Below are 72,089 nucleotides of genomic sequence, written 5' to 3'. Positions count from 1 at the left end.
AGGGTTACAACCACTTTAAGACCATCATGATGACATAACTGTATTTGAATGTAAATTATTATACATACCGTAAATAAGACATCCTCAGAGTAAGCCCTAGTGTGTTTTTTGTAGCCAAAATAATTATAAGACCCGGTCCTTTTGTCAGGGAAACACAGTAGCAGATAACTTGTGGTGTCTGCTATTAGGCAAGACCATTAACTTAAAAGTTTATAATAGTGTATATCTTATGTAAAGTGAATTATAACAAGGTACAGATTAGGTATTGTGGAGTACACCTTCACCAAAACAGTTTTAAAATATTTTCCCACTGCTATTTCCCCTGTGGATTGATCAGCCATGGATCTCATGGATGCATGAGATAATTTCTCTGTTGGCCCGGAACTGCAATTATGTGAGATCTACAGTGAGCTTCAATAGCAAAAACCTCACATGAACAGACAAGATATGTGCAGTCTGCACCGCACTAAATCCTCTCCATTTTCTTTCCACAGATAAGTGTGCATCCGAGGTCTAAAAGGTGAGTACATGGAACACACTGAAAGATAAAAAGTGCACCCGTGTATTTGGGAAATGCTACTGACATAGCTTTACAACTTCCTTTGCCCCCTCTCAACCTTAAGCCTGCTTATTGGACCACAAAGCAACATAATCAACTCAGTCCAATGAGTAAGCAGATGGCACAGGAAGCTTCAAAAGGTGCCAAGAAATAAATAGAAGGATCTCTGTGCCTATATAGTGCAGGAGAATAAGCAAAACTAGCTGAAAAGCTACAAATTGTATGCCAGCTAAAACGGTACCAATGTGTAAAATTATATATCATTTAAACAAAGCAGCGCCAAATGGAAATAGCCTTATGCAATATGAAATCATAAGGGCCCTTTCACACGGGCGTTCCGCATGTCCGTATATCATCCTATTTTTTTGCGAATGATATACGGACATAATGTATGTGAATGGCATTGCGGATGTCAGCGGCAGTGACACCCAGGGCATTCCTGTGGTCATAGTTTTCACAGTCTGAAGGGCCTTCTCAATATATTTATTTGGCAGTCCACTTGGGGCTGATAAGAAATAATAAATAATAAAATGGTACAAACACTGCCATTGAGTACACCTCCATCCCAATCTATACATTCACTCCTGACGATTGGGCAATACGACCCATGAAATACGATGAGTTCCAGTACAAGATGTATATGTTTGCATACTGATATTGTCATATCATATGTTATCTTGCAATACCACGCAATGTAATTATGTCCATGTTCGGATATAAGCTATATTACCTTGCATGTTGGTTTTATTAAATAAATCTTATACATTTACAATCAGTGACTATTGTGTCCACCTCAATTAAATTCCCACTGGGCAATTGTTTTTCCTTGGGGCTGATAAGCGTCCCTTCTGCATTTCAAAGAGCATTGGCAGAATTACAATGATCCAGCTTGAGCCAATGAAGTTTACACATTCCATACCTGGCTGATCCCTGTGAAAGTGGAGAACAACTGTAGTAGCTGCCACCACTACAGTGACCTTTGCTGTCTTCCAGATCCTTTGGCAAGCATCTGCCCCACTGCATAGTGACCATGATGAAGGGGGGGGGACTCACTCAGCACAGGTGCCGTTTAGAGAACACCTTGAATTTTTCTCAATGAATACACAGCATTTTCTGTTTTGATGAGGTTTAAAGAGCCAGGGCAGTTATGTCACAATCTGCTCCTCCTACAATCAGAGCATGCTTTGCATTTATAAAGAAGCAAGGTGCTCTCAGACTGGTTCCCATACTGAGTGGGCAACTACAGTGAGTACTACGCAACAGGACAGTCTCTCACATGCAATCCGGGAGACAGCAAGGATCACTGTAGTAGTGGCGGCTCATGCAGTGATTCTCCAATTCTACAGGGAATGGGCCGGGTATGGAAAATTAATACATAAAAAAAAAAATGAATCGTATCTGGAATTTTTCTTTAATAGTTGTGCTCCACTGGAACAGTCATGTATGCAGAAATGTTTATAATCGGTTTCCTTTATCTCATCATGTCTGTTTTTCTCATCAGGGTGAAGAGGCAGTACCCCAATCGTTCCACTAGATGGCATCCATGTTATAGTTGGGTTTAGCTTGCTGTGAAAGTTTGCGCACAATAAACTCCTGCATGAATCCCTGATCTGCCTGATCTTTATTTATAGACAACTCATGATGAGCACATTACTATTACTTCTTTTTATTTACAAAGAAAATGGTTTCAGTGAAAAAGTGGAAAACCTCTACGATTGCTCCACTGCTGCTGACTGGCATTATTTTGGCGATTGGTAATTGATGGTACCAGATTTTGCAAACACTGCATCCTAACCCATATTCAGAAACCCATGGGCTAGCGAGGCCAGCAGTGTGGCCCAGATGCAGTTTGTCCCCAGGTAACTGGCTGAGGCAGTGGGCTCCAGTGGTACATCCCAGCCAGTAAGTAGAGATGGGGACAAAAACTGAAGTTTTTCCCTTTCTTTTTTTAAAGTTTAACACTTCTGAAAAAGCCCAGATGATCCTAAAAATAATAATCCCTGTGATCAATCAACATCCTTTACAAATATATCCATAAGTATTCCCACTGCAGCATGGCTGGGACAAGGGGTGGGCAGGAGAGGCGGATGCCCTGGGCACTGTGGTATCATGTGAAGGGGGGGACACCACAAAGATCGAGGGGGCAGGGGATTTGAGGGGCAGCAGAGGGTAAGTATTGTTTTAGGAGGGGAATTTGGGGGGGGGGGTAGTAATAGTGGTGATTTAGGGGGATTTGTGTTGGGAGGGGGGGGGGGGAAGAAGATTTGTGCTAGGAAGGAGGATTTGGGGGAATTTGTGCTGGCAGGGGGATTTGAAGTGAGGGAGGGGGGAGATGTGTATTACGAGGTGAAATTTTAGGGGTAGAAGATTTTTTTCTAGGAGGGGGGAATTTGTTTTGGGGGGGCATGTGAGCTGGGGGGGGATTTGGGGCATGGTTTGTACAGGGAGGAGGGAGAATGTATGCTTAGGAGGTAAGCATGCAGATTAGTGCTCAATGTTTTTCTTGGGGAATGTTTGCTGATACATAATGCTCATATATCTTGGGGGGGGGGGGGGGGGTGGCGCAGTATGGCATGTTCGCCCTGGGTTCTAGATGACCCTGTTCTGGCACTGCACTGCAGTGTAAAACCTGAAATATCTGACCCATAGGTAACTTTACAATGCTGCCTACTGGTCCATTTTAGCTGCCATTTTAGGCTATAGGAGCATTGACACTTAAAAAGAGAAGTGCAGGGAAAAAAAAAACAACAAACATACTCACATAGATGCTGCATATGCCCCCCGCCACCTGTACACCGAGATCTGAGCAAAGACCATTGATCGCTCAGTTCTTGGATCTGTTCTGAGCACAGAATGGTGACCAACACCATTCTCTACTCTGCACCTCTAGCGCTCACTGGAGCGCCAGACTGTGGGGAGGTGGGAGCAGCTGGCTTAGACACTCAGCGGCATGCTGGGAGGCTGAGCCAGCTGCCAGTAAGGCATCTGAGCGGATCCCAACAATAATACCTAGATCCTTGCAGAGCCTAGACCTGCTCATTGATGTTAGCCGACAGTGGGCAGTTAAATTGGAACAACACATACTTTATATTTATTACATGATCAATGTTTACATGGCATAAAAAAAAATTATATATATATATATATATATATATATATATATATATATATACATACACATATTGTGGGGTTGATTTGCTCGGTGGCGGGTATGGATGACCCCTTGGGGGGGTTCGTTACACAGGGAGATAGCCGAGAAGTGGTTGAAAACAGTGTAAGGTTTTATTCTTGCAAGATCTCTTCACACAAGTGCAAGCTCCAAAAACAGCATAATTCAAAATATACATAAATAAAATAAATCCTTGCCACTGTGGGCGGCTACCTTCTCACATACAGGAACCTATCTACGGAGTCTGTCTCCAACCTACTGTTGGAGCAAACTTTGCTGATCCTACAGCAGACACTCAATAGTCCATTTATTTTCTTCCACATAGAAATAGTTCAAGACCTCACCTTGAGTAGTCTTCAGTCTTAATTAAATTCCCCTTCACACAGGAAATGTCCATTGGTTTCTTTTCACATAGAAACGCTCCAAGACCTCACCTTGAGTAGTCTTCACACTTCTTACCCTCCTCAGCCACATCGCTTCAGGAGGTCTTCCCCATGCTCACACAGCTTTCAGGGGGCACACATCTGACTGTCCTCCTCTCCCCATGCCCACACAGCGGCAGGAGGCAGCAATCCTTAGACTTCCTTTGGACAAATTATAGAGGCCTTCATTTCCTCATTCTGAACAGCTGAATGGTTTTCAACTTCCTGCTGGCTATCTCTGCAGCCGACACCCTATAGTAATTGGTGAATTTTCTAAACCAGGTGGAAATGTATCTCCTGTCTGTGACTACATCCACAGATTTTCCTGACTTCCTGTCACAATATATATATATATATATATATATATATATATATATATATACACACACAGTGCCTTGCGAAAGTATTCAACCCCTTTGAACTTTTCGACCTTTTGCCACATTTCAGGCTTCAAACATAAAGATATAAAACTGTAATTTTTTGTGAAGAATCAACAACAAGTGGGACACAATCATGAAGTGGAACGAAATTTATTGGATATTTCAAACTTTTTTAACAAATAAACTGAAAAATTGGGCGTGCAAAATTATTCAGCCCCCTTAAGTTAATAGAAAAATGTGAACAACTGCGCTAGACCAACGAAAAATTGTGAAGCTGCAACTTCAAGTGTGACCGTCACCTTAAAAACAATATATATATATATATATATAAGTTGCGCTAAAGAGTGAAAACATATATGATTGTATGTTATAAAGTACAAAATAAAGTCCGTATATAAGTAAACAGCACGTCTGATGAATTAACTGTGCAGGTACCGCTTACCGGAGACAAACAATATATAAACCCAAAGGAAAATCAGGAAGTCCTCAGGAAATAGACGTCACTTGAACCCCGTATTCCTGGATGGATCTCCTCAGTGTTGGGTGATCATGTGAAATATAAAAATACAAACGCCATAGCGTAAAACCACAAATAAAATGGATAAACACCCCAAGTGATAGGAATGTCAGAAAAGTGCTGAGATAGTGATGGTGAAAGACTCAGACACCTCCAGACCTGTGTAAATACTCCTTACCAGAGTAATGAGAAGTGTTCAGAAAAAGCAAAAATCAGGAAAGCCTCCCCCGATAAGACTGCAGCTTACCAAAGGAAAAGATATAGTGAGCATATAGGTTCCAGCCATGCCACCGAAGAGGGCTAACATACATGACCTCACGGCGTGCTGACGTCACCTTTACGCTATTGTCCTACGAAGGAACGGGCGAGTGGAGCCGTCTGGCCGGCGGCTCTTTACCTCTCTCCTTTCGGCAATTTTGATCTTCGATGTTTGTAAGTGTTTGCCCTTTTTATTAATAAATTGTCCGTGGGTTTTACGCTATGGTCTGCCTTCTTATATTTTACGGTTGACATCATCTGTATGCTGAGCCTCTACCAGTGTCCCCAGTGGAAGTGTTTTGGTTGGTCTTGGAACCTCTCTGCCTTATAATACTTGGAGCTGGTAAGGGCATATGTATGTTAGCCCTCTTCGGTGGCACGGCTGGAACCTATATGCTCACTATATCTTTTCCTTTGGTAAGCTGCGGTACCTGCACAGTTAATTCATCAGACGTGCTGTTTACTTATATACGGACTTTATTTTGGACTTTATAACAATCATATATGTTTTCACTCTTTAGCGCAACTTATATATATATATTGCCCTTAAGTTAATACTTTGTAGCGCCACCTTTTGCTGCGATTACAGCTGTAAGTCGCTTGGGGTATGTCTCTATCAGTTTAGCACATCGAGAGACATTTTTACACATTCCTCCTTGCAAAACAGCTCAAGCTCAGAGAGGTTGGATGGAGAGCATTTGTGAACAGCAGTTTTCAGTTCTTTCCACAGATTCTCGATTGGATTCAGGTCTGGAATTTTACTTGGCCATTCTAACACCTGGATATGTTTATTTGTGAACCATTCCATTGTAGATTTTGCTTTATGTTTTGGATCTTTGTCTTGTTGGAAGACAAATCTCCGTCCCAGTCTCAGGTCTTTTGCAGACTCCATCAGGTTTTCTTCCAGAATGGTCCTGTATTTGGCTCCATCCATCTTCCCATCAATTTTAACCATCTTCCCTGTCCCTGCTGAAGAAAAGCAGGCCCAAACCATGATGCTGCCACCACCATGTTTGACAGTGGGGATGGTGTGTTCAGGGTGATGAGCTCTGTTGCTTTTACGCCAAACATAACGTTTTGCATTGTTGCCAAAAAGTTTGATTTTGGTTTCATCTGACCACAGCACCTTCTTCCACATGTTTGGTGTGTCTCCCAGGTGGCTTGTGGCAAACTTTAAACAACACCTTTTATGGATATCTTTAAGAAATGGCTTTCTTCTTGCCACTTTTCCATAAAGGCCAGATTTGTACAGTATACGACTGATTGTTGTCCTATGGACAGAGTCTCCCACCTCAGCTGTAGATCTCTGCAGTTCATCCAGAGTGATCATGGGCCTCTTGGCTGCATCTCTGATTAGTCTTCTCCTTGCATGAGCTGAAAGTTTAGAGGGACGGCCAGGTCTTCGTAGATTTGCAGTGGTCTGATACTCCTTCCATTTCAATATTATCGCCTGCACAGTGCTCCTTGGGATGTTTAAAGCTTGGGAAATCTTTTTGTATCCAAATCCGGCTTTAAACTTCTCCCCAACAGTATCTCGGACCTGCCTGGTGTGTTCCTGGTTCTTCATGATGCTCTCTGCGCTTTAAACGGACCTCTGAGACTATCACAGTGCAGGTGCATTTATACGGAGACTTGATTACACACAGGTGGATTCTATTTATCATCTTTAGTCATTTAGGTCAACATTGGATCATTCAGAGATCCTCACTGAACTTCTGGAGAGAGTTTGCTGCACTGAAAGTAAAGGGGCTGAATAATTTTGCACGCCCAATTTTTCAGTTTTTTATTTGTTAACAAAATTTGAAATATCCAATAAATTTCGTTCCACTTCATGATTGTGTCCAACTTATTGTTGATTCTTCACAAAAAATTACAGTTTTATATCTTTATGTTTGAAGCCTGAAATGTGGCAAAAGGTCGCAAAGTTCAAGGGGGCCGAATACTTTCGCAAGGCACTGTATATATATATATACATATACATATATGATATATACATATACATATATATATATATAGATACATACACACACACACACACAGTATCTCACAAAAGTAAGTACACCCCTCACATTTTTGTGAATATTTTATTATATCTTTTCATGTGATAACACTGAAAAAATGGCACTTTGCTACAATGTAAAGTAGAGTGTACAGCTTGTATAACAGTGTAAATTTGCTGTCCCCCTCAAAATAACTCCACACACAGCCATTAATGTCTAAACCGCTGGCAACAAAAGTGAGTAAACCCCTAAGGGTCCTTTCACACGGTCTGCCTCTGTAGGCGGATCCGTGCTGCTAAGCAGGGGATCGTAAACACAGATCCCCGATGAGCAGGGAGGTGTCAGAGCCCCATGCATCTCTATGGGGGAATCGGATGAGAGCGGACCGCCTGTCTGCTCTCATCCGATCCCATCCGCTGGACGGATGGAAAATAGGGTTTCCATCTGTCCGGATTTCACGGACAGGATCGGATGCGGATGGCAGCGGGTGTCAGCGGACATGTCTCCGCTGACATCCGCTGCGCCATAGGGATGCATGGGGCATCCGATCAGATCCGCCTAAAAAACGGACAGGCGAATCTGATCGGAGCAGTTGTGTGAAAGGACCCTAAGTGACAATGGTCAAATTGGGCTCAATTAGCCATTTTCCCTCCCCAGTGTCATTGACTGGTTAGTGTTACAAGGTCTCAGGTGTGAATGGAGAGCAGGTGTGTACAATTTGGTGTTATCGCTCTCACTCTCTCATACTGGTCACTGGAAGTTCCACATGGCACCTCATGGCAAAGAACTCTCTGAGGATCTGAAAAAAAAAAAGAATTGTTGCTCTACATAATAAAGATGGCCTAGGCTGTAAGAAGATTGCCAAGACCTTGAATCTGAGCTGCAGCACGGTGGCCAATACCATACAGCTGTTTAACAGGATAGGTTCCACTCAGAACAGGCCTTGCCATGGTCTCAAAGAAATTGAGTGCGCATGCTCAGCGTCATATCCAGAGGTTGTCTTTGGGAAATAGATGTATGAGTGCTGCCAGCATTGCTGCAGAGGTTGAAAGGGTGGGGGGTCAGCATGTCAGTGCTCAGACCATATGCTGCACACTGCATCAAATTGGTCTGCATGGCTGTTGTCCCAGAAGGAATCCTCTTCTAAAGATGATGCACAAGAAAGCCAGGAAACAGTTTGCTGAAGACAAGCAGACTAAGGACATGGATGACTGGAACCATGTCCTGTGGTCTGATGAGACCAAGATAAAACTTATTTGGTTCAGATGGTGTCAAGCGTGTGTGTGTGGTGGCAACCAGGTGAGGAGTACAAAGACAAGGGTTTAGTAAATTGTGGGGGAGGTAAGTGGCGCTATCAATAAGTGTCTTATATAGTAGAGGGGAACCACCTAATAGGTATAATATCACTACGGGATCACAGAGTGGTATACGGAATTAGGTAAATAGGTGGTGTAACTAGATTTTAGGGCGAATGAAGATATACAAAATAAGGTGCAAATGACTAAATTGTCTCAAACAGAAGTAAATATAGGAATCGGATACAATATAGTGCAAATAAAGGTCAATATTCCGACAAAGCGTTAATATAAACCTAATAGTGATGGGTGAGAAAGGGTAAAATATACAAAATCAATTCATACATATATTGCAAAATGATATTGATTACATAAATTTATGAGCCAAATGGGTAAAGTGAACTAGGTGCAATAGGTGGCTGAGAAATGTTAATATAGTGACAATCTAAATTTGTTTTTTTACAAAAGGTGACAACGTACAGGTCCCAGGAATATCATTGGGAGGTAACTAAAACATAATATATGCGTTTGTCACTTTTTGATTATATTTGGCACTCTCAATTCATATATCCTGCTTTTTGAGGCGAAGTACAAAATATGATGCGATTTGGAGGTCGCACCGGATAAACCAATAGCCAAGATGCAGGTGAAAAGTGACAAAAATGTGCAATCTATCAAAGATATTAGAATAACCTATAGTACAAAACAAACAACAATGTGCTTTGCTGTAATAAAAAAACAATGTGCTGTATGGGATGTGTTGTGACTTCAGACCCATCACCAAATCCAGTTCAAATATTAAAAAAAATTTTTTTTGGACGTGAAGGTGACTGTGCAGGGGAATCAATATAGTCCAAAGAACGCCTATGAAGGTGACAAGTGGTGTAGATCAATCCTAGAATTCTCCAAGTGTGGCCGGTGTAGGGTCAGAAGATGCTCCCCTCACTCCCAGGACTGCACTTACCAGAGGGTCTAACCCCTGCAGGGGTATCGGGCCTGAAATCTGGGTCCACTAAGGATCACGCCTGAATCAAGGTCAGCTGGGGTCTGTGGGATCACTCTATCCTAATTCGTGGTTCCTTTAAGATGGTGTGCTATGACCCCTGCAAATCCAGGGATACTCCAAAGGTATATGTATATGAGGAAACAAAGGACTCTGATAGTGAAGTACTGCTAGTATAATTAAAATATTTATTTAAGAAAGTACTCACATTTTAAAATTAATGGAAAGGCATCCATCTAGTACAAAGACAAGTGTGTCTTGCCTACAGTCAAGCATGGTGGTGGGAGTGTAATGGTCTGGGGCTGCATGAGTGCTGCCGGCACTGGGGAGCTACAGTTCATTGAGGAAACCATGAAGGCCAACATGTACTGTGACATACTGAAGCAGAGCATGATCCCCCTCCCTTCGGAGACCGGGCCGCAAGGCAGTATTCAAACACAGTAACGACCCCAAACACACCTCCAAGACGACCACTGACTTGCTAAAGAAGCTGAGGGTAAAGGTGATGGACTGGCCTAGCATGTCTTCAGACCTAAACCCTATTGAGCATCTGTGGGGCATCCTCAAATGTAAGGTGGAGGAGCGCAAGGTCTCTAACATCCACCAGCGCCGTGATGTCATCATGGAGGAGTGGAAGAGGACTCCAGTGGCAACCTGTGAAGCTCTGGTGAACTCCATGCCCAAGAGGGTTGAAGCAGTGCTGGTAAATAATGGTGGCTACACAAAATATTGACACTTTGGGCCCAAGTTGGACACATAGGCGTGCGCATGGGGTGTGCCAGGTGTGCCTGGGCACACCTTATCCTGTACTGTGCCTGGCTGCAGAGAAAGGGACCAGGGAATCTCTGTCCTCAGTCCATTTCTCTGTCTCAAAAGTGAGACATCAGAGGTCTGTTTAGATCCCTGATATCTCACCAAAACCCCCAAATGTGGCTCCTAAAAAAATTGTAAAAATAAATAAAAAATTATTGTAAAAAAAATGTAAAAATAATAACAAAATAAACTTGTATAAAAGTAATCATATAAAAATCATAAAAATAAACTACTGACACTGTTCACTTCTATATACAGTATACACTGAACAAAATTATAAACGCAACACTTTTGCACACCTGTGCAATAATCATGCTGTCTAATCAGCATCTTGATATGCCACACCTGTGAGGTGAATGGATTATCTCTGCAAAGGAGAAGTAGGCCTTTTGCGTACATAGAAAAAGTCTTATGCCCCGTACACACGTGCAGATTATCTGAAGACTTTTGTCTGCAGACTTACCAAAACCATATAATAGGAGGTCAAACCTAAACACTTTCAATTTGTATGCAATCCGGCAGGCCCTTGCACTACATAGAAAAGGTAAATCTGCAGATAATCTGCACGTGTGTATGGGGCATTAGATCTTTGAGTTCAGCTCATGAAAAATGGAGGCAAAAACAAGTGTTGCGTTTATAATTTTATTCAGTGTGTATATACATATATACATAACTCCCAACTGTCCCTAATTTTGAGGGACTGTCCCTGATTTGGAACAAAGTCCCTCTGTCCCTCTTTACTTCTCTTTACTATTTGTCCCTCATTTTGGTCTGATCTATATAGTTGTATATAAAATGCACTTTTTATCTTTCAAAAAGTTTTTCCTAGTACTAAACCTTTAATCCAATTTCTAAATTGCTGCATTTGTAAATTCCATAAGCCAGTATTAAGGAATAGTGGTAAAAAAACAAAAACCCTTGTGGGTTTAACCAATAATTTTTGTATAATTATGGGGCGTGGCAGGGTGTGTGTCCAATGCCTACAAACTTTTTCTAGTCGGTGTCCCTCATTCCCATCTCCAAAAGTTGGGAGGTATGTATGTATGTATATATATATATATATATATATATATATACATATATACATATACACACACACACACGTGTGTTTGAGCTTATGCACCATCCACTGCCATACTGACACCGTCCATGTTTTAAAATGTTTGTTTACTAGTGTATGTGTGTGTGTGTGTGTGTGAGTGTGTGAGTGTGTGTATATATATATATATATATATATATATATATATATATATATATATATATGTATATATATATATATATATATATATATATATATATATATAAAATCAAGAGGGGGTGATGGTGCGCTTCAAGGATGAAATTAAAAAATAAAATAAAATAATGGTGTCGTGATTATTAGATTAATTAAATTTTCAAAAATTAAAATGAAACCAACTATTTTCACAAAAATATAATTAGAAGATACTTAAAATCAAAAAATGTCCATCAATATATATAATCCATAAAGTGCTTCCGTGCAGATAAGGTGTTGTGACTGATTTCCTCCACCAGGTGTCACTTCTAGGTGCTCTAAATTCTCACCTCAAATAAAGATATAAACCGCCTGTGTTTATATGTCTTTTTCCTCTAGTCTGGTTCCTTATGGCTCCCGGGACCTTCCTAGGGGACTCTGTGTGTATACCCGATCCTTGATATACCTCTAAGGCTCCTTAATAGGAACTCCTATCGTGGGTTCCTTAATTGTTACCACGACCTCAGGGGCTCATTAAATAAAGAGGGCCATCATGGTGCAGTAGTATGAACAGTTTATTTCGCAAAGAAAGTATTACACTTACATTTATCTTTCTTGCTATCGGCATAAAATCGGTTTGAATAGCGTTGAAGGGGACATCTATCCGTCCGTCACGTCACTTACGGTTGTTTGGGCTCCTCCTACACGTTACGTCACGTCACGTGTTTTGTGAAAATAGTTGGTTTCATTTTAATTTTTGAAAATTTTAGAAGCACCAAGCACAATCAGATATTGTTTTTCATCACATTTTAAATAAGTTAATCACAATTTACATTGAAGCACCTTCACATTTATTGGGAATTATGAAATTGGTTTAGATAAAGGAATATCCCATCTAATAATTACGACACCATTCTTTTATTTTATTTTTTAATTTCATCCTTGAAGCGCACCATCACCCCCCTCTTGATTGTTTGTAGACTGGTTTATAGTGTCAGTATCGTGGTGCAGCATTAAGGAGTGATTGTAATTTCCCAGGATAGCGCAGGAACCATTTATATATACCCATTTATATTTATATATATATATATATATATATATATATATACACACATACACACACACATATATACACACACACACAGGAATGTGGGTTTAGGTTTGGGGTGCACACCCAAATGCAATAGGCTGTGCACGCCTATGGTGGACATTTTCACTTAGGGGTGTACTCACTTTTGTTGCCAGCGGTTTAGACATTGATGGCTGTGTGTTGAGTTATTTTGAGGGGACAGCAAATTTACACTGTTATATAAGCTGTACACTCACTACTTTACATTGTAGCAAAGTGTCATTTCTTCAGTGTTGTCACATGAAAAGATAGAATAAAATATTTACAAAAATGTGAGGGGTGTACTCACTTTTGTGAGATACTGTATATACACACACACAATTCTGCTTAACTGCTCTTTTCTGAAAACTCTTAGGCCTCATGCACACTGCACATTATCAAAACGCCAGTAGAAAGCTGTAAAAGTTCTATTGGCATTTTCAGCGTTTTTTAGCATTTTTCAGCTGTAGCGTTTTTTTAAACTTTTTTTTTTTAGCAAAACTATACTCTCACAAAAGTTTGTGGCTCAAAATCGCTGATAAACGCCTATAAGCCACGTTTTTCAGCGTTTTTAAGCTTTTATCATAGTTAGAGCGTTTTTACAGCTGAAATTTCCTCTCAAAACCCACTAGTTCTGGGGGGTTTTTTTCCAGCCAGAAAACACAATGCCAAAAACTGCTGATAACAGCCTGTGTGTGCATGGACACATAGGATAACATGCTGGGGAGTTTACTGGCTGCAGAAAAAAAAATTCTGATGCCAAAAACAGCCGCTGTAAAAACTTCCAGTGTACATGAGGCCTGAAACTGAAGTTTTCCTTTCACCTAGGTTCACACTGAATACAACAGAATCGGCACTGAACCGGCATTTTAGCCTTACTTCGGAGGCGATTTGAGAGACATCTGTGCGGGTTCATGCACAGATGTCTATTGAAATCACCCCCTAAGTTGCCAAAAGTAGTGCAGGAACTACTTTTGGGAATCGGTCCGCATTGCACCGATTCGGACGGTGCCGTTGCCGGCAATAGCCTCTGATTTGGCATGCGATTTGACATGTCAAATTGGCCCAATGAAAACAGGGGCTTCCTCTGCTATGCAGAGGGGGCTTGTTGGGACTAATGGGCCATACACACTATAAGATTTTCTGAAGACTTTTTCCTTTAGATTTACCAAAACCATATAATATGAGGTCAAACCTAAACACTTTCAATTTGTATGCAATCTGGCAGGCCCTTGCACTACATAGAAAAGGTAAATCTGAAGGAAATCTAACCACAAAAGTTGGATAGTGTGTATCCAGCTTAAGGGTTACTATAATTAACCCTGTTTCTACCGAGTAAACAAGATTTGCACACTGATTGTCAAAACAATGGATTAAAGATCTAGAAGCTGGGCTTTGGCATTGTATATCAATGAGGAGAAACTCAATCTGTCCCCACTTTGAAAATGAGAGAAAACACATTCTTTTTAAATGATATGGTATGGTTATATGGTATGATGTGTGAATGGGAACACATAATAAACATAGTGGGGTTTTCTGACTGCAAAAATAGAAATACACTTTAGTTCATGGCTGAAATAAATGGCTGCCAATGAATATGGGCAAAGATTCATTAGGCAAATCACTAGATTTATTTTGAAATAGGACTAATAAATGTACCTGAGGGCTAGTTCACACCATAGAAACGCAGTCCGAATCACGCTTTTTTGCATGTGCATTTTTGATACGTTTTTGATGCATTTCAGTGCGTTTTGGATGCAGGCCAGTGCATTTTTTGCCCTTTTTTTTACCCTTAAAGTGGAGTTCCACCCTATTTTTATACTTACCTCCATCTTCTCGCTCCGGGTCACCTGAAAAAGAAATGGATATTCGCATATTTTTTTTTTTTTTACTTACCTCGTAGCGAAGAAAATATACTTACCTTACTTCCTTCTTCCTCCTTCCTCGGCCGCGGCCCGTCGTCACTTCCTGGCTCTGCAATGATTCCTGGGAGCTGAACGTCATAGCTCCCAGGAATCATTGCGCCTGCACCGGCCCCGACGTCAGTTCCGGGTCGCGCGCGTCATCCCCTTCTAAACAGCTTCTGGGCATGCCCAGAAGCTGTGGAGGGGTGACGCGCGCGACCCGGAAGTGACGTCGGGGCCGGCGCAGAGCATCGTGGGACCACAGAAGGCGGAAGAAGACGCCGAAGAGGACGCGCTGGCTTCAAGCTGCCCACATCTGAGATGGCAGCGCTGGACAAGACGTTTGCAAGGTAAGTATTTCGTCTTGCAGGTAAGTGCAACCCGGGACAGATCAGAGGCTAGCCATTGTGGAATGCACTAGCCCTGACTGTCCCGGGGGTATTAAAAAAAAAAAAAAAAAATCCAGGGTGGAACTCCGCTTTAAATATAGACATTCTGGTGCATTTTGTTGCTTTTTTACAGCATTCCAGTACAGTCCAGTGCAGGAAAAATGCAGCATGTTCTACTTTTTTTTCTGGAACTGGAATGCACTGGAACTGCAAGCACTGGTGTGAACTCTGCCATTGAAAACCCTATAACCTACTTTACTTTTGATGCAGAAAAAAAACACACGGACTGCATGTGGCGTGAACTGGCCTTGAATGTGTTTTTTTATATCACCCTACTGCCATTCTCTGGCTGGCAGGTGAAGGGGAAGCACTAGGGGGTCAATCAGGTGTGCTTCATGCACATGTGCTGATGAGGAACATGCCAATAGGAGGAGAGAGCAGTGTGGACAGAGAGGGGACAACCTCTGTGTACTGCTGTTTCATTGTTCCATCAGGCAGGTTCTTGACCAGTTGTTACTATTTCTACAATGGGGGGTCAAGTACTTAGCTATGAAGTCTGTATTACAGAACTGGCTGAACAGAATTATAAATCCCTCGGCAGGTATAAAAAGGTCCACATATGTTGTATGTATTTCAACTGTGTTCAGATTTTTCTAATTTTCAAAAGGGAAAGCCTCCAGTATACTGTTCGTGTGAAATGTGCCGAAACTGCGCTAATTCCAGTGTATCTCTAGCTGCTCGCACTACAATGGACATGCCATTGCAATAAACAGATAATCAAAGAAAGAATCAAATCAAAGAAAGTGCAGCGCTAAACCAAATTGCAAAAATAAATATCCCATAATAAACTGAACACAAAATGTGAAGAAATCTATAGAACAAAAAATAATAAAATGACAGTGCAGTCCAAGGGAATAGAGCCCGCAGAATAAAAAACATGCCAGTGCAGTAAATAATGGCAGAACAGGGTCGTGCCACCTTCTGTGCTCCAGTCCTCAATGTAAAAACCTTCCACCACTTGTAAAAATGACTGCTTAGCAGAATATATGGACTCAGTTACCCATACAGGCACTGGGTCAACCAAGTTTTGAATGTGTCCAGGAGTGGTACTAGAAGACTCCAAACGTTTCCACGCGTAATAACGCGATTAATCCACTCCACATCAATTGGTGTCAAAACAGTGCGTTGGACCATAGAGATAAAGAAAGGCTCCACATAGTGTAAAACTGTATCTCCAAAATGTATTTTAAAAAGTATCAAACTTACATCATTCCCAATAAACAAGCACTTGTAACATCATCCAGTATACAAGATCATAGTACAATGGCCTGAATGGTAAGAAACCCAACATGTTTCGTCTTCAAAGCCATCATCTGGGGTCAGATCTTTTTCATCAGTTAGCATTGGTGCACATAGCTGTTTCATTGCTGAGGAAGCCAATTAAAAAATTGTGCTCCTTTCTCCCAAATTACCTGACTGACATAAAAAATCCTGCACCTGTTTAGTGAGGCAACTTTGCTGGAAGCAGCTTCTTTGCCTGGGCGAGGGGAGCCCTTTAAATTGGAGATTTGGCACATTAAAATTATTTTGTATTTTTAATTAGCTCCAGCAAAAACAATTTTTCTGAAATGACAGGGATAAAACATGAGCGGAAATCTCCCCAATGTGGTAAAAAAAAACTTGGCAGATATTCCAGTCTTTTCCTGCGCAATCCAAAATGAGGATAGAGTCAGCGAAGCCTAAAAGTAGATCTATAGGCAAAACTTTTTTTTTTATTTTGGTTAGAACAAGGGAGGGTTATAACCCCTATTAGATTTTTTTTCACCATCTGTATCCCATTGGGGAAATTTCCCTTCACTTCCTGTCCCATAACCAAAACAGGAAGTGAGAAGAAATCCCTGAAAATTAAGAGCATTTCTTGGGGCCCACCCAAGTCACCAGAACTAGTGTCCCCATTGGAAGATTTTCCCTTACTTTTCTAGGAATAACCCACAATTTGGGATTTTCTTTTACTTTCAAAGATAATGGTAAACAAGTAGAGGGGGGTGAATCTCCCTACTGGTAGCACAGACACCAATAAAAACCCGACGGCTGTACTAATCCCTCTCCACTCAGCCAAAAACCTTTAGTTTTACTTTTAATGTAGAACTAATAGCATTTTTTCTTTTTGGTCATATATGTCCCATTGGGGAGATCTCCTTTTATTTCCTGTTCTAGAGTCAAAGCAGAAAGTGAGAGGAAATCCCTGCAAATTAAGGGAATTTCTTGCCCCCCGCCCCCAAGTCACCAGAACTAGTGTCCCCATTGGAAGATTTCCCCTCTATTATTTTACTAGGAATAACCCAACATTTGGGATTTTCTTTTATTTTTCCTTTCAAAGATAACAGTAAACAGGACAAATAGAGGAATAGAGGGATTTAATCTCCCTACTGGGGGCATAGACACAAATAAAAATCCGATAGGTGTTCTAATCCCTCTCCACTCTACCCAAAACCAAAAAAAAAAATGCCTTTAGTTCTACTTTTAATGTAGAACTAAAGGCATTTTTTTTTTATTTTGTTTAGTTTTTGTTTTTCATCGGTGTCCCATTGGGGAGATCTCCTTTTATTTCCTTTCCCAAAGCCAAAACAGGAAGTGAGAGGAAATCCCTTCAAAGTGAGGGAACCCCTGGTTGTCACCAGAAGAGTGTCCCCATTGGAAGATTTCCCCTCTACTCCTGTTCTGCTGACAACCCAAAATTTGGGAATTTCTTTCAGTTTCAATGAGAATGATAAATATGACAAATAGGGAGAATCTTCCTAACTGGGGGAAAGACCGGAATAAAAACCTGGCAGGTGTTCCAGGGTCTCCCTACTATCCAAAACTATAAATAAAATGTAAAATGTCTTACTGGCCAAAAGATTTGTAATTCTGTCCAGCAAGTCTTCTTTTATGGATGCTGCTGGGGTGTGACTTCACTTTTCTCTCCTGCAGTTAAAGGGATGTAGCTTGGTCAAGAACCGCCCCTGGCTTTGATTGGATAGGAAAGGAGCAGTTACACACTGAAGAGGTCAGCTCCAGCTATCAGCAAGCTCCCTGATTGGCATACAGCACTGTCATAACCTAAACAAGAAAAAGAGCAGAATCGGTCTATAATTAATTAATTAATTATAACAGGTAACATCCAAAGGCATAAAATCACAACATTTACTACTCTCCAAAGGAAAAGAAATGCATTAGCCCACAACGACAAGCACATATAAAATTACCAAAAAAAAATGTATTTATATGTCTTCTTGGTCATTTTTTTTCTTTGAGCTTCATAAAAAGAAAAAGAATACCACAATAAAATAATGTCACATGACTTCAAGCATATGGTGTACAAATCCATTGTCAAACTCTTGTCTTGATCGACATGGTTCACTTGAAGTCATGTGACATATTGCGATATTACTTTTATGTTTTTAGGAAACACGTTTTCGTGAAGATATATACAAACTAAATAAACAACTTTTTTTAAATTGTGCGACTTCTGCTGAAAATCGCACAATTTCAAAGCCGCATGTCAGTGCGACTTCAAAGACATCTGTGGGGTTTCACGCACATATGTCTATACAAGTTGCACCCGAAATCGCCAAAAGTAGGAACTACTTTTTTAAATCAATGCAGCACCGATTTGAACAGTGCAATTGCTGGCAATAGGGTGCGATCTGTCAAATCACGTGACACGTCGCTCCAATGTGAACGAGGGCTTAATTCATTTTTAACACTTGTGGGAGGGTGCAGCGGCAGTAACTCACACACACAGTGCAGATGTAATAGAAAGAACTTGTATTGCAGTCATAATATAACAGGTAACAACAAGCCAGGTGGAAGGCAGCACCGACTGGGAACACTCACAGATGAACAGCAGATTGCAGCAGAACAGACCTAAGCAAAACTGGCAGCATCTGTCTTAAAAGGCAAAATGCGGCCTGGCCGGTCTATGCCCAAGCGGGAAGGTTTCCAGGAGAAGTGGCAAATCCCTAGCCTTTAGCTACTAGTCTGGACCATGTCCATGTCATTATTACTGTCCCTGACAGACGGGTGACCTGACCCTACACTACCCACATGCTAAATGCACATGAAACTCAGGAACCAGGGTCTTAAATAGACTCTGCCTGATCCAAGATGGTGACCAGAGTCAACTGGATACCTGCCACTGTGACCCAGGAAACCATAAAAGAACCATTGCTAGATTAGTGTACATACAAACAAAAATCCTACACTAAGTTGTGCATAAAGTAATACAAATAAATAAAATAAGTGCTTGTTTATATTTCCATAAACATTATATCATAAATTCGGTGAAGAAAATAGGCAATTGGGTATGCCGTGTAGCCACGCCCCGACGTTTCATCACCCCCCCAGTAGAAGTCAGAAGTGACAAAACGTTGGGGGGGGGGGGGTGATAAACAAAATATAACAAACAATACAACCATAATAAAATTTGATATCTCAGATAATGTAAATAAGCACTTCTCCAAAACCCAAAGATTTTCCTGTGAAAAATTTAACTATTTCATTCCATCAAGAGACTATAAATCTTTATATTATTTATTCATTTTAGTTATTTTCCATCCAAATGATGTAAGAGTTTCTTCCTTCAATTTCATAAATCTGTTTAACTTTTTTTTGTAAAACTCTTACATCTTTGACCATATCATATAACTATTTTCCTATTTCAGTGTAAGGAAGAAGTAAATAATATCTTTGATATGTAAAATTATATTACTCTGTAATATAAATTATTAATTAATAAAATCTCTTCCATCCCTGGAAATTTCTATAATTAAATAATTCATACAATTTAAGCCTTTATTTCTTTCGCACCAAGTATAAGTATGATAAGTAATCATAACTCTCCATTTTTCAATTGCCATATTAATTTTTATATATTCTATCTATCTATCTATGACCAGCAAGGAACTCTTTTCTATGCTCTTTTTTTCAACATTCCGTAATTATTTGGTTCAACAGTAACTCTGAACACATTAAATCAGATCCTTCTCTTCCATACAAGCCTGTATATACTTTAACTATATCTTTTTTCATCTAGATTGAATTAGCATCTTCTTCAATAGAAGTACATACCCATAAGTTATTAATGTAAAATTCCTAAATCTATTCCTTTTTTTAAAATAACATAAATATATCCTCTAATTGGTAATAATGCTTCAAATGTACAATTTTTGTACATCATGGTTATAGCAACCCATCCATCTAACTTTCCCAAGTTGTGTGTTGTGCTCTAACAAAATTAGTAAAATAAAATAAATTCTATGTTTACAAGTTTATCATAATATGAGTTTCTGTAAGGCTTCTTTCACACGGTCCGCCTCCGTATGGCGGATCCGTGTTGCTCAGCGGGGATCGATCCGCTATCCCCGCTAAGCCGGCGGATGACAGCTCCGTCTCCGCTTGCAGAGCGGAGAGGGAGGTGTCTCAGCACCCGCTGCCCTCTATGGGGGATCGGAGGAGAGCGGACCGCTTGTCAGCTCTCATCAGATCCGCTCCGCTCCTATTACTGAACGGATGGAAAAATAGGGTTTCCATCCGTCCAGATTTCAGCACAGGATCGGATGCGGATGGCAGCGGAGGTGACCTCCGCTGACACCCGCTGCCCCATAGAGCTGCATGGAGGATCCGATCAGATCCGCCTAAAAAACTGACAGGCGGATCTGATCGGACCGCCCGTGTGAAAGAGCCCTAAAGTAATTAAGACACCTAGATGTAACAACTATAATGTAAACTAAACTAGTATCATAATTATTAGCTGTTGCTGTGATATTAATGTTCCAAGGATCTACTAAACTAACAAAGGTTGTGTAGGAGAAAGAATCAAATTTCAATGTCATCACGGAGTCACTTATGTTTCCTTCTATCTTGTCACTACCATCAAGATTAATACAGCAGATTTTGCACATAATATTCTTGTAACTGTATAATCCATTCTATTTAAATAAGCAACACAATGTGTAAAATATTTCCAAGCTCTAAACCAGGGATCCTCAAACTACGGTCCTCCAGCTTTAGCAGAACTACACATCCCATGAGGCATTGTAAAACTCTGACTGCATTGATGGACACAGGTGAGGCTGCATTGATGGGCACAGGTGAGATGACATTGATGGGCACTGATCAGGCTGCATTGATGGGCATAGGTGAGGTTGCATTGATAGACACTAATGAGGTTGCCCAATGGGCACGGGTGAGGCTGCATTGATGGACACAGGCGATGCAGCATTGATGGGCACTGATCAGGCTGCATTAATGGGCACAGGTGAGGTTGCATTCATGGGCACAGGTGAGGTTGCATTCATGGGCACAGGTGAGGCTGCATTGTTAGGCATTGATGAGGCTCCATTGATGGGCACAGGTAAGGTTGCATTGATGGGCACTGGTGAGGCTGCATTCATGGGCAATAGTGAGGCTGCACAGATGGACATCATGCAAAAATACAGACCGGTAACTCCGATTTCTATTTTTTTTTTTCCACTGATAAATAAGCAGAGCAGGTTTGTTTATGGGCCTGTGTGTACTAGCATAATGGAAACAATGACCTGCATTTAAAAAAAAAAAAAAAAAAAAAAGTTTGAAAACTGAGTGTTCTTAGGCAGCAATGTGCAAAAGGCCTGAGAGAGTAGGACAAAAATTCTTCAGATATATAAATAGTAAAAACAGCCCTCAAATTTTCCACTCACCTGCTCTAAATTTGGGAGTGGAAAACGATTGAGGGCGAGAGAGGAGAGGAAGAGGAAAGGCGGCCGGATAATGAGAGCAGGGATCGCTGCACTGTAACATTTTTAATTTGAATTGCCGGTCGCTCAGCTTCTCACACAGTCCCGCCTCCTGGTTCGGCTCCTTTGATAGACAGAACACCACCAGTACGTGTGACGTCTATCATAGGAGCCGAGCCAGGAGGAATGACTGTGTGTGAAGCTGAGCGACCGGCAATTCAAATGAAAGAGGTTAGAGCACAGCGATTCCCGCTCTGATTATCCAGCCGCCTTTCCTCTTCCTCTCTCTTCCCCTGCACTGGTGAGGATGCGATGACAGGCACAGGTGAGACTGCATTGAGGGGCACAGGTGAGACTGCATTGAGGGGCACAGGTGAGACTGCATTGAGGGGCACAGGTGAGACTGCATTTAGGAGCACAGGTGAGACTGCATTTAGGGGCACAGGTGAGACTGCATTGAGGGGCACAGGTGAGGTTACATTGAGGGGTACAGGTGAGACTGCATTGAGGGGCACAGATGAGGTTACATTGAGGGGTACAGGTGAGACTGCATTGAGGGGCACAGGTGAGGTTACATTGAGGGGTACAGGTGAGACTGCATTGAGGGGCACAGGTGAGGTTACATTGAGGGGTACAGGTGAGGTTACATTGAGGGGTACAGGTGAGACTGCATTGAGGGGCACATGTGAGGTTACATTGAGGGGTACAGGTGAGACTGCATTGAGGGGCACAGGTGAGGTTGCATTGAGGGGCACAGGTGAGGTTTCATTGATGGGCACAGGTGAGGTTTCATTGAGGGGCACACGTTAGGCTGCATTGAGGGGCACAGGTGAGACTGCATTGAGGGGCACAGGTGAGACTGCATTTAGGGGCACAGGTGAGACTGCATTGAGGGGCACAGGTGAGGTTACATTGAGGGGTACAGGTGAGACTGCATTGAGGGGCACAGATGAGGTTACATTGAGGGGCACAGGTGAGGTTTCATTGATGGGCACAGGTGAGGTTTCATTGAGGGGCACACGTTAGGCTGCATTGAGGGGCATAGGTGAGGCTGCATTGATGGACACAGGTGAGGCTGCATTGATGGGCACCGGTGAGACGACATTGATGGGCACTGATCAGGCTGCATTGAGGGGCACAGGTGAGGCTGCATTGATGGACACAGGTGAGGCTGCATTGATGGGCAAAGGTGAGGCGACATTGATGGGCACTGATCAAGCTGCATTGATGGGCACAGGTGAGGTTGCATTGATGGACACTAATAAGGCAGCCTAATGGGAACGGGTGAGGCTGCATTGATGGGCACAGGCGATGCAGCATCGATGGGCACTGATCAGGCTGCATTGATGGGCACAGGTGAGGTTGCATTGATGGGCACAGGTGAGGCGGCATTGATGGGCACTGGTGAGCCGGTATTGATGGGCACTGGTGAGGGGGCATTGATGGGGCTCCGTTGATGGGCACAGGTGAGGTTGCATTGATGGGCACTGGTGAGGCTGCATTCATGGGCACTAGTGAGGCTGCACTGATGGACACTGATGGGCACTGATAAAGTTTTTATTAATATTTATTTGTGCAACTTCTGCATTCATGCAAAAACATTTAACAGTGTCATTTTATAAAATAATTTACGAGGGCACATTTAGGGGCAGGGCAGGGTAGGGGTTAGGTGGGGCAACTGGTGGCGAGTAACCCTTAAGGCCTGGCTAGTAGCTCAGGACTTGAAATTTTGAGCCATGGTAAAATGATTAGGTCTGAGAATATAGGCCATTCACAGATGACTGGGGACAAAGAGAAGGCAATGGGAGAATTAAAGTCCAGTGGCTCAAAACTGATATAGTCCCAGTGGTGTACTTAGCTGAATGTAGGGTTGCCACTTTTTCTTCAAGCCACACCTGAACACTTTAGCGGCGCACAGTATATTTTTTTTGTTTTAGTATACACTATAGGATTGTGCCAGACCTGGGACACCTTTGGACACTCCAAAGAGAATAGAATGCAGCGCACATAGTGCGCCCTCACCCTCTCATCAAGCCCTGTTCCGGGCCACATTCCTGTTTGAATGTGTCCAGGTTTCAGGTGGACTGAAACCCGGACGCATGATTCAAAACCTGGACTGTCCCCGGTGAATCCTGCACAGGTGGAAACCCTAGTGATTGTGCAGTCGGCACAAGGTACTGGCCACCCAACTTAAAGCCTCTGGCGCACCCCTTTAGATATGATTTCCCTTTGGGAGTATGTCACCAGAAATTATATTTTTGTTGCAGAGGAAGCCAAAAATCTGACTTGTAAGTTGGTGCAGACTTCTATGAAAATCAATAAGCCAATCACACCAATTGCCAAGCATTAAATTAAATTTTTTTTTTGTACAGAACACTCCCAGGTAGCCATATTGCATTTTACATAAAATTACAGAGCTGTATATTGGAACGGAAAGGTAATTTTTAATAACATTCAATTACAATATGACTTGAATCGCAATTGTATATGCTATATATTGTTTTTAATTGCTATTTTAATGTTATTTCTCACCAAAGTTGAGTTACCTTTTAAAAACACAAAACAAAAATAAAACATATATTTTTCCCCTTGATGTAAGATTTTCCCAACGGTCATACAGATCCATCTTAAAAGAGAACTCTGGGACTCAAGTGTAGTGGGTAACAAATGATCAACTGTACAACACTGCAATAGAAGGGCTGTGGCTCACGTTTTGTCCATTCACAGAATGCTTCGCAAAACACAAAGCATTCTGTGAATGGACAAAGGCAGAGAAGGGGTTGGATAGTGCAGCTTCTATGTATGAGAGCAGCAGCTCTCCTGAAGCAGCACCGGAAGTATAGGAGAGCTTTACTATATGGCAGGGATTCCAGAACTACACATCCCATGAGGCATTGTAAAACACTAACATTCACAGACATGACAAGGCATGATGGGAATTATAGTTCCTGAATAACTGGAGGGCCATAGTTTGGGAATCCCTGCTATATGGCATAAGTGAAATAGTATAAAAGAAGAAGAAGCAGCGATCCTGAAGGTGGCATCCTGGTGTTCTTTCATTTACACCCTGGATGGAGTGTTATTTGTGTGCTAATGCAGTACAAGGAAATCTATAGTTGATCCAGGACATTTAAGCCCTGATAAGAGCGATAATATGATCAGACCAGATTTAGGCAGAGAATAAGGAGAATGATCTGTACTCAAGATGAAAAACAGTCATGACCTGACCTCACCTCACACCTGGGCAGCTTAATTCAACAAGTACAACAAAGGAGCTTACTAAAAACTTTGCCTTATTTTTCATAGCTGGCACCAAGATGTTCCAAAATCAAGTTATTAAAAGGTGCTGACCATCTGAAGAGAATTCCCTACCAATTCTCATTTGTTGAGGACCATGCTGCCTCAGCCTTGAAGGCTTGTTGTTTTAAACTACCCTATCTTCAGTCTGGTCATGTGATGCTGCAGGGTCCTCTTCCTTTTTGCCTCTTCTACAGACTGGGCAGTCCTGATAAAAAAAAGCCACCTCAGTACCACTATGCCAATACACAATCAATGTTGGGTACTCAGGGGACAGGCCCATACAAACCAGATTGCATGTAAGCTGCCAGAGGCACTTTTTTTTTTTCACTGGCTGGAGGACATTTCTAGGAAAATAAATTAGACAGGAGCTGGGCTGTAAACCTAAATTTAGGTGAACTTGATCATTTAACTTTAAAACTAGATAAGTTTCTTAGAGAATAATTACATGATGGTGGCATGTCAGAGCTCCAGAGTGAAGGCTTCTTTGTAGTTGGGATCAAAGTGAAGTTCTAAAGCAAGTTAAAGTGATTGTAAACCCATAAAATGTTTTCTTTAAAATGACAAATATGTCACACTTACCTGCTTTGTGCAATAGTTTTGTACATAGCCTTGATCCTCCTCATCTTTTGGTCCCCTGCAAGCGCTCCTAGCTCCTACCCCCCCCCCCCCCCCCCCCGCCAAATGCCTACCATAGCAAGCCATGTGCAATGGAGGCACTGCTGTTGGCTCGCTCCTGCCCGCAGCTTCCTCCTTAATGGCTGTTGATGACTCCCGCTGCTGTCTCTGAGCCTATAAGGGAGGAGGGAACCCAGAGAGCCACTGCTCTTCATGCACAGTGCTGGATTATGATTGGGCTCAGTTAAGTATAAGAGGGTGCTGGGGGGCTGCACTCGGGTTTTTTACCTTAATGCAGAGAAAGCATTAAAAGGTAAAAAAAAGAATTAAACCTTTAGAACCACTTTAAAGTACAGTAATGTAAACCCAATTACAAAAATCTCATACGCGATTGGACATACTAATATAATTTCAAAAGCAGCTTTTAATATTTGTAAATCTGTAGCTTATAATGCCTGGTGATCCTTCCATGATGGTCTCTGTTCAGGCACATCCTTTTATAGGGTGACAACACTCTGTCCCCGTCTCCCAATTCAGAGCTTGCACTGTTACCTTGTAATACAGGCTTCCAATGAGCTCATTTCAAGGACCAGGCAAAGTAGTCCTCTGTGGTGCGGTTTCCAACAACTGAATTAACATTCCAGCCTGCCCTGGCATATTGATGTAGAAGAAGAGGCCAGATCTTTAATTTAATTTTCGGGAGCCACAGAACAGAGGATTATTCCACGTGGCCCCCCAAAAGAGTAAGATAGATATCTTCTGCCCAGACCCCTCCTGTTGAACTGATGGGGCCCAGGGAACTTATTTAACCTCTGGGAACAATGGACCCTGGAATTCTTGTGCACGTGCCCAAAGGTAGAGTTCCCTTTCTGCCCACAGGCCCCCTCTTGAACTGATGGGGCCCAGACCCAGTGAAGGATGATCTGTCTACTCCACTGTGTCCCATTGTTGATGTCTCCTTTTACTTCTTGTCCCAGAGACACATGAGGGAAGAGGAAAAATCTTTAAAGTCTGGAAAATCCTCTCTTAAACAGTTCTCACCTGTTCTGGTGACAACTCAAAATTTGAATTTCTCTCACTCAGTCCTGATGACAATGGTCGCTAGGACAAAGAACATAATTACTTTCACCAGCAGGGAAAGGCAGCAGTAAAAACCTGACATGGTGCAAGCTGGGACCCTTAAAGTGGAGTTCCGGCCTCAAAATCAACTTTTCACCATCCGCTTGCTTTAATGTACCTTAAAAAGAATTGGATCATTAAATTTTTTTTTTTTTTATATACTTACCTTGTTTTTAAAGAAAATATACTTACCTTCCTTCCTCTTCGGCCCTCGCCGTCACTTCTTGCTTGCATTGACTCCTGGGAGATGACCGTCATCACCCCCAGGAGTCGATGCGCCTGCACCGGCCCTGCTCGTCACTTCCGATGCAGGAATTAATTTCCTTCTAAACAGGACAAGAAGTGAAGGAAAATCCCCCAATAGCTATGGAACCAGCAATAAAAACCAGGAGGTTCTAACCTTACCCTCTCTGTCCAAAACAAAAACCAGGAGGTTCTAACCTTACCCTCTCTGTCCAAAACAAAAACCAGGAGGTTCTAACCTTACCCTCTCTGTCCAAAAAAAAAAAAAAAAAAAAAAAAAAAATGGAGTTTTGCTGGAGTTGTGCTTTAAACAAGAAAGACTACAGTCATTAGAACCATCTATAAATGCACCACAATGACACAGACCATTACCAGCTCAGGGGGAATATCAAACTTTATACACCCTATCAGTGACATTATTGTGAAAATGATATAGGAGTGTGCTCGTAAAAATTCCACCTTGCACTGAATGTTCTGGGAGATTTTCTACAATTTTGGCAGCAAATTTGTTATAAGAAGTCCGGTTTCCGTTATATAATATACTTATGAAACAATAGGCTCTTATTATCACTGTCGCCTTCCTGACAGGGAGGGGTGTATAAATATAGGCACCAGGCATCCATCACGTCACAGCAATCATTCAGCTCAATACCAAACATGATCCGAATCATCGCCATTGTGGTGCTCTTCTTTCTCCAGTGCCAGGCTGATTTGCCACCGGTAATGAAAGATTTAGACGAGACCAAGGTAAGGGAAGAACATCTTTTTTTAAGAGTTACAAAAAAAAAAAAAAATTGGGTTACTGTTTATTCCTGCATCGGAGGCAGGCAGATTAAAAAAAAAAAAAAAAAAGGTCTAAGCAGATATAGAAACACAAAGTTATGCAATTCTGAATTTATTAACATGTTTACATTTATTACATTTAGTTTTAAAATGCAAGCAAAGCAAATATCTATATTTGGCTTGACATAGACCTTTTGCAGTCTCCAGTATAGCAGAGCTCAGACTAGGGGAGGGAGAGTCATTACACGCCGATATATAAAGGGAATGCAGCTCTAAAAGACACATAAAATTAATTAAAAAAAAGTCCAAATATAAAATCAATGTTGATAGAGTAGAATCCCCACACCAGCTTCTGTGGATTAGAGGTGCATGCACACACGACACCACTGTGCTTACTGGAACCAGTAGACCCTCAAATTTTAGAGAGGTCTAAATCAGCATGATTACAATCAATGGCCAAATAGAACATTCAGGCTTGAGTTGGTTCCCAGGCACCATCCATCAGTCTAGGCTACTATGGTATGGTAGTATGGATTCATGGGCCACTTTCAGAGATCAACACCTCCAGCAACAGCAGCCAAACACTCAGTATTAGGCCTCATGCACACTGAAAGTTATCAAAATGCCAGTAGAAAGCTGCAGCTGTAGGAGTTTTTCAGCTTTTTTTGCAGTAGTGTTTTTCAGCTTTTTTTTTGTGTTTTTCAGCTGTAGCGGCTATTAGCTTTTTTTTAGCAAAACTATACTCCCACAAAATCTTATGGCTCAAAAACACTGCTAAATGCCGAATAAAGAAGAACAACATTAAAAAGAAGAACAGCATTAAAATAGTCAGAAATTTCTTAGAAACCAGCAACTGTTAAGGCTTTTAAAAGCTGGCTCAGGAGTATGTAATGTACAGTATAACAAAGAATGCATGGGTCAGGAGTATGTAATGCACAATATAGTGCAGGAGTATGTCATGTACACTAGAACACAAGAACTGCAGGGGTCAGGAGTGTGACAGGCATAGAGCGCAGAGGTCAGGGGTGTGTAACATACACAATGCAGGGGTCTCTAATGCAACCTGTGCAGGGTTTAACCACTTAAGGACCAGGCCTTTTTCTGACACTTCTTGTTTACAAGTTACAATCAGTATTTTTTGCTAGAAAATTACTTGAAACCCCCAAAACTTATATTTTTTATAGCAGAGACCCTATAGAATAAAATGTAGATCGTTGCAATACTTTATGTCACACCGTATTTGTGCAGCGGTCTTACAAACGCAAATTTTTTTGGAAAAAATACACTTTTTTAAATTAAAAATAAGAAAAAAGTTAGCCCAATTTTTTTCTATAATGTGAAAGATAATGTTGAGTGAATAGATAAGGTCACGCTTCAAAATTGCACACACTCATGGAATGGCCACAAACATTGGTACTTAAAAATCTCCTTAGGTGACATTTTAAAAATTTCTACAGGTTACCAGTTTAGAGTTATAGAGGAGATCTAGGGCTAGAATTATTGCTCTCGCCCTAATGATCACGGCGATACCTTACATATGTGGTTTGAACACCGTTTACATATGTGGGCGTGACTTGCATATGCATTCACTTCTGCACGCGATCTCAGAGGGATGGGGCACTTTACTTTTTTTTTTTCCTATTTATTTATTTTTTCCAATTTTTCTTATTTATTTTACCTTATATTTTTTATTTTTACACTGTCCCTTTAAAAAAAAATTTGATCACTTTTATTCCTATTACAAGGAATGTAAACATCCCTTGTAATAGAAAAGGGCAGGACAGGTCCTCTTTAATGTGAGATCTGGAGTCAAAAAGACCTCAGATCTCACATCTACCCTTAAAAGCAAAAAAGAAAAAAAATGGGCCCTTTAAGGTCGTTGGGAGGAAGGAACGTATGACGTCGCTCAAGTCCTCCAAGGCCAAAAAGTCGAGTAGGGGCCATCTTGCTCTCACTCGACTTCCTGCACAGCACCTGAGAAGACCGGATAGTTTTCCCCGCTACCGACGGCTCCCGTAATCGGGGAAAACTACAAGGAAGTGGCGGGAGGGGGGGCACCTCTCCCGTCCCAATAAAAGTGATCCCGCAGTGAATCCACCCCTGGGACCACTTTTATGTGAAAGAGGCCTTCCCGCCCTGTAAGAAAATACCAGGGTTATGGCAGCTATCTGCTGCCACGACACCTGTATTTAATGCCACAATACCAATGTAAAACTGCGGCGGGAGGTTCGGAAGTGGTTAAGGGAGTGTATTGCAAAGTGTGCAGGGGTGTGTAACATGCACAGTGCAAGGGTCAGGGGTGTGTAACATGCACAGCGCAGGGGTCTCTAATGCAACGTGTGCAGGGTTTAGGGGTGAGTATTGCAAAGTGTGCAGGGGTCAGAGTTGTGTAACATGCAAAGTGCAGGGGTCAGAGGTGTGTAATGCAAAGCATACAGGGGCAAGAGGTGTGTAATGCATAGAGTGCAAAGGTTAAAAATATTTATTGCACAGAGAACAGGAGTCTAAAGTGTAGAATTCACAGATTGCGGGTGTCAGGGCGTGTAACACACAAAGTGCAGGTGGCAGGGGATTCCAGAAATCCTCCCTCCCTATAAGCCCCTCAAATTCTCCCCCCAGCAAAAATCCCCTACAGAACAAATCCAACCCAAATTTTCCAAACAAATATGCCTCTTCTGTCTTTAATTCTCCCAACTCTGCCCAAATCTCTACCTATTAGCACAGATGGTCTTCCTCCCCCCCAACTCAAAATCTCCCATACCTCCCATTCATCTCTCCCGCTTTGAATTTACCAGAACTTAGATGCAGTGCAGTGGGAGAGGAGATTTATACCAGGCTCATGTCATGTGACACATCATAGCCAAGAGGGAGCCTAGAAAAGCTTCCCTTAGCTTTGCATTGCCCTGACAGGCATCATGGTGGGGACAGATCCTGGCCGCTGTAGTTGAGGGTGATTATGTTGCCGGCGCCTAGGGCACCGTGCAAGAGATTCAAGGCCATGCTCTGGATGTCTAATGTGACACCCATGTCTGTAAATATTGCTGTAGCAGAGTAAAATCTATTAAACAGGACTATGCTGTCTGACAGAGCTGTGTAAATCCCTAGACTGCATAAACAGATCCACCAATCCTTTAGTTAAGGTCTCGTGACTTTAAACTTGATGAAGTCACGAGACCCTTGATAAAGTCACGAGGTGGTGTGATGCAACGCGTCGGGAGGAGTCGGGTGAAGTCACTTCCTGGTCTACGGCCGTGACCGAAAGTTCATCTTTTATCTGTGTCCCACAATTGCGGAAGAGCTACATCTTTATTGTATATGTAAGTTACTATATTTTTTTCAAATAAATGTTTTAAATTACTGCAGTATGAGGCCCCTTCTTGTTTTATTCCTGTGAGAGAGAGTGACGAGCGGATCCTTTTGGCCAATCTTCACCATTCGTTTTCCTGGTTTCCCTGATTGAGGTTTTATAGGAGATTTGGTCTCCATGCTACGCTTCATATTACTCGTTTTAAGGTGAGCGGACATTTCACACAGTGTTGGATTCACTGCGGGATACTTTTCACATCAGTGATATCTTTGGAATTGAGTGCACATTACGCCACTCAAATCACTGTCACTTGCTGCTGTTTTTGCACAGTTTTGCATAAGAATTGGAATATGGACTTTTAACTTATTACTTATCACTCTCATTTGTTGCTGCTTTTGCACATCAATTGAAATACGAATTTTATGTTTGAATTTTTCCCACCAGCACCTTATATATTTATATATTGCATATGTTTTACTGGGATAATATATATTATACTGTCACGTACTGCTGCTTTTGCACTTTTGAACATCAATTGGAACACTGACACTTTATTTGAATTTTTTCCCACCAGCACTTTATAGATCTATATTGCATTTGTTTTACTGGGATATTCTACATTATTTAACACTTGATGGATATGCTTTATTTGTGATTTTTATTTATCACGTCAATTTTATTTTAGCAATTTTACATATGCACAGATACTTTGGAATATTATAGATTTTATTTTGTGATACACTCATGAAATATTTTTTAGCGCTGATTACCGTAATTTATATTTATATGAGGTGAGAGGAATCAAAACACCCAGCGTAGGAAGCAATGAACAGACAAGAAAAAACAATCACTGCTCCACTTACTACAGTGAAGCCAAAACCTAATTTAACCTAGCAGCCTAACTAGAGGAGGGCGCTACAAGTATATTAGAATCACAACATAAAAAAAGACAATGCTAATTCATTTAACTGGGATGGCATTGATAGAGAAAAAAAATGTCATGAGAGTGTGCATGCCTAAAGAGTGACCAACCACCACTCATTGTGGAGTTCATTGCTAATTTGTTAGTACTGCGCAAAAATCCCCCAAAAAAAAAAAGAGAATCACTTTGGTTTACCCACTTGCCAACTGCCTATCGCACTTATACTGCAGCTGTCGGCTCTATTGCACGACACGATGTACCTGTACATCATTTCGTGCAATAGACACTGCGGGGCACATGCCAATCAGGGGGTCTGGCAGGGTAAACAAGGCAGATCGTCGTTCTGACAGGGGAGAAGATAGAGATCTTGTGTTCCTGCTAAACAGGATCACCAATCTCTGTCTTTACCCAGTCAAAGCATCCCACACACAGTTAGCAAGAATCAGCTAGGCACACAGTTAACCCTTTGATTGCCCCTGATGTTAACCTCTTCCCTGCCAGTGCCATTAGTACAGTTAAAGTGCATATTTTTAGCACTGTAATAATGTCACTGGTTCCCAAAAAAAGTGTCGAAAGTGTCAGTTATGTGTCCGATTTGTCTGTCGCAATGTCGTAGTCCCACTAAAAAGTGCTGATCGCCGCCATTACTATTAAAAAAATAAATGAATAAATAAATATGCCATAAAAATATCCCATAGTTTGTAGACGAGATAACTTTGGCGCAAACCAATCAATATATGCCTATTGGGATTTTCTTTTACCAAAAATATGTAGCAGAATACATATTGGCCTAAATTAATAAAGAAATTAGATTTTTTTTTTTTTTTTATATTGAATGTAGACAAAATAACTTTTGTGCAAACCAATCAATATACGCCTATTGGGATTTTATTGGCCTAAACTAATGAAGATAGATTTTTTTTTTTTTGGATGTGTTTTATAGCAGAAAGTAAAAAATATTGTTTTTTATTTTTCAAAACGGCCGCTTTTTTTTTGTATATAGCGCAAAAAATAAAAACCGCAGAGGTGATTAAGTACCACCAAAAGAAAGCTCTATTTGTGGGGGAAAAAAAGGACATTAACTTTATTTGGATAGAGGATCGCACGACCATGCAATTGTCAGTTAAAGTAAAGTAGTGCCGTATGGCTAAAAATGGCCTGGTCATTAAGGGGGTAAAACCTTCCGGGGCTCAAGTGGTTAATTGTCTACTTTGTTTTGCAGCTTGGAGGTGTTTGGTATGGAATTGCTGGAGCATCCAACTGCAAGAGATTTGTGCAAATGAAGTCAGATAACATGCCAGCCCCTGTCAATATCTATTCCATTAACAATGGGAATATGAAAAGCAGTACATCCTTTCAGACGTAAGTACATATGACTATGAAGCTACAAAAAATTATATTCTGTGCAGAAATACTTGAGCTGCCATAAAACAAAAAAAAAAAAAATGCCTGTGTTGTAAAAAAAGTGAGCATGACTTACCTAAAGTGGGTGTGGCTTAACTGGCATGCAGAGCCCGATACCGACATGCTCTTTGTCATGCTTTTTCCACTAAGAAGTCAAATTCAGGTATTTACACTGCTTTCATGCATGGCACAAAAAAAATTACAAATTCACATGTAACAACAGCATTGCTCTATGCTGCACCCAAAAGGACCTAAAGGAGAAGTATGGATTAAAAAAAAAACATCATCTATACTCCTCTCCATGCTGCAGCATCTGTGTGATGCTGCAGCTGTCCCATGTCATTTCTAAGACCTAGGAGGAGAGCTGAGCAATCACATGCCCACTGATCATTCAGTTCTGTGTGCTCATAGTGGAGACTGTCAGTCACCGCTCTGCCCCTCCAGTGCTCAATGGAGCACCAGGCTGGGGAGGAGATGCGAGTGGCTGGCTGCTACTCTCAGCATGCTTAAAGGCAGAGCCAGCTGTCAATCAGGCAGTAGGGTGGATCCCGACAATATTGTCATAATGCTTCCCAAGCCTATCATTCTGGATCACAAGAGGACAAAAGTAATTATACCCACACAGAAGTATGGTCAGAAACATTTTCTGGCCAATTCCCCATCAATTTATTTTTTGCTGTCTGTATGCTATTGGAAAATTTCCCTTCACTTCTTGTCCCAGGAACACAAAAAGAAATTAGAGGAAATCTCCCTAAGTAAAGTTTGTCCCCAGAACAGATGTCCCTCTTGGAAGATTTCCCCTCATTTCTTCTTCTGGAAACTTAGAACTTTGGCTGTCCCCTCACATTCCTTCTCGTTGACGATGGTCACCAGTATAGAGGGATGAATCTCATCTAATGGGAATACAGAGCTCAAAAAAAAGACTTAGCAGAGGGTCTAACCCTTCATTATTCCTACAACAATGTTGCCTAGCAATACAGTTTTATTAGAAATTCTTTAATTATTAGTTTTGGATTGAGTAGGGAATTTAATACGATTTGTAATCATTTTTAATAGGAGGTTAATAAAAAGTGTATTAATTGCCATTGTATTACTGTTGAGCTGGCCATACACTATGTCAGAATATTTATACTGCTCTGAATATAACAGTGTCTATTTATGTCAATAAGCAAAGATCTGTGAGGTAGGAGAATCTCAACTTATTTCCACAAATAAATATGTAGCGAATTCTTTTTATCGATTCATTTCTTTTTAAAAGCATATACCAATCTTAGTGAAAACAGTCTTATTCACAAGACATGTATTCACCATAAGTGATCAGACTTGAGATGACACAAAAAGATAACTTTACATAAAATACAAACTTCAAACAATAAATGCAATGTGAAATGTAGCTCAATAATGAAAGTAAAAATAAAGCAAGATTCCGTTTTCTCCAGGTATAGTATAAACCATAAATGAATGTTCTATATAATCAGACCACAACTGTCTGCGCTATGCGCAGCCGATAGTCACTCCACTGCAGATGAAGCGAGAATAGGCTATGCAAAACGTGAGACTAATACGCCAATATGCGCTAAATCTGATAATAAAATGTATAAAAACAAAAATCAGTTTTTAAAGAAAAATCTACATATGGTTAATACTAAGGATGATCGAACTTTTGAAAAGTTCGGTTCGGCCAGAACATCCGAACTTCCCGAAAGTTCGGCCCGGATTTCAGAACCCCATTGAAATCAATGGGACCCGAACTTCGGTAATCAAAAAACACCATTTTGAAGCCCCAAAACCCAATAAATGCCCCTAAAAAGTGCCTAGGGTTCTGGGTCATGCCCCATTAACTGTTAATCACACAAAAAAAAGTTCTTAAAAATTGTCATTTTTGATAAAAAAGCCAATTATTGAAAAAATTAAAAAAAAAAAAGAGAGATTTTTGATTTTGACTTTGGATTTAGTATCTGGGGGGTCTAACAGGTGTGCATGTGAAGTTTCAGCTCTGTAGCATGTCCAGAACCATGAAAAAAAAAAAAGATAATTTTTCAGTAGAACAGGGATGTGGGTCGGGACCCTCCTTTAACTTTAACACCTATATGATCTTTTTTTCTGGTTCTGGACATGCTACAGAGCTGAAACTTCACAGGTACACCTTTTAGACCCCCCAGACACAAAATCACACATAAAAAATTCTTAAAAATTGTCATTTTTGATAAAAAAGCCAATTATTGAAAAAATTTAAAAAAAAAAAAAAAAGAGATTTTTGGATTTCAGATCTGGGAGGTCTAAAAAGTGTACATGTGAAGTTTCAGCTCTGTAGCATGTCCAGAACCAATAAAAAAAAGGATTGTATGTATTAGAAAACTTTCAGCACAGGAATATGGCTTCTCTGCTGTAACACCTTGGCGGTTTCAAAGCAGGCATTTTTTTGGGTTCTTTGCAGTCAGGAAAAACATCTGAACTTGTGTATAGTGGTACTGTGCACAAGTTCAGATGTTTTGCCTGCCTCCAAAACCCCCAAAAAATGCCAGCAAAAACACACCTGGGCATTTATTTTTGACGCTAGCGTTTTTTTTGGCATTTTTTGGGGTTCTTTTGAGGCAGGCAAAACATCTGAACTTGTGTATAGTGGTGTATATACACACAACCATATATTTATATATACCCCTAGACATATATAGGTGTGATAGTAGCAGAAATAAATGCTTGCGCTAATGAAATCATTTACAGTAATATATTTCTGCTACTATCACACCTATATATGTCTAGGGGTATATATTCAGACATATATGTCTATATATACCCCCTATACACATGTTCAGATGTTTTGCCTGCCTCAAAAGAACCCCAAAAAATGCCAAAAAAAAAACGCCCAGGTGTGTTTTTGCTGGCATTTTTTGGGGGTTTTTGGAGGCAGGCAAAACATCAGAACTTGTGCACAGTACCACTATACACAAGTTCAGATGTTTTTCCTGACTGCAAAGATCCCAAAAAAATGCCTTCTATTAAACCGGCAAGGTGTTACAGGAGCGGAGCCAACCCCCTGTCAGAAAGTTTTCTAATACAAACAATCTTTTTTTTTCTGGTTCTGGACATGCTACAGAGCTGAAACTTCACATGTACACTTTTTAGACCCCCCAGATCTGAAATCCAAAGTAAAAATCTCTCTTTTTTTTTTTTTCAATAATTGGCTTTTTTATCAAAAATGACAATTTTTAAGAACTTTTTTGTGTGAACTTTCAGCTCAGGGGGTTAGCTTCTCTCCTCGGTTTTCACACCTTGCCGGTTTCAAAGCAGGCATTTTTTGGGTTCTTTGCAGTCAGGAAAAACATCTGAACTTGTGTATAGTGGTACTGTGCACAAGTTCAGATGTTTTGTCTGCCTCCAAAACCCCCCAAAAAATGCCAGCAAAAACACACCTGGGCATTTTTTTTTTTTGACGCTAGCGTTTTTTTGGCATTTTTTTGGGTTCTTTTGAGGCAGGCAAAACGTCTGAACTTGTGTATAGTGGTATATATACACACATACATATATTTATATACACACCTAGACATATATAGGTGTGATAGTAGCAGAAATATATTACTGTAAATGATTTCATTAGCGCAAGCATATATTTCTGCTACTATCACACCTATATATGTCTAGGTGTGTATATAAATATATGGATGTGTGTATATACACCACTATACACAAGTTCAGATGTTTTGCCTGCCTCCAAAACCCCCCAAAAAATGCCAGTAAAAACACACCTGGGCATTTTTTTTTTGACGCTAGCGTTTTTTTGGCATTTTTTTGGGTTCTTTTGAGGCAGACAAAACATCTGAACATGTGTATAGGGGGTATATATAGACATATATGTCTGAATATATACCCCTAGACATATATAGGTGTGATAGTAGCAGAAATATATTACTGTAAATGATTTCATTAGCGCAAGCATTTATTTCTGCTACTATCACACCTATATATGTCTAGGGGTATATATTCAGACATATATGTCTATATATACCCCCTATACACATGTTCAGATGTCATGTCTGACATCAAACATGTCCTCAAAAAAGCACTGGCAGTGGCAGCCCCTGCAGCATAAAAAATGCTTGGCTGGTGAGAAGCCATATGCCTGTCCCGAAGCTATTCAGAGAAATGATAATTTCTCTATAGCGGTCACCCTGCTATGGAAGGGTTTGTCACCCTGCCATAGCAGTCACTGCCAGTTAACCCTACACTACACTACGGTCCCCTGACACTTAACACTTTCCCTACAGAAACTAAATTTTTGAAGCTAACTAAAGTGTAAAGGAGCACTCTAACTACACTAGATATCCCTTTCCTCACACTAATAAATGCTAAATGACACTTTTAAAGTAAAATTAACAGAACTGCTTCCACTCTCTTCCATGTCCATTATAACAATGCTAGGAATATGGCGGGGGCGATCTTATATACTGGGGGGCGTATTCACTAATGATTGGCCTAGGGACCCCCTAGTCACTCCAATCACATTCCTAGCATTCTCCTGCCCCCTCAATTGGCTTTTGCTAATGGTTCTGGTCCAATCACGGGCGTTTAAAGCCCATTTCCTGAAGCATTGCATTTTGGTCGGTTCTGGTTGCCGAATTCCGAACTTTTTGGGCAAAAAGTTCTAAATTCGGGCCGAACCTCGAACACCCAATGTTCGGGCCGAACCGATGGTGGACCCGAACCATTCGATCATCCCTAGTTAATACGGCTGGGACTGTAATCTCATTACCCTTAAAATATGAAATGTAAACATGTAAGGAAGGAAATAAAGAATATTAAATATTATTCAAATAACAGCAAGGTATATTTATCATACTTAAGATGGCTGCTAGCTTAGAATGGTTGTTACCAGAGTCCTTAAGATGGCTGCATTCCCAAGATGGTGGCCAGTTAGGGAGGAGTTTCGTTTGGCGTCCTTCAAAGTTTCAGATACATGATGGAGCAAAATGGAGTATGTATAGATGAGTCTATGCATGGCTGTAGTAGCGTGTGTGTTGTATGTGTAATGTATGTTGTGCAATGTGATGTGTCTCTCTCTCTCTCATCTGGGTTCTCCTTTTTATATGGTATTGAACAAAGGACTATTAAAATTACCATAAGTTAAACCCAGAGGGAGTAACTTCATCCCCATTGGTTGGGACAACTTATTCATTAACTGGTGATGTCATTGGTCAACACCTCTAACCAGTATATTAAAATTAAATGATGATTTCTCCATTTAAGACTATCATAAAAACAACATAATAATTTATCCATACTCTCATCTAATATACATGTCCATCTAATAATATCCATCATGCTTCTAGGTAAGGAATGAATCTGGTAACACCATAATATTATTAATATATATATATCTATATATATTGGAAATGACTGTCTAACCTAAGACTTCAATTAGTAGCAGTCAGTCACCAGAGATGGCAGTATTGTATGACTCTTTTAGATTCAGTATAACAGCATTATTTACCTACAAATAAACTTTGAACCTTATATTGACAAAGAGCTTACAATTCCAGACCCTCTAGACTCTGGCAAGGACAGAAACGTTTTATGACTAATTTCTACAACTTGCCAAGGTTTAACATGAAGTCTTTCTTAACATGCAATGATGAGTCATCAAAATCAGTTAAAGCTACAATTTAGCAAGCATGAAACAAAATATCATATATAACGTTTTCCTACATATCTTTGTATGTTATTCATATATATATATTTAATTGTTAATATTCTTTTACACATAGGATTATAATATATCTGTAAATCTTATTTTAAATGGGTTTAAACACAGAATATTTAACCAGTGTTTTATGGTCCCACACACAGATAAAATTACCTTGGTATAGCGTCAGCTAGACTATATCTAAAGAAAGTCTATTTATTACCTTAGGTCAACACAGCATGTCTGTTGAAACTTTTTTTTAAATCTCCTGAATAGACACTTTTCTTAGAAGGAGATTTGAACTTTTAACAACCTTTAACAAAATGGATGTCACTGCTCAAAATTTCTATATAAAAACAGAATATCTATATAGGACTATGCCAAAATTCAATTTTTCTTTTATTTATTCTACCCAATAACCCTGACAACTATACAATCTGATTGCACAATCTCCGTTCAACCTCCTTTAGATTTACCAAAATTACTTAATATGAGGAACACATCTAAACAATCCATTTAACGTGTATCAAATGAGGCAGGGCCCTGCACTACATATTTGATGGCAGATCTATGAAGATTGTACAATATGTATGGCGTATGGTAAACTTTAGGCTCACCATACATATTACAATCTGGCTTTACAATCTCTGTACAATTAACCTTAGATCTACCAAAACTGTGTAATATGAATACCTACCTAAACTATCCAATCACTCTGCATTGAATCAGGCCTTGCCCTACATACTTGCTGGTAGATCTAAAAGTGATTGCAATATATTAAATCTGGCCATTCATCTTGCAATCCAATTGTACAATCTGCTTTAGATCTACAGTATCTCACAAAAGTGAGCACACCTCTCACATTTTTGTAAATATTTTATTATATCTTTTCATTTGACAACACTGACGAAATGACACTTTGCTACAATATAAAGTAGTGAGTGTACAGCTTGTATAACAGTGTAAATTTGCTGTCCCCTCAAATAACTCAACACACAGCCATTAATGTCTAAACATGGCAACAAAAGGGAGTACACCCCCGAAGTGAAAATGTCCAAATTGGGCCCAATTAGCCATTTTCCTTCCCCACGGTGTCATGTGAGAATGGTCACAGGTGTGAATGTGAGTGAGTGTACAAGGTCTCAAGTGTGAATGGGGAGCAGGTGTGTTAAATTTGGTGTTATCGCTCTCACTCTCATACTGGTCACCGGAAGTTCAACATGACACCTCATGGCAAAGAACTCTCTGAGGATCTGAAAAAAAAAAAATTGTTGCTCTACATGAAGATGGCCTAGGGTATAAGAAGATTGCCAAGACCCTGAAACTGAGCTGCAGCGCAGTGGCCAAGACCATACAGAGGTTTAACAGGACAGGTTCCACTCAGAACAGGCCTCGCCGTGGTCAACGAAAGAAGTTGATTACACGTGCTCAGTGTCATATCCAGAGGTTGTCTTTGGGAAATAAAAGTATGAGTGCTGCCAGCATTGCTGCAGAGGTTGAAGGGGTGGGGGGGTCAGCCTTTCAGTGCTCAGGCCATACACAGCACACTGCATCAAATTGGTCTGTATGGCTGTTGTCCCAGAAGGAAGCCTCTTCTAAAGATGATGCACAAGAAAGCCCGCAAACAGTTTGCTGAAGATAATCAGACTAAGGACATGGATTACTGTACAAGGACATGGATTACTGTAACCATATCCTGTGGTCTGATAAGACCAAGATAAACGTATTTGATTCAAATGGTGTCCAGCATGTGTGGCGGCAACCAGGTGAGGAGTACAAAGACAAGTGTGTCTTGCCTACAGTCAAGCATGGTGGTGGGAGTGTCATGGTCTGGGGCTGCATGGGTGCTGCCGGAACTGGGCAGCTACAGTTCATTGAGGGAACCATGAATGCCAACATGTACTGTGTCATACTGAAGCAGAGCATGATACCCTCTCTTTGGAGACTGGGCCGCAGGCCAGTATTCCAACTTGATAAGGACCTCAAACACACCTCCAAGACGACCACTGCCTTGCTAAAGAAGCTGAGGGTAAAGGTGATGGACTGGCCACGCATGTCTCCAGACCTAAACCCTATTGAGCATCTGTGGGGCATCCTCAAATGGAAGGTGGAGGAGTGCAAGGTCTCTAATATCCACCAGCTCTGTGATGTCGTCATGTCAGAATGGAAGAGGACTTCAGTGGCAACCTGTGAAGCTCTGGTGAACTCCATGCCCAAGAGGGTTAAGGCAGTGCTGGAAAATAATGGTGGCCACACAAAATATTGACATTTTGGGCGCAATTTGGACATTGTCACTTAGGGGTGTACTCACTTTTGTTGCCAGCGGTTTAGACATTAATGACTGTGTGGAGTTATTTTGAGGGGACAGAAAATTTACACTATATACAAGCTGTACACTCACTACTTTACATTGTAGCAAAGTGACATGAAAAGATATAATAAAATATTTACAAAAATGTGAGGGGTGTACTCACTTTTGTGAGATACTGTACCACCGACTATTAGTACAAGTTCCTGCTTGACTGGATACAAATGGAAAATATTTTTAGGTAAAGCTACTATTACATGGTTTTGGAGGTGCATTCTGTGCATTAAGGTAAAAAACCTGGGTGCACCCCTTCCCCATATTTATCTGAGCCCCATTTCGATCCAGCGAGGTGCATGAGAGCAGCAGCTCTCCTGGGTCTCTGCCTCCTCATTGCCTCACGCAGCAGTGGGAGCCATTGGCATTTGCTGCTGTCATTCATAGCCAGTGAGCCAATATGGAGAGAGCAGGGGCGGAGAAGAACGCCCATGTGTGTGAGAATGGATAATGTCCATTCACAGAAGTGAGCCTACCTAAACGCCTTTAGAGAAAGAGGCTTGCTATTGGGGGTACTCATCTGGGGGGAGGGGCCCGGAGTGCCAGCGGGAAAACCCCAGAAACTGAGGATCGGGGCTGCTCTGTGCAAAATGCACAGAGCAGGTAAGTATGTCATGTTTGTTATTTATAAAAAAAAAATCAAACCTTTAGAATCAATTTTAATAAGATCATTGCATTACTTTGAGAGGATAAGAAAATTATTCCAATATTTTTTCCTTGACATTTCACAGAGACAAGGGTTGTCAGCAAATGGATGTTGACATGACAACTGTGGAGAAAGGCCACTACAAATGGAAAATGCGTACGTCTTTTTTTTTTCTTGTATTTTTGTGGTGTTTATTATGTTAAATTACTCAGTAAAAGATTATGGCCCAACACATCTTAAACAGATTGGTGTATATACTGTACATTGTCATTTCCACAATCAGCTACACCTTTCTACCCACCCACTGAATATTGAGTAGGCCCCCTCTAGACCGAATACCAATATGTAACTCAATGGACTTTAATTATGCCTCTAACAGTCACAACAGCAAACAGTTACAATTCATATAAAATGTTAACTACAAAATTGCATTAAACAATACACATAAACAAATGTAAATAAACACAATACACTTGGAGAATGAGGTTGATGCAGTGGCCTACACTTTTCTAGGGACACCCCGCTTCATCAGGGCCTCCAAGAAGCTAAAACAGAATTTCTCCTGTATTTTGTTGTAATGAAAACTTCTGTTGTATCTAAAACTTCATCTTATCCTACACTGCATCCTGGGTGTCAGTCAAAGACATGGGGGCAAACATCAAGCCCCAGCCCAGCCTGTGGGGGGGGGGGGCACTCTCCATTATGGCAGCAACCTGTTAATCAGCTCAATACCAAACCGAAGGAAGTATTATGGCACTTTTCCACTGCAAGTACCGGCTCGGTTCTACTCGGCCCTGCTTGGCCCAGTTTGCTTTTCCACTGCTGGAACCACATGGTACGGTACGGTATGGTTTGCTTTTCCACTAAAGTAGTACTAAAGTTAAGTGGGTGGGATAACAACGGGGTGGGTGGGATTCTCTGACCAATCAGTGGCTAGTAGTGACTGCATGCAAAGGATTGTGGGATATGGTACCGTATATGGTACCTCTTGGAACCACAATCGAGGTGGTACTGTTTTTGAGAGCCGTACCGTTCGGTTCCATGCAGTGGAAAAGCGCCGCCGTACCGTTCCTACACCATACCATGCGGTACCAGCAGTGGAAAAGCACAAAAGCGAGCCGAACCCTTAGGTTCCATGCAGTGGAAAAGCGCCATTAGATCAGTCATGAGAGCTCGTTCTAGTTATGGCTTCCAATATAAACATAGCATCCCCTCACAGCATGGTGGATTCCACTAGACCTCTGAAGGTATGCTGTGGTATCTGCCAAGCCATCAGTATCAGATTCTTTAAGTCCTGGAATTTGCAAGGTGGGGCCTCCATGGATTGGACTTGTTTTTCAAGCACATCCCACAAATGCCAAATTGTATTGAAAGCTGGGGACTTTGGAGGTCAAGACAACACCTAAACTCGTCATGTTCCTCAAATCATTCTTAAAGAATCACAAATTTTCCCCAAAATGGGACTTTAAATAAGATAGCATATATGAATACCAATAGTTTAAAGATAAAAATAGTATATTTATGCAATATTCAAAATAGCGGCATGCATTTGAATGGTCAATGACTGTTCTCTGATGCGATACAAGTGTCTTCTGTCAGCTTACGCGTTTGAGAGAGGACAAATCTCCTTCATCGGGGGCAGAGACAGGCTCACATTTCTAGAATGTAAATTTTTCATATACCATGTATTGGCAATAATAAACATTCCAATATACATATATTATTGCTATTACGAAATAGGTTCAAAACATAGAAAACATAATTTCAGCAACCCAGGGAAGATTTGATCATTTACTCACACTCATCTGGACAGTACGAAGCAAAGCATAGCTGTACACAGTTGGTTCTTGGTCCTGCCGGTTACCCAGTATAGGATGCATTAAAGGGGAAGAAGGGCCACAGTGACCACTGGGGCCACAATTGTCAGTCCTAAAATTCAAATAAATAAACAAAATGTATATATACATTCTCAAAGCATAGCCTCAGTGTGATAACATCTAATTATTCTGTCTGACCACCAGTGTGAGCTGGTGACAGGTAGAGACGTTGCATCATACCCGTGGGGTGGAGGTTGTAAAATTTGAGGTAAAAATCCCTTCTTCGAATATCAGGAATGGTATTCACACATCGAAGGTGGTCACCAAGATGCATAAATATTGGTGTCTATAAAGAATATATTATAAATGTATATTAGTGCACTGTATACGATCAATATGCACAAATAGAAAGTTACACAGATAGCAATGAATTAGCAAGATCTTTACCTACTAAAGTTCATGGGTGGATTTTTAGAAATCTATATGGAATGTTATATACAAATGCTTATAAAGGGTAAAAGGTATATGGGGTACATGCAAGGCCAGGACAAGGGGTGGGCAGGAGGAGCGGCTGTCCTGGGTACTGTAGTATCATGTGAGGTGCGGGGGTACCACAATGAGATTGGGGAGAGATTGTGTTGAGAAGGGAATTTGAGAGCGGCAGGAGGTAAGAATTGTTCTAGGAAACAAAGGGATGGAAAGGAGGATTTGTGCTAGGAGCGGGGATTTTGGGGGTCATGTGCTAGTAGGGATGTATGGGGGCATTATTTGTGCTAGGAGGGGGAATTTATGCTGGGATGGAGGATAGGGGAAGGGGAGTTTCTGCTCGGAGGAGGGATTTGGAGTGGGGGAGGATTTGTGCTCGGAGGGGAAATTTAAGGGGTAGAGGATTTGTGCTAGGAAGAGGGAATTATTTTTTTTTTGGGGGGGGGGGGGTGAATTATGCTGGGAGCATACATGGAATGAGAGGATTTTAACTGGGGGGTGGGGGAGAAGATTTGTGCTGGGAGGGGCGATTTATGCAGGGTGGTGAATTTGTACTTGGAGAAGGGGGAATAAATGCTTAGGTGGTAAACATGCAGATTAGTCATCAATTTTTTTTTTTTTTGGGGGGGGGGGGCAGGAGATTTTTGCTGGCACATAATGCTTGTACATCTTGGGGGGGGGGGGGGGGTGGGAATTTGGCATGTTCGCCCTAGGCTCTAGATGACCTTGTACCAGCACTGGGTACATGTCATACATATAAGATTTAGTTTTAGTTTTAAGGGGTATCTACACAAGAGCAGATCACCAAATACCTTTTCTCATCAGCAGTATATAGCAGTCTTGTGATTTCTATCAGTGTCGGATTAAAGCTTGTAGGAGGAGTTTTCATTTTCCTCTGACTGTCATATGAGGCTGCATGACGCCTGAACCTCTGTCTGGACAGAGTGATAAACATGCCCCCTCACAAAAAAGAAAAAAACTCTAGCAATACACACCAAACTGAGCATGTGCAGAGTTCTCCCAAGGCTCTGTACTATCAGCAGATGGATTGGGGACAGTGGAAGAAGGGGAGATTTAGAGAAGACAGGATCAAACAGCCTTTTTACACAATGCACAGGATTAACATCTTAGTTTCCACAGGGAGTATAAAAAGCATGCTTTACTGCATATACAGACTGATTTTACTGTTGTGCGTTTAGTAACACTTTAATGCATCCTCTACTGGGTAACCGGGCAGGACTAAGAACCAACGCATAGTGTACGGCTATGCTTTGCTTGCTACTGTCCAACTGAATGTGATCAAAAAACGTACCTGGGTTGCTCAAATGATGATTTACTGTATAGGTTTTAAACCTATTCGATAATAGCAATAATATGTAAACTTACCTGTGATATTGGAATGTTTATTATTGCCAGTATATTATATACAGTATCTAAAATTTACATTCTAGAAATGTGATCCTGTCTCTACCTCTGATGAAGGAGATTTGTTCTCTCTGAAACACAATAGGTGAGAGAAGACACTTGTATCACATCAGAGGACAGTCATTGACCATTCAAATGCATGCTGTATTTTTTATGAATATTTTTTACTAACTTTTGAATATTGTAAAAACTATTTTTATCTCTAAAATATTAGTATTCATATATACACTATCTTTAAAGTGCTATTTAAAGTCCCATTTTGGGGAAAATTATTGATTCTTTAGCAAAATATTGGGGATGGGGCACATGCCAACAGAATATGGCCATCACTATTTATTTCTCAAATCATTTTTGAACCATTTTTGCAATGTAGCAGGGCGCAATATCTTGCAGATAGAGGCCACTGCCATCAGGGAATAATGCTTCCATGAAGGGGTGCACTTGGTCAGCAACAACGTTTAGGTAGGTAGTACGTGTCAAAGTACCCAAGGTTTCCCAGCAGAACATTGCCCAAAGCAACAATGCCTCCACCGGCTTGGCTTCTTCCCATACTTAATTCTGGTGCCCTCTCTGCCCCAGGTGACAACACAAGCACCCGGCCATTCACATGATGTAAAAGAAAATGTGATTCATCAGACCAGGTCACCTTCTTCCATTGCTCCATGATCCAATTCTGACGATGATCTTGTGATCATTGTATGTGCTTGTAGAAAAATCCACAAACCAGTTAGGCACACTACAAGGACCAGCTTCCACAATTATTAGCCAATGGCACCAGCATGATATGGTCAAGAGCCAATTTCATGTAACAAGGGTCCTGTAGCTTACCAAAAAGATCTGGGAAGATTCTAAGGAGCTCAAAACAACAAAGATAGCAGCACCAGATCCTCATTAGTATAATGAAAGCAATTTATTCAACAATAAAACAGCACACTTAGGTCCCTTTCACACTATCCGTCCATCGGACGGACTCGGTTTATCTCAGCAGGGGATCGAAATGCCGATCCCCTGCTGAGCAGGAGAATGACAGCTGTTCTCCGCGCTGTGTGCGGAGACACAGCTGTCAGTTCCCCATACATCTCTATGGGGGAATCGGATGGGAACGAACCGTTGTTCCATTCTCATCCAATCCCATTTGATCCGATGAACGGATGGAAAATAAGGTTTCCATCCGTTCAGATTTGACGGATCGGATGTCAGCGGACATGTCTCCCATAGGGATGCATGGGGGGACCATTCAGATCCGTCAAAAAAAGTGACGGTGACTGTGTGAAAGAGCCCTTATGGTCCTTTCACACGGTCTGTTCAATTTTTTCCTCCGCTCAATGACTTTTTTTTTTTAAACAGACACGGATGCACTTTTGGAGGGTCCGTTCCATTTGTCCGTTTATCATCCCATCCATTTGCGGATGATAAACGGACATAATCCGCTGACATCCGCAATCCCATTGATATGCATCATGTCCGTTTTTCATCCGCAAACGGATGGGAGGAAAAATGGACATACGGACCGCCCGTGTGAAAGGACCCTTACACGTTAAGATCTTGACATTCGGCATGAGTAGTAGATGAGAAAACCGCACAGGTGTCATTGCGTATCGGCAGTTCCTTTATCTGTAGCTGGCATGGGAGAGACCTGGTCTTGACAGCTGTCAGTAAAGCAGCCAATGCCGGGTGTCCTGCACTATAACACTCTGCGCCATGGCAACCCCTATGTGCTAGTGAGAGGTGGGGGTGGGGGGAGTACCGCCTATCAGAGGTTCAGTCCCCTCTCTGAAATGCATTACTGCCCCCCCCCCCTTACTAGCAGGGCAGTGTTTTACCAGCATGGGGATGCATTGGTGTTGCGTACATTCCCCGTGCTGGCAGACCTATAGATGTCTATTGGGACACAGCCGCTGTTTCCCAATGTGACATCTGTGTGGGTGCAAAGGCACCCAGGGGGATTTCGAGGACAGATGTCTCAATGGGACACAGCAGCTGTATCCATGCAGCCGCGTGTCCCAATAGACAACAAGGAGTCTGCCTGCATGGAAATGCAGCCAACACCTGTACATCCCTGTGTTGACAAAACACAGCCCTGCATGACGCATGCAAGAAAAATGGATTTTTGTAAAATCTTACCGTAAAATCCTTTTCTCTTAAGCTCATTGACAGACGCAGTCCTCTTGATTAATGTCAAATTGGGTTATACTGCCCTCTACAGGAGTAGGACACTAGGTAGAAGGAAAACGTTCTGGCCACACCTTAGGGGCAGTCCCAGAGGGTATATCCTCTCTCTCCCTGCTACAGGATGTCAGTTATGTCACAAAGCAGTGTCAGAGAATTTAACCCAACCCAGCTCAAATGTAGAGGGGCGGGTACTGCGTCTGTCAATGAGCTTAAGAGAAAAGGATTTTATGGTAAGATTTTACAAAAATCCATTTTTCTCTGTCGCTCATTGACAGACGCAGTCCTCTTGATTAATATCAAATTGGGACGTCCCAAAGCAGTGCAACAAATGAGGGGTGGGATAACAGAAATCAAAATTTAAATCCAGAAGGCCCAACCGGTGCCGACTAGAAGTCTTAAAGGCTCATCAAACCAAAGGATGAGACTCAACTGAAAACCCAACAGAAAAAAACCCTCGAGGTAGACCAACAGTCTCCTCAAATTGCGGCCTGCAAAACCTTGCGGCCAAAAGAGGCATCCGCCGATGCCAACACATCAACTTTATAAAATTTTGTAAAGGTATGAACCGACGACCAGGTAGCCGCCTTGCAAACCTGGACCACTGACGCCTGATGGCGGAAGGCCCAGGAAGCACTAAGCACCCGAGTGGAGAGCGCCTTAACAGGGAACGGAGGATTCCGACCCTTAATAGAATAAGCCTGTACCACCGTCTGTCTGATCCATTTGGAGATAGTCGCGGCAGATGCAGGCAACCCCTTTTTGGGGCCATCCGTGATCACAAAAAGTGAATCCGTTTCACGAAACGAGTCCGTAGTCTTCAGGTATACCCTGATTGCCCGAACCACATCCAAGGAGTGTAACGCACACTCCTGAGGATGACTGGGCTTAGGACACAAGGAAGGTAGCACAATATCTTCATTCAGATGAAACTCTGAAACCACCTTAGGAAGGAAGGATGGATTCGGACGAAGAACTACCTTATCCCTATGAACCACCAGATATGGGGAACGACAGGATAATGCGGCCAGTTCTGACACCCTGCGTGCAGAAGTAATGGCCACCAAGAAGGCCACCTTCTGGGATAATGTAAGCAAGGGAATCTCCCTGATATTTTCAAAGGGAGGTTTCTGAAGAACCGACAACACCAAATTAAGATCCCAGGGCGGTAAGGGCGCGCGCACTGGCGGAGCCAGATGCCGCACCCCCTGGATGAAATTCCGCACCAAGGAATGGGTAGCCAAAGGTTTCTGAAAGAAAATTGCTAACGCTGAAACCTGACCCTTGACAGTACTCAAGGCCAGCTTCTGCTCAACCCCCTGTTGCAGAAAAGCCAAGATTCGGGTCACCGAATAGGTACGTGGAGGAAATCCAAAGGATTCACACCACGCAATATAAGACCTCCATGTGCGATGATAGACTTTTCTGGAAGTCGCTTTCCTTGCTTTAATTAAAGTAGGAATAACTGAAGTTGACAATCCCTTGTCCTTCAGCACCCGAGTCTCAATAGCCAGGCCGTTAAAGCCAGCGATTGTAAAGCAAGATGGAAGATCGGTCCCTGAGACCGCAGATCCTCCCTGAGAGGAAGTCTCCAAGGAGCGTCCACGACCAGCCTGACCAAGTCGGCGTACCCGGGTCGACGAGGTCATTCCGGGAACTACCAGGATAACTGGAATTCCCTCCACCTCTATCCCGCGCAGAAGTTTCGGCAGCAACTTGAGAGGAGGGAAGACATACAGTAGCTGATACTGTCCCCACGGGGCGACCAGCGCGTCTGCTGCGTCCGCTTGAGGATCTCGGGAGCGGGCTACAAACCTCCGCACCTTCCTGTTGAGCCGAGTTGCCAACAGATCCACCTCCGGGGTGCCCCAATGAAGGCAAAGCTGGTGAAAAACCTCTGGATGAAGAATGCTGGCCACTTCTATGGCCACCAGGGCACTCTTGGTGTCCCCTTGGTGATTGACATGAGCCACGGCTGTGGCCTTGTCTGACTGGATCCAAACCGGGCTGCCCTGAAGCTGCTCGGTCCAGAAAATCAGACAAAGTCTGATCGCTTTCAGTTCCAATACATTTGTCTGTAACCTGGATTCTATCGGAAGAAATGATTTCCCCTAGTTGAGCATCGGAGCCCGAAGCCACCAGACCAGAAACTCCCTGGTCCGCTCGCTCAACCGGATCCGATTGTCCAGAGAATCGGGATTCCTATTCCATTAGAAAAGAATCTCCTTTCGGAGAGTTCGGGCATGAGACTGGGCATACGGTACTGCTTCTAAGAAGGCCACCATCAGTCCCAGGATCCTCATGCAAGTCTGAAGGGAAGACCAGTTGACAGATAGTAACATCCGAATGGTTCACTGAATCTTCCAGCTCCTGGTGGGAACTAGGAATGATCTTTGGGAAAAGTGAAGAAAACGTTCTGCTCAAGGAACGGGAACAACAGCTCCCTGTTGCATCAAGTCCATTACTGCCCCCCGCAAAGCTTTTAAGCGATCCAGGGATAGTCCAATGTTTGAAGGGAAGAATCGCACCGGTGGAAGTGATCGAAACTCGATCTTGTATCCCGACCGTATGACCTCGCGAACCCCTTTGTCCGGGATTCTGGAAAGCCATGGATCCGGAAACCGGTGAAGACGTCCCCCCACCCCAGAGATGGGTGGGGGCGCACCTTCAGGCTGTATTGGTCTTATCTTCAGGTTTGGCTGAGCCGGACCCTTGTTTACCCGACCAGCGCCCTTTGAAACCCCCTGCAGGGGTTTTGGAGGGCTTTGCCTTATCGCCCGCACCAGCGGAACCAACAAACCTTTTATGAGCGGAAAAGGAAGGTCCTCGCCTGTTACGAGGTCCTTTACCCTTAGCAGTCTGTGGTAAAAAAGTGCTCTTGCCCCCCAGTGAGATCCTTTATAATCTCATCCAAGGTGGCCCCAAACAGGCGATCCCCTTGAAAAGGGAGATTTGCCAAAGCTTTTTTTGGAACCTTGATCCGCCGACCAGCACTTTAACCACAACACGCGTCTGAGGACCACTGCTGAAACAGATGCACGCCCTAGCAAGGGAGTGGCGTCCAGGGCGGCGTCACAGATGAACTGTAGCCCTTGTATAATTTGCTCCAGCAAATCTGATACTGCCGGGGGGATACTTCTCCCCTTTATGTCACGGCGTAACAATTTGGTCCATTCTGTCAATGTTTGTGAGACTAAACCAATGGCCACCACTGGCCTAATTTGTTGACCCTATCAGGGAAAAAATGGAGCGGGATTCCGCTTCCACCTTTCGATCCACCGGATCCCTAAAGGACGGAGCGTCTTCCAACGGGATAACAGTGGCTTTGTTTAGTCTGGAAATCGGTGGGTCAACCACTGGTGGTACCGTCCATTTTTTAAGGAGGGATTCCTCAAACGGATAGCACCTAGCAATGCGTTTGGAAATAGCAGGGGTTCGTTTCGGACGATCCCATTCTTCTTTAATTAGATTACCAAAACATTTGGGCAAGGGAAAAACCTTCGCCATTTTGGTAGGCTTGCTGGTACCAAAGGGAATTTCAGCGTCAGCTACCTCTGTCGGTGTAACCTCAAGGCTTAAGGTTTCCCGGACAGACATGACCAGTGCGTCCACCAACGCTTTTTCTTGCGCTATGGCGGAGGCAGAAACGTCCTCCTCACTATCTGAGGAGACCGTACCTGAGACAGCAGCCCCAGAAGAGGGGCCTGCAGCTGCATTGACAAGCTCAGAATCCGTATCTGAAGTGTCAGATGAAATAGGGGTAGGCGGGGGTCGCTTTCTTGCCCCCTGTCCCTGACAGGCTACCTCCACCCGGGATACCAAAGACTCCAAAACTGCTGATAATGCATCAATCACAAGTGGGGCACTGGAGGGTCCTGCGGCCACCTCGAGGGGATCAGGCGGGGATACATGTGTGGCAGGGTCCATGATTAATCCCAGACACTTGCCAGCAAACAAAAAATAATTTTAAAGAAAAAAACTTTTTTTTTTTTTTTTACCTTTTGTAATCCCCCAGCGCAACAGCGCCCCTCAGTGTTACCTGCTTTGGACCCCACAGAGAGAGAGAGAGACCCCAAGGCTCACCACCTGATGCACAGAAGTTTCTATCAACCTGCTCTCAGCGCTGTCTCTTACAGACAGGAAGTCCTTTGGATCCTTTTCCCGGGTAAAAGGAGGCGGCTCCGCCCCTTTACACGCCTTCCGGCGCCTCCCATGCTACTCCTCGAGGTAGCTGGTCACTTCCAAAATGGCCGCTCCCATGCTGGAGACACGAGGCTACGCCAAGATGGCGGCCCCGCTGCCCCTGTGGAAAGATGGCAGCGGCCTGCTGCGGCCTGCGGAAGGTAGTTTATCGGCCTGTGCGGCCTGCAGGAGGTGAGCGGCCTGCGGGAGGATGGCGGCCTGCGGATGGCGGTAGTCCAGGCACAGGCATCGGCCTGTATTGCAACCTTATGTATAAGGTAGGATGCTATCACCTTCTTACATTGCCAGCCACTGACTTCAGTCATGGTCCCTTTACAGTGCCCCTCATACAGTGACTTCCGATAGTCAGCTCCCAAACCAAGCCTTCTGGTTCTATTCACTAAATCACCCTTAAGAGGGGGATCTGTGACACCTGTTATAGGATAGAGGGGGGATCCAGGATCATGAGGGTCCGATCATCCCAGGGAGGGGTCCCGCGTCCACCCACAAACCCGTCAGGGGGAGAGGGGGAACATTTTACTCACCATACCGGAACAGGCGGGCACCAACTCCTGACAGAACCCCTCTCCACCGAGGTGGGGGGGGGCTGTCGACCAATATGGATGCCGTGACTCAGTTTCCAAATGGTCGTCGGCGTCCCGGCGAGACGTTTAACTCGCAGGGTCAGTCCCCGTCCAGTGGGACTATGTCGCGGCCGACCCAGCGCGGAGCTAGGGCCTGCACGCGCTCGTAGGCTGACTGGGGTGACCACTGGATCTCAACATCCAGCCCGTCGCCCAGTTTCAGCATACTTGCTTGAAGATCTCACAGGAACAACTGGAGAAAAAAGCTGCCTAAAAAAATTTTTCTAAAAAAATCTTGCCAGGACCAAAAGATCCCAGCAAGGAACTTAGGTCCTTACTCCTGACTAGACAGAAAAAAAACTGACATCCTGTAGCAGGGAGAGAGAGGATATACCCTCTGGGACTGCCCCTAAGGTGTGGCCAGAACGTTTTCCTTCTGCCTAGTGTCCTACTCCTGTAGAGGGCAGTATAACCCAATTTGATATTAATCAAGAGGACTGCGTCTGTCAATGAGCGACAGAGAAATTGCATTTGTGAATGAGCCCTAAGACAGCAATAAAGATATGCTTGGCACTCAAACTTCCATTGACTAAAAGTTATCCATCACATTACAGCTGCATTCACATGGATGTGAAGAATTGCTGTTTTCAAAGGTGGCTAAACCCACCTCTGGATACAGCAACACACTGTGCTATGGCTGCATATAAACTGTTGGCTTAGCTGCAGTCAGTTGGTGTGCGGCCAGAACTTCACAGAATCCCCAACCCTGGACACACGCTGTCTGCATCTAGGGTTGGTTGGAGGTTCTATTTACATGTGACCACTCAGGTGAGCAGTTACATGCAAACATTGGTGGTGCTGGCCATTATAGTGTACAAAGTCCAAATCTGACAGCCGCTGATCACAGTTGCTGCTGCTCACATACATTGTGTTCAGGCAGCATTTACATCCACCAGCAAGAAACCACTGATTCCCACCAATGGCTGCCCCTGGCCAACCCCCATCACATGCATTTCATTTCAGCAGCTTGGATCTCTTTCAATTGCCCTGTTTTTTGATAGGTTTACCATTTATCTCACATGACCACACAGTATTCTCTACTATTCTTTCCACACAGATAAAGGGGATAGTGAAACCATCATTGCTGCGACTGACTATTCAGAATATTTAATGGAATTTACAAAGTCCCAGATGGATGGGGAAACCTGTATATCTGTTAAACTTTTTGGTAAGCATATATGCAGCAATGGGTGTCCTGGATAATACAGATAATGGAAGGTACAATATTCTGTGTACATTTTTTGACTATTTTGCTAAAGTGTTGGGATAGATTGTATATCACAGTCAGTACAAGTACAGTATATGTAATAGATTGCAGCACCTGTCACAGTCATTAGATGTGCAGTATATGTAATAGATTGCAGCACCTGTCAGTCATTAGATGTGCACTATATGTAATAGAATGCAGCACCTGTCACAGTCATTAGATGTGCAGTATATGTAATTGAATGCAGCACCTGTCACAGTCATTAGATGTACACTATATGTGATAGAATGCAGCACCTGTCACAGTCATTAGATGTGCAGTATATGTAATAGAATGCAGCACCTGTCACAGTCATTAGATGTGCAGTATATGTAATAGATTGCAGCACCTGTCAGTCATTAGATGTGCAGTATATGTAATAGATTGCAGCACCTGTCACAGTCATTAGATGTGCAGTATATGTAATAGAATGCAGCACCTGTCACGGTCATTAGATGTGCAGTATATGTAATAGATTGCAGCACCTGTCAGTCATTAGATGTGCAGTATATGTAATAGATTGCAGTACCTGTCACAGTCATTAGATGTGCAGTATATGTAATAGAATGCAGCACCTGTCACAGTCATTAGATGTGCAGTATATGTAATAGATTGCAGCACCTGTCACAGTCATTAGATGTGCAGTATATGTAATAGAATGCAGCACCTGTCACAGTCATTAGATGTGCAGTATATGTAATAGATTGCAGCACCTGTCAGTCATTAGATGTGCAGTATATGTAATAGATTGCAGCACCTGTCACAGTCATTAGATGTGCAGTATATGTAATAGAAAGCAGCACCAGTCACAGTCATTAGATGTGCAGTATATGTAATAGAAAGCAGCACCTGTCACAGTCATTAGATGTGCAGTATATGTAATAGAAAGCAGCACCTGTCAGTCATTAGATGAGCAGTATATGTAATAGAATGCAGCACCAGTCACAGTCATTAGCAGTGACACTTTCCACTGTGGATTATTTCAGCTGCACTACAAGCAGTTTGTTGTATTTGCATGTGGAAAAGTGGGAGCATCATCTTTTCACTAAACACATTGAATTGTGGAGCACTGGACCATTTATGAACTTTTTGCACCATTATTATTTGTCATTTTTTTGTGAACAGATCGTGGCTACTTATTTGCAAAAAAAAAAATATTTTTGATGTAATTCACTTGTTACACCGCTCTCTGCAACATGAGTTTCACTTATCTAGTGACACTTTGCCATTTGAACATTCACTATTATTTTATTTTGCTTATTGCACATTGTTTATTGCATCTGCCCAAGACCTAGCCAATCATTTAAAAACAAGATAGATGCAATTTGTGATCAGATCCCCATTGTCCAGATATCCCCCACCTAACATTCTATGTCCACCACCACATTCAATACTTTCACCTTTTTGACCACGCTACTACCAAGGAGGTTGCTAAACTCTTCTCTGATGCCCCTCTGACTCCTCTGGACCCTATAACTACGCCCACCCCTCTTGCTCTTTTCTACACTTTCTAACCAACATATTAATTTGACCTTTTATACTGGCATACTTTATGTTCCTCTAAAACATGCACTGGTCACATGCCTAAAAAGTCCTTACTGGAACCCACCAGTCTGAACGACTTAAAGTGGAGTTCCACCCTAAAATTGAAGTTCCGTCCATCTTCTTGGTCCGGGTCACCTGAAACACAAATGGATAATCGCAATTTTTTTTTTTCTTACCTTATTTTAGAAGAAAGTATACTCACCTTACTTCCTCTTCCTCCCCTCGGCGGCCACGGCCCATCGTCACTTCCTGGCTTGCAATGATTCCTGGGAGCTGAACGTCATCGCTCCCAGGAATCAATGCGCCTGCACTGGCCCTGACGTCAGTTCCAGTGCAGGCGCCGTCATACCTTGCTAAACAGCTTCTGGGCATGCCCAGAAGCTGTGCAGGGATGACGCTGCAGCCCCAGAAGTGACGCTGGGCCGGCGCAGTGCATCGTGGGACCGAAGAGGACGCAGAAGAGGATTGCGCTGGCTTCAAGCTGCCCACACCAGAGATGGCAGCGCTGGAGAAGACATTTTCAAGGTAAGTATTTCTTCTTGCAGGTAAGTGCAACCCGGGACAGTACAGAGGCTATCCATTGTGGAATGCACTAGCCCTGACTGTCCCGGGGGTATTTTTATGTATTCTTTTCTTTTTTTTAGGTGGAACTCCGCTTTAAGACCCATTGCTCCTGGTGACTTTAAAACTTCTAGAATGCCTAGTCTACAGCGGTCTCATGGATAATCATTTTCTTGACCCCTTACAGTCTGTATTTTGCCTGCAACATTCCAGAGAAACTGCTACTTTATACTTATACTATTAAACCTTTCTGCTGCCATTGATACAGTTGACCACTCGTTCCTCTGTTTTTTCTCTAAGACTCTGCTCTTGCTGTGTTCTTCTCATACATATCTAATAACTCCTTGAGTGCCACCCACAACTCTGTCTAATCATCCCCAATTCCTCTTTCTGTTGGGGTTCTTCAGGGCTCAGTTCTCACACCTCTTCTATCAATATCTCCTCCCTTGGTCAGTTGATAGCAACCATGGCTTCCAATAACATCTCTTTGCTGACACCCAAAACCCAATCATTTACAAGTCACACATCATTGATATCACATCACTTCCTAAAAACAAATTCTTTCTAAAAACTGAGCTCACTACTGCTATGATGAGCTATTCAAGGATGTATGCTTTGTGTTATATGCAGCTCTTCCTTTCAAATATAAAGATCTTCCTTTCAAATGTACAAAGCCCCAAACAAGAAGAGGAGTTTTGTGTTTTCTGAATTTTAAGAAGCCTTCTGACTCCTAACATCTCCTGCATCCCATTCTCTTTACAGTTCTAGTCTAGCTGAATATACATGTGTTCTGTGTACCAAATATTGTGCCATATCATTCACAAATAGTTGGTGAGCTGTGTGTATAATAAGGTGTAGTACCTTTCACAAACAGTAGGAGTGCTATGAATGTTATCAGGTGCAGTAGTATTAATAGCCAGTAGGTGTGCTGTGTATGTAACAAGGTGAAGCACTAGTACAGGTAGTTGGTGTGATGTGTATATAATAAAGTACAGTACTTCTAATAATCAATAGGTGTATGTAATAAGGCAGTCTTCCACCTGCTTTTTTTGTTTTTGGACAGGGTGGGAAGGGATAGAACTGCTTGTAGGCAGGTGCAGTCTACTTTGTCCACTGTAAGTGGCGCTCACCTGCAGCGACACTGCAATTGGAGAGGAAGTCAAGACAAACACGGTTCCTCTATGGTTTCCTGGGTCAATGGGGATGCTATCTGATTGGATGCTGCTGCCTCATGTGACCCTGGCAGGCATCTTGGGGCAGGCAGAGCCTATTTAAGTCTGTGGCTTAACAGCGGGCTCTGTGCACATTTTGGGAGTGGGTAGAGTAGGGACATGTTCTCTGACTGTTAGGGACAGAACTAGTGGTAGGGAAAGGTTCCTGGAAAGGAGGGAAAAGCATAGGGATCAAAACTTCTCTGAACCACCTCCTGTTTGAGTTTGACACCACCAGGCCACATTCTGCCCCTCTTAACAGTTGCTGTCAGTTCGGCTGGAACCAGCTCTACAATACAAGTTCTTGCATCATACTTGCACTGTGTTTGTCATTGCTACCACACCACGCTGCACTTTACCTACATGCTATATTTTATTTAGCTCATGTCCCTTTTGGGGACATATTCTACTACTTCAGGTCCTAGTGACACAAGAGGAAGCAAGAGCATCTGAAAGTTAACACAGCAAAGACTTAAAGTATCCAACCTTTTCTGGGTCTACTAATGAAAGTAATTTTATTGCCATGTCCCATTTGAAGAGATTCCTCTCACTTCCTTTCCCAGGGACACAACTGGAAGTAATGGGAAATATTCCCAAAGGGTTACAGACAACAACCAAAACCCCTCTCCATTCTATTGAAGGAAAAAAAAAAAAAAGTGCTTTTCCATTTCGGTACCTTGGATGATATGCTTCATGTATGGATAACTTTTCTCTTGCAGGGAGGAAAGACACACTTTCTGAAGATAGAAATAATCAATTTAAAGATCACATTAAGGAGGTGGGCCTCAAGGAGGAGAACTATATCAGATTCCATAATAAAGGTAACTATGACACATGAACTGGAGCACGTGAGCTCCATTCACTTATTTAATGTCCAGTGAACTGTGCTGAGCATAGAAAATACAAGGACATGTCTAAGCAGTAAGCAAAGTCAATTCATTAACTGCTAAACTAAATAACAGTAATCAATGCAACTATGCCAAATTCAAGAAGTCCAATATTAAATTTGTATAATTCATTACAGCTAGAATCAGCAGGCCTTTCACAGTACTGCTGGGTACACTGCAGTCATCTGTTTCACCAAAATGGGGCATTAAACCCTCTTTAAAACCACAGAAGATGGTGTGAAACCAGAAAAGAAAGTGTCATGTATTTTCATAGGCCCAGATTTGGGGTCTATGTAAAAATTGAAACAAAAAAACCCAGCTTTCTGTCATTTTTTTCCTTCACTAACAGATGCACCCTCTTGTAGGCATGTGCCTACAATTAGGCTATGTAAGTTAGGGGTATTTGTGTTGTCCAGGTGGAAGTAAGGGTTCATGCGAGGTCTGCCGGGCTTTTTCAGGGCCTGATCTCCTCTCGGTGGTACTCTAAATAAGGGGAAGGCTGCATTCAGAGAGCACCATATGGGAACCACCAGCAATAGACCTTTTACCGACTCACACCTGTACAGGTATGCCTAGGTACCCACGGAAGAGTTAGTTAGGAGGACTACATTTTGCTCTTTATCCTATAACCTTGCAGAAGCTTTAAGTACAGTTCTTTGAACTGTTCTTGTGAAAAGTTGATGGCTGTACTGGACTGACCTACTCGATAGAGGGTCTGTGGGTGGGTGGTAGGTGAGAGACGGCCACTTGGGGAAATTAACTCCCAATCAATCTGGCCCGACTGGATGAAAAAAGGCAGTGGACCCTAGTTAAGGGGTCTAGGCTGCTACCTTAAAGATACGGCCTAGTGGTCGTTTCCAAAGTTTCTAGTGATAGTCGGTTTAACATGTTCTGCTACCAATAAAACAATGATCTTTTGATCTAAGTGTGATTCTTATTGCTGATTTTGTGCGTTCCTTTAACCGACTACCACCTGAACTGTTATTGAGCCTGGTCTGAAATTACTTTAAAGGGCTGCATGATGATACATGGGGTATTAAAGAACAGGGCCCATTGAAGCACACATGGGGTAGAAGAAGAAGTCCATCACAAGGGGTTTACTCCGCAGTAATGATGGAGGAATGGTAGTTGCTACGGGTACCCAAGAACTGGTTGGAAAGTCAAGCAGCCGGTCAGCAGCAGTACCTGGTGCAGATGACAGGTCCTACAGTAGCAAGGGGGGTTGGTGTTCTGCCTCCCTCCCTAGCGGTCGGTTCCCCCAAGTTGAAGCTGGGACTGAACCCATGGTATGGAGACCTTGGATACCTTGTCACATGGTACAGGAGAGAGAAGGAGTTAAAAAGAGTGCACTCGAGGTCCGCACTAGTGCACAACAGGACTCCATTCGGTCACTGGGAGTAGGTGGCAGAATTTCGCTGGACAAGTAGAGGGGGCATGGGCTCTGCAGTGTCCCTCCTAAATACAACACTAAGTCAAGGTGTGTAGTGACACGGGATGGCATGTTTTACAGAGAGACTCTGTAGGCCATATGGCTGCACGCGGTGTATGGCTCATCTCTAAGCCCAATTACACCAATAATATATAAAAGAGTTTTAGGTCTGAGCATCTGCCTTTATTGTCACCATCTGAGTATTCTGCGGGTTGAAATAAGGAAAAGGGCCACCATCTGTATCCCGTCAGCCTTAAAAACAACAAACTCATCAGATATAAAGCTCTTGTTGCAGGAGATCACTTTAATTTGATCTCCAGCTCTGTGCAGATTTCACACAATGCAGACAGTCACACAGACTGCAGATTTTAATGTTAAATTTTGGTAGTAAAAGTTTTCTTTTAATAAGCAACCTAAAACTGATATTTGGATTTTAGAGGAGGATGAGTCCGACCGCTCTCAGACTTGAGGATAATGGAGGGGAGATCTCTGTAGCCAAGTTCCCAGCTCCTCCTCCTGCTGTGGTTATTTAAGGGTGTCTTTCTATCTGCTGCTTTTTTCATGTAGATTGTGTTAGGGCCCTTTCACACGGGCGGATCGGTTTGATGGAATCTGCTTGCTTGGCGGGGATCGATCCGCTGATCCCTGCTGAGCAGGCAGATGACAGGTTTGTCTCTGCACACTGTGCTGAGATGGATATTTCAGAGTCCCGCTCTCCCCTATGGGGAGATTGGATGATTGGGAAGAATTCCCCCCTTTTATATATATATATATATATATATATATATATATATATATATATATAGATAAAAAGATCAATAGTGTCAGTGGGAACCTATCTAAGAGGCAGATATTACTCATTCCTGAAGGAACCCCTAGCAAGCTCTGGAGGAGCACTAGGGTTCCATGGAACCATGGTTGAGGAACCCTGCTCCAGACGGATGGAAAATAGAGTCACCATTACGATTGCCACCTCATCCCTTTAAACCAGGACACATTAATTACACAGGTTCTGAGGCTAATATAATGCACATAAGGCACTAAGTTAGTTTAATTACCACCTTAATCAGCCACAGAACCTGTGTGTACTGGTTTAAAGGGATGCGGTGGCAACCCTAGTCACCATCCGTCGGGATTTGGCAGACAGGATCAGTTTGGACATGTCACCGCTAACATCCGCTGTTCCATTGGGGGGAATGGAGGGTCTGATCAGGTCTGCCTGTCAGTTTTTTAAAGTCTGTGCGAAAGGCCCTTACATATAAAACAAAGGATAGTGAGATTCGAAGGTGCTTCATAAATGTGAAATAGGAGTTTCGGAAGTACTGACCCTTGAAAAGAAGCACATGGCATAGCACATATAGTATTGATCTTACAATATTCTTTATAACTGACCTCTGATCTCTTGTCTTTACAGCAACCTGTATCCCTAAATGATTCTAGGTAAGCTTGTTATTTATTTCACATTCACCTACCACCTACTCACACTGGGCTCCATGGATGAAAACATTTAAAATTCTGCATTGGCCATACCAACCAATCAGCTTCTCAAGTTCATACTATAGTAGGGAGGAGGAGGAGGGTCCAGTCACAGCTGATGTTTTGAATTCTTTCACCTACTCCTGACTGTTAGAAGAACAGGGACCACACAAATATGTATTTATTTTAATTATAAAGGTTCTAGTGGGGTTTGAGTATGTATTGTTTCTGTAAAGTGGGAAAAAAAAAAGGATTCTTTCTCATCTATGCAACATTTCCTCACTGGTGCAGGAATTGTCTTTGGGTGGCAGTCTTCAGGCCTCTTTATTGGATGGCGCCACTCCTGCACAAGAGCCAGCACTCAGAGTCCGTCATGGCACTGTAAGCTAAGCTGTACAAATGCGGCTCGGTTTACAGTGTTGGAGGAGATGGCGAGCAGGCAGGTAAGGGCATGTTATTGCAGGAGAGACATTGTGTGTCTCTTTTGCAATAAAAGTCCACTTGCTCGTGGTTCTTACAATGGAACTTTAGTTCTGCTTTGAAGCAAAACTAAACACACCGTTTTAAACTGTTACATTCAAGCGGGGTTCATACTGGTGCGATACGGGAACCACGCGATTCCTGTGCGGGTTCCTGCATGGCATCTGGCTCGCAGGCAGTTTATATTGCTCTCTGCGAGTGTCAATATAAAGTTAATGACACCCCAAAAATCGGTTTGCAGAACACAGTGCGAACTGTGGAATCGGATCACATGGGTCTGAACACTCATGAGATACGATTTCAGTGCGGACCAAAAAAAGGATCCTGCACCATTTTGTTGCGAATGTGGTGCGATTTCAGCCATACAAAGTGTATGGCTGAATTTGCATCGCATGTGATGTGCACCATAAAGCGGTGTGAATCACATGCAATGTCTGGCATCGCACCAGGGTGAACCCAGCCTTAAGGCATGTCTTGAGTGATAACGGTTGCATTTACCAGGACTGGGATGCTTATGTTCGTGCTCAACTGAACTGTCAAGCAATCAAAGGCTGGTGTCATAGCTGATCACATGTGCAGCACTATGGCACATGCAGATCAAACACAGACCAGAATGGCAGCTTCCTTGACTGTAAAGGACAGGGGGGTTTAGTTCTGCTTTAAAGGAGAAGTACAACCAAAGCTCGTTTTGCTGTACTTCTCCTGTGTCTGCTGAAAACGGGTCACATGAGCGCAAAAACAAACTGCACTCCTGTGACCTGTTTTCAGGAGACAGCGGACTGAAGTACGCTGTCTGCTGACGTCACAGAGCCAGTCCAGGCATGGGCAGGATTGCGACAATGAAGTTGGGATCCGCCCACAGGCCTGGACCGGCACCCGGCTCAGCCTCTCAGCGAGCCGCCCCCCTCGATAGCCCAGCTCTCCAGTACCCAGCTCTCCAGTAAAGTGCGTGGGGGAAGGGGGGGGCGGTGCGAAAGAGCAGCCCTCTGCTCAGGGAGCTGAGAGAACTGAACGATCTGCAGTGTTAGAGCCGGCGGGGGACAGATGCAGCATCGGACCAATGCTGCATCCACATAGGTAAGAAAAAAGTCCATGCTTCTCTTTTAAAGGTGGGTTCACACCATTGCCATTGACATCACGTTACCATGTCACAACGTGCTGCTGTGCGACTTGAATGACACTTCAAGTGAAGTTACAAAAAAGAAAAGTGAACAGTGATGGGCTGTAACAGCAAACAGCGGACTTTGCCCGCAATGAATGCATAGGTGTTGCATGCATCTGTGTGCAGGCAGTCCCAGTCATGCCTATTGGAATGCAGCGACTGCACAGAAAGAACCACTCCCCCCAATTTGTATGCATTCAGGGACAAGCATTCGCATGACTGTCAAATTGCGACCAGCTGCTGTGTCTGTGCAGCTGCTGCATTCCAATAGATGTGAATTTGCTGGGGTTTTTGGCCTATCTCTAGTCAAGATCACCTGTGGGTATAGGATTTTGCATTCCTTTTTTTTTCTCTTTCCCTTTTATTAGTTGAATTAGATGAACTTTTGAACAGATTGGGTAAGGTGTGTGTCTGCTTCATGGCCTTTGTGGAGATTTGTTAGAGAGGGGGGAAGTGTGGGACTTTAAATGAGGCGCACGGTGGGACATACCATGCGCCTCCATCCCTGTTCAATAAAAATTAAAAAAGGGGTTGGGACTTTGAGTGAGAGACATAACAAGACTGGCAGGAAATAATTTACACATTTATTGATACATACAGATAAGAAAACGTAGCATAGAAAATGATGGATAAACAAAGTAATAGGAGAGCTGATAAATAATCCCCAAATTCAACATTTATAAAAACCAACATAGCAAATTTCCAAGAGTAGTAGAATAGTTTGATATAATCACAACATCAATAGATTCAAATTTCCAGGAGTAATAAAGTAGTTTGATATAATCACAACATCAATGGACTCAACGTGATTCGTGGACCGAATATGCCACTTCATCAGGAGTAGATGTATGAATTATATCTATGAAAAATATATGCGTATACTTAATTGGAATACCATAGTGCTACTTGCATAGTGAAGATATGAGTAAAGGCAAGAAAATTATAAATGTGACATAGGATGGAGTGAAAGAAAATAAAATAGAGGGTGTAACAAGCCAAACACCCGAGAAAGTATATATGAAGCCACGTGATAAAGTTAGAAACCCCAAATGTGTGGAAACCCAGAAGAGAGGATATAACGTGGTGCAAGCGAGGAAAAAACACAGGAGAAGGAGGAAGGACCTAAAACAAATCCTGTCAGTGATAGGGAAAGATCCAAAGATAAGGAGCCAAAAAGAAGATATCAGTGGAAAATACCAAAAATGAAACCCAGACTCCAAACACGTGTGCCGCCAAACGATGTACTCCCAGCGTCACGCCAGTGTGTGAATAGGATCTCCGCGGAGACAGAACGCCAGAGGCAAACCGTCCTGCGGCTGCCTAAAATACACTGAAGATGGAATCAGATCGTCAGTGCAGTGGCGCCAAACAAGTGACATCACGCGCCGGCGCAGGGCGTGGAACCTATGCGAGGCGGCAACCGCCCACCCGATCCCCCGTGCCAGGAGAGGCAAGGGGAGAAAGGGAGGATGCCCGCCGCCCATCGCAGCTCCCGAGATGAACGGCCAGCCGTTTTATGCGGGACACGCGTGTTTGGAGTCTAGGGTTCCACGTTATATCCTCTTCTTCTCTTTCCACACATTTGGGGTTTCTAACTTTATCACGTGGCTTCATGTATACTTTCTCGGGTGTTTGGCTTGTTACACCCTCTATTTTATTTTCTTTCACTTCATCCTATGTCACATTTATAATTTTCTTGCCTTTACTCATATCTTCACTATACAAGTAGCACTATGGTATTCCGATTAAGTATACACATACTCTATTTACCCCAGCCCACCCTCCCCATGTGTGTGGCGTGTTCGGCCTTGTCCGCCTGCCTTGTGCACCCTCACATCCCGTGGGGGATATCTGGGGTCTTTGTCCCACCTCCAATGCCAGCAACTACCTGAATTGCAATGTAAGTTTTGGGAAATTGGGGGCCCTGTCTCCCCTTCCCTGTCTTCATTTATTATCAATGTATATAGATTTTTCATAGATATGGATCATACATCTACTCTTGATGAAGTGGCATATTCGATCTACGAAACGCGTTGAGTCCATTGATGTTGTCATTATATCAAACTACTTTATTACTCCTGGAAATTTGAACCTATTGATGTTGTTATTATATCAAACTATTCTACTACTCTTGGAAATTTTCTATATTGGTTTTTATGAATATTGGATTTGGGGATTATTTACCAGCTCTCCTATTACTTTGTTTATCCAACATTTTTTATGCTACGTTTTATTATCTGTATGTATCAATAAATGTGTAAATTATTTCCTGCCAGCCTTGTCATGTCTCTCACTCAAAGTCCCAACCCCTTTTTAATTTTCATTGAACAGGGATGGAGGCGCATGGTGTGTCCCACCGTGCGCCTTTGTGGAGATGTTACTTCACTTGTGTGGTCACTAAGGAAGTGTAAAAAAAAAAAAAAAAAATCTTCCCAATGGAGCAGAGACCTTAAGAATACATTTTTTTAATTGAGTAAAGCAAGTTGAGAACCTCCGTCAGGTTTTATTGGCACCGGTGTTCCTGTTGCTGAGTCTTCTTCTATTTCCTGTTTGGTCAGTAAAATTCTATGTGTAATATAATTTTCCCAGCACAGACACACATTTTAATAATAACCTGACAGGTTTAACAATATCTTTTGAATGTAATAATGGATGAATGGCAGTGCATTGTTTCTATACCAAAGGCTGACCTAGCCTTCTGAAAATGCTATTTCCCTGGCTGTCAGTTTGATCTAATAGCTTCTTTACTCCATGTTTTCTCCAGGTCAGTGACTCGGAAAGTATTAAAGGAAAAGTTCACTTTTTAGACAAAAACATAAATGCACATTTTTTTGCAGGAAAAAGAAATGTGCATTTATTTATTTGGGGAGCCTGTAAAGCATTTCACCAGGGATCAGCAATCGCTGGTGCCATGTAGGTCTCCTGCAAACCTGTCAGTGTATCTGTGTGCCTGTACATCCTATAGGGCAGTGGCTGCAGCATTGGGAACAAGTTATATGTTCCACCATAAGAACGGATGGAACATGTAACATGTTTCCTAAGGTGAATTTATCCTCTAAGGTGAATTTATCCTCTAAAGTTAGAGGATCAGAATAACTGTCAGACATAATAGTAGTTTTAGAAGGAAGCCAGCATCTCCTATAACTACTAGCCATGACTCTTAACAGTCCAGGTTCTATCATTATTGACTGTGTGTGAAATATTACCTGCCGGTGAATGCTCTGCATTGCAGTGACCTCTGACCTTTGTCTTTTACAGATGAGATCCCTTCCAGTGAACCTGGATTTTTCCCCGTCCCTCACTATACTTCTTGAGCTCACCTCTATCCAAAGTACCCCTTTCTTTCCTTCCTATTATGAAATAAAATACACCAATAAAGCAAAGCTTTCTCAGTTTCTGTTTGTTTACCAGCTGTGACTTGCTTAAAGGTAGATGTACGCTGCTTGCTATTCTTATTCACAAAAAATGTGGATGGAGGAATCCCCACTGAAGCCTATTGTAATCAGGCAGCCGCAGCGATCGTGGCTGCCTGAATACCTGAATAGTGACTTCATCTGATAAAATAAAAGTCAGCGGAGCTGGATGAAAATTGACTATTGTCTGGCCAGGTAGTGCTTGTAGAGCAAAACACAGTTCAAATTTGGACTTATCCAGTAAAATTTAAGCCATCTATTGCCATTCTCAAGATTCTCAGTACATTCAATGACTTGATAGATTATATTCAAAAGTACTTCAAATTTCATTAGCTTTTAACATTTGATTTTGGAACGAATGGACTTTCCGAACAAATACCACATTAACTGTCCTGTGTGCAAGCTGCCATTGTTTTGCTGTATAAGTGTAAAAAACAAATACAACCTGCGCTCAATAAATAGTGGCAATAAAAATGAATGAAAGTAAATAGCAGCTAGCACAGGTCAATAGATAAACCTATACAAATAAAGTGCAGCATAACAATTGATGTAAATTGATAAACACGATCATAAAGTGCAAAGTTCATGTGAAAAATTTATAAATGTCAATAAAAAATAGTTAATAAACCATGATCATAAAGTGCATAATTCATATATAAATTCCGTGAAGTGTCCATAAAAATCTGTGCAAAAATATATAAAAAACGTGATGATAAAACAAACAGACTCCGTGCAGAGAAGCACCGCAAATCCCAGCATGCGTGAAAAGGATGATCTTCCCCAATCCTTAATAAGGGCAATCACCGACAGTAATCAAAAGGAGAATGGCCACCTACCAGAACCAGGTGGCCTCCAAATTAATGGAAAAACCTACAACGCTTTATCAGGTAAGTGTCCAAGACATATGGAGACATCGATAATATGGTTTCAAACGGATGTGCACAAAGTATAGGATCTCCGGTAAACATCATATGCATGACAGCATGAAACGATCCAGAAACGGGCTGCAGTGTTCCCAATACAAAAAAGCCGGCCGCAGAGACGTCACGTCTGGTCCCACCCAATGTGTTTTTTATCATACGTTTGACGTCGTCAGGGACGTCCTATAGAAGTGGTCACATGTTACTACTACATGTAACAAAAATGTAGTAGCAACTACTACAGTGATTCTTCACTTCCATGGGGCTTGGCCAGGTATGGACCATGCAAATATGCAAAAATAAAAAAAAGTCTGGAATTCAACTTTATAGGATAAGTCCAGTAACAACCTAGCTAACGCTAAACCTGCTCTTTGCCACGTTCTAAGACTATTTTATCTAACCCTGTAAAGCAAAAATGACCTTACTTATCTTTTCTACACCTGACTTGGTCCGGTCTCCAGGGACAGAAGCTCTGTGCAGGAGAGGACTGACAACAGCTGTGAAATGAATGGGATGTCACCTATAGACTTACTATAGGGCTTCTGTTGTCGAGTGCCTCTCCTCCACCCACCTCCATGCTGAAGCCGCCGCTGACAGCTCAGCATGGGACCGGACTGGATCAGGTGTAGGAAATATAATTACATTGATTTTTGCTTTACAGGGTTAGATAGAATAGTCTTAGAATGTGGCAAAGAGAAGGTTTAACGTTAGTTTGGTTTTGACTGGACGTATCCTTTAACCACTTGCCACATGCCCACAGTACTGTGGGTGGGCAGCTCAGTTAGAACAGGCGACATACTGGAACATCACCTGCACATGTGCACTAGAACGCCCTCTGGGGTGTGCAGTGGTGCAATCCCTTGACCGCTGTGTCAGAAATGGCTTTCTATTCATGACAGCTTGATTACTTTAGTGATGCTGTGATTGGCCCACAGCTATCACATGGTACCTGACTACCTTTACCATGGCATTAGCTTTGGCCAATTACAGCATGTCAACAGTAAGCAAGCTGTTATTAATAGAAAGCAATTAATGACAGCTAAATTCATTGCTTCCAACAGTAATCATCACAGTTCTAAGCAATAACAGAGTAAAAAAAAATCCTGATCACCCCACCCCTTTCACCCCAAAGTAGTAGTGTTTAAAGAAAAGGAAAAAAGTAATTTTACTTTTTTAAACGTACCGTCACCAGTCTTTATCCCTGATCACCGCCACACCAGTCATATGCTGACACTGTACTGCACTGGTGACAAGATGTAAAAAAAAAAAAAGAGAGAAACATGAATTTTATTTAAATTTCTACATTTTCCAAAAAATGGGACAAAAAAACTACAACTTCAAACATTTAAAAACCCAGTGGTGATTACATACCAGCAAAAGAAAGCTCTATTTGTGTGAAAAAATTATATAATGATATACATTTAGTTTGCGTACAGTGTTCCATGACTGAGCAATTGCCAGTTAAAGTAGCGCAGTGCTAATTAGCAAAAAATGCCCTGGTCATGAAAGGGGTAAAACCTTCTGGAGGCCAAGTGGTTATTAGTTGGCCTCCACTGAAATATATATGCAGAAGCATTTATAATTTATTTTCTATTGCTGTAACTGTTCATGCCTCATGCACACTGCAGCTTAAAAAAACGCTGCTTCTTTGAGCCTTTAAGCTTTTTTTTTTTCTCTGCCTGTAAACTCCCCTTTCATGTCAACCTATGTGTCCATGCACACTATAGGAGTTTTAAGAAGTTTAGTAACAGGTGGGTTTACAGGCAGGAAAAAAAAAAAAAAAAAAACACTTGTGCATTCAGGAGAGGCGCTTACATTCCAATTCAGGCCAATAGAATGCATTTTTGGGCTGTTGCGGAACAGTGAAATACAGAAGGGCCTTTTTTCTAATTAGTATGCATCCCTACTGAATATCTCTTTGGAGGCCTATCCCTCTATGGCAATGGATCTGTGGGAGATCTGTCCAGTGAACAGTGGGAAAATGCACAGAAAGCAGTGCAAGCTAGTTCTTTTAATAATTCTTAGTGTTTATTGAAATTGTACTTTTTATTGCAAGTTCATTATTCCCTGGTGAAATGGTTTACAATGGGGCTTTTGTCAGAACCAGATAAAAAGCTTTTGTCAGAACCAGTCTGTCCAAAATGTAGAAGAGATCATGGGGATCTCATCCACATGCTGTGGAGATGTCCCAAGTTACACAGATACTGGACATCTGTTCTTGCAACAGTCACTAGAGTATTCCAAAAAGACATCCCTTCTGACCCCATGCGCTGTCTGATAGGCGTTTTTGATGATATTATAATAGACGCCTTTACTAAGGAAGTGGTTTCCAGGCACAATAAATGTATTATCCTCCACAATGTTGGCTAAGATTTTATCCCTTTAGAATCCCACACAATAGAGCCAGGTAGCGAGGAAAAGTGCTTGAGAGAGGGGTTGTGCCACAGCGGTATAAGGGGCGAAAAAGTGTTAGAGAACACTGGATGTACCAATTGCCAAGCCTTAATAATGGCTCTCATGGAATGGGTAATTGGGCCTCTATATAGCATATTACGTACGGCTTTGTAAGAACCCAGCTGCACTGCCTCAAGCGCTACAGCAGTGTTGGTCTTGTCTGATACCAGCCAGTTGTGTGCTTGAGTAAGTAAAGCAGCAAGGTGATAAGCAAATAGATCTTGACATGCCAATTCACCTGTAGCAGGATTTCCAGGCATTGGGCCTGATGTGGGTCTGCCATGGTCACTGGTAACACCAACAGCACATTTAAGCTGATTGCCCAAGTGTGAGATTTGAGACAATGAACAGTCCGGCATCTTTGGTTTGTTTTGTTTATTTTATATGGGGATGGGAGAAGGGAATGAGTGGGATACTCCTCTGGCTCAACCAGGTACAAATTGGGACACTTGAGAAAAAAAAAATGCCTTTCAGCGCTGACTTGACGCCGACCAACGCTTGCTGGCGCTTGAAATCACTAACTTGCTGTACTGTATTGAAAACTGACATCTGACACTCTGGTTAACGTAAAAGTCCTTGACTGTACTAAAGACTAACTTCTGACACTCTGGTTAGCTCAAAAGCCTTTGACACTGCTGCCTCCAGTCCTTCCTGGCTGAGGTAGCCTCTTGTAATGCTGCTGCAACTCTTAACACTGTACACATTGCATTGTACACTCTGCACTTCAGGGCCCAACCACTGGCACCCCCTTTTACTTTTCAGGGTCAACACTGGCACCCCCTTTACTTTGCTCCTGCATTGGCTAGCTAGCTCCTGGATTCCTCTGACCTTCTCCGGAGTGGTCCCCTCTCACTAGGTAGACCCCAGGGGCAGTTTGCAGTACTCATGACTGGGAATGCTTTCCTGAAACTCGTCCCCTCTCAGCTCCGCTGGTCCTTGGCACACCGGATCCTCTCTGCAGCTCAGTTCTGTACCCCCTCAGCCAAGCCGCCTGGGATATCCGATCTTTCCTGTCAGGAAGAGAGACAGCCGTACCCTCCCTGCTGGGACTCTGCTTTCTGCCAAAGACCACCTGTCATGTGCTCCCCACAGACTTATACCCTGTCCCAGAATGCTCTGCGGCAGAATCTGTCCTTCCAGAATGGATACAAGTCCTGGTGTGCTATTGGTTGGATTTCCTCTACTGCCCAATGAGAGCCCTCATTGGGACACAGTGGGGAGACTCCCCAACTCAACAGGCACACCTGGGAACACATGCCAGCCAAGCTGAAAATCATGGCCATGCTGATAAGCAGACAGGGCCCACTATACTTTACCTAGCACCTACCTTGGAGGGTGTTACACACCTTTCGTCCATAGTCTTTGTAGTATTGCCTAACGAAACCTAGGCTGTTTTGAGCTCCATAGAAATGAGGCCATTGCAGACTTGAATTGCCTAAAGTACTTTCTAGGGATCCACTCCGGGGCACTTTTTCAATGATAGTACCCTCCATTAACCTTTAATAAGGGGAGAATTAGGTATGGCTTGGGTTTTTGGCTCCAATATTAGTACAAATAACGCTGGGGACAATGGGCACCCCTGTCTGGTCCCCCTGCCAATGGAAAACAATTCAGACAACTCGCCTCCTAATTTAATCTATGCCAGGGGAGCCTTATAAAGGATCATGATCCAGTTACGAAAATGTGGCCCAAAACCCAGCACCCCCAACACAGCTGACATGTAGACACGATTCACCGAGTCAAATGCTTTTTCTACATCAAGCATAACCAACACCCTAGAAGCTGACTCTTTAGGAGGGCACTGCAAGTATGTCAATACTCTGCGCAGGTTAATGTCTGTCGATTTCCCTGGGATAAAACCAGTTTGGTCAATACTAACCAAGGATGGTAAAAATGTTGTCAATCTCATAGCAAATACCTTAGTCAGGAATTTAAAATCATATTTTAAAAGGGAAAGTGGTGTATATGATGCACAGCACTTGGGGTCTTTTGCCGGCGGAGTGTGCAATATTATTGCTCAATTGGCACTACCATTTCTGTTTTCAGCCACTAGATGGGGCTGGATGTTCTCTTTAGTGAGCTCTATGCAGTTGGAAGCTGTAATTGCCTAATTGTTTTCTACTGTTAGACATTACAACTTTGCATTCTTTTGTGAGTGTTTATGGAACATGTATGCTTGAATGTGTTCAAATAAAACTTTTTTCTAATTAAAAAAAAAAGATAGTCTGGAATTCATGTCAAGCTGGGATAAACTCCAAACTGAAAATACTTTGAAGATGATGCAGTATTTGCTGGATTTTGAGAAAACTCAAGTTTGGAGAGTTGAACAAACAGTTAAAGGAAAAACAAAGTAATATCTTCAAATTTAAAGACCATCCAGATTTTAAAAAGTTAGAGGAGAGACTTCAGAGAA

At 42.4% G+C, this 72,089-nt stretch overlaps 1 protein-coding gene and 1 long non-coding RNA gene across 2 annotated transcripts; both read left to right on the top strand.

The window, feature by feature from the left end:
- Positions 1-400: 400 nt before the first annotated feature.
- LOC309560879 lies at positions 401-2,168 on the top strand. Its single transcript, XR_014225530.1, has 2 exons — positions 401-520; positions 2,061-2,168. It is a non-coding gene; the product is annotated as an uncharacterized lncRNA (long non-coding RNA).
- A 25,546-nt stretch (positions 2,169-27,714) lies between these two features.
- Positions 27,715-66,272, top strand: LOC309560706 (olfactory protein-like). Its single transcript, XM_082264332.1, has 7 exons — positions 27,715-27,812; positions 33,300-33,439; positions 42,255-42,325; positions 53,950-54,060; positions 58,175-58,276; positions 61,186-61,211; positions 66,148-66,272. The coding sequence occupies exons 1-6, from the start codon at positions 27,723-27,725 to the stop codon at positions 61,203-61,205; spliced, it is 534 nt and encodes a 177-aa protein (XP_082120458.1). The 5' UTR covers positions 27,715-27,722; the 3' UTR covers positions 61,206-61,211; positions 66,148-66,272.
- The last annotated feature ends 5,817 nt before the right edge of the window (positions 66,273-72,089 follow it).

The sequence above is a fragment of the Pelophylax lessonae genome (assembly GCF_965119305.1).
Source record: "Pelophylax lessonae genome assembly, chromosome: 7".
In the NCBI taxonomy this organism is placed as follows: domain Eukaryota; kingdom Metazoa; phylum Chordata; class Amphibia; order Anura; family Ranidae; genus Pelophylax; species Pelophylax lessonae.
Note: the sequence above shows the minus strand (reverse complement) of the source record. Positions and strands in the feature narration are given on the sequence as shown.

Bases quoted from the DNA above. Each gene is read 5' to 3' on its own strand.
- LOC309560706 (XM_082264332.1), top strand. From the start codon at position 27,723: ATGATCCGAATCATCGCCATTGTGGTGCTCTTCTTTCTCCAGTGCCAG. The intron at 27,813-33,299 runs GTAAGGGAAGAA...TTTGTTTTGCAG, and splicing joins AAGATTTAGACGAGACCAAG to CTTGGAGGTGTTTGGTATGG. The intron at 42,326-53,949 runs GTACGTCTTTTT...CTTTCCACACAG, and splicing joins CCACTACAAATGGAAAATGC to ATAAAGGGGATAGTGAAACC.